The 72089-nt window shown below is 36.0% G+C and overlaps 1 protein-coding gene across 3 annotated transcripts; it reads left to right on the forward strand.

Annotated features, from left to right (window-relative positions):
• Positions 1 to 19361: 19361 nt before the first annotated feature.
• TTK (TTK protein kinase) lies at positions 19362 to 57610 on the forward strand. 3 transcript variants are annotated; one of them, XM_045843430.1, is made up of 22 exons: positions 19362 to 19514; positions 20643 to 20783; positions 23263 to 23485; positions 23830 to 23936; positions 26130 to 26273; positions 26747 to 26852; positions 26985 to 27057; positions 27150 to 27244; positions 28745 to 28832; positions 30094 to 30214; positions 35698 to 35846; positions 41996 to 42135; positions 43269 to 43398; positions 46420 to 46512; positions 48565 to 48722; positions 48851 to 49002; positions 50028 to 50152; positions 51535 to 51615; positions 53602 to 53778; positions 55091 to 55175; positions 55733 to 55824; positions 57136 to 57610. In XM_045843430.1, the coding sequence occupies exons 2-22, from the start codon at positions 20645 to 20647 to the stop codon at positions 57208 to 57210; spliced, it is 2553 nt and encodes an 850-aa protein (XP_045699386.1). In that variant the 5' UTR covers positions 19362 to 19514; positions 20643 to 20644; the 3' UTR covers positions 57211 to 57610. The 3 variants fall into 3 exon arrangements, with proteins under 3 accessions (XP_045699386.1, XP_045699387.1, XP_045699388.1); XM_045843431.1 differs by having other exon boundaries at positions 41999 to 42135; XM_045843432.1 differs by having other exon boundaries at positions 26747 to 26840.
• Positions 57611 to 72089: the final 14479 nt, after the last annotated feature.

The following is a 72089-nucleotide window of genomic DNA, read 5'->3' on the forward strand; positions in this document are numbered from 1 at the left end:
CACAGGAGAGTTCACTGGAGGGATCATGGAGTTCTAGAATATACACAAAACCACCCATGAGGATCAGCACCAGGAAGGCACAATTTGCTTGTGGATTGCGGAGGAAAGGAAGTAACTGAAAGCTACTGAGAACCAAGCTAGCAGCATTGTTCCCTCTCTGACCCTTCTACCACCACATACAATGACATAACCCAGCTAAGTGGGTCACCCTGCCCTGGCCGATACCTAAGACTCTGCTGCCTCTTACGACGTAACAGGTACACTGAGACAAAGTAATATGGACCAAATGAAAGCACAGATCAAAAATCCAGAAAAAGAACTGATGACAAGGAGATATCCAATGTATCAGATGCAGAATTCAAAACATGCATAATCAGGATGCTCACAGAAATAATTGAATATGGTTGCAAAATAGAGGAAGAAGTGAAGGCTGTGCAGAGTGAAATAAAGAAAAATATACAGGGAACCAACAGTGAAGGGAAGGAAACCAGGACTCAAATCAATGATTTGGAACAGAAGGAAGAAATAAACATTCAGCTGGAACAGAATGAAAAAACAGGAATTCAAAAAACTGAGGAGAAGCCTCGGAACCTTATCGGACAACTGTAAATATTCCAACATCCAAATAATAGGGGTGCTGGAAGGAGAAGAGGAAGAGCAAGAAATTGAAAACTTATTTGAAAAAAATAGTGAAAGATAACTTCCCCAATCTGGTAAAGGAAGTAGACATACAAGTCCAAGAAGCTCAGAGCCCCAAAGAAGTTGTACCCAAAGAGGAACACACCAATGCACATCATCATTAACTTACCCAAGATTAAAGACAAAGAGAGAATCCTAAAAGCAGCAAGAGATAAGGAGACAGTTGCATACAAAGGATTTCCCTTAAGGCTTTCAGGTAATTTCTCAAAGAAAACCTTATGGGCAAGAAGAGGCTGGAAAGAAGTATTCCAAGTCATGAAAGGCAAGGACCTACATCCAAGATTACTCTATCCAGCAAAGGTAACATTTAGAATGGAAGGGTAAATAAACTGCTTCTCAGATAAGGTCAAGTTAAAGGAGTTCATCATCACCAAGCCCTTATTATATGAAATGTTAAAGGGACTTATGTAAGAAAAAAAAGATAAAAAATACAAACAGTAAAATGACAACAAACTCATAACTATCAACAACGGAACTTGAAAAAACAAAAACAGAAGTGGACAAAGCAAACAACTAGAACAGGAACAGATTCACAGAAATATAGATCACATGGAGGGTTATCAGTGGGGAGAGGAAGGGGAGAGAATGGGGAAAAAGGTACAGGGAATAAGAAGTATAAACAGTAGGTACAAAATAGACAGGGGGAGGTTAAGAACAGTATGGGAAATGCAGAAGCCAAAGAACTTCTATGCATGACCCATGGACATGAACTAAGGTGGGAGAATGTTGGAAGGAAGGGGGTACATGGAGAAGGGGAATAAAGGAGAGAAAAAATGGGACAACTGTAATAGCATAATCCATAAAATATACTTAAAAAACTTTATTCTCTACAAAAAGTTAATTAGATAAACAAAAGCAAAAAATTTATTTCAGATTTTATCACTTTTACAAAAATTAAACAAACAGGATTTACAACCAATATATTTCTTAGATAAAACATAAATTTTGTATGCAAGTGATTCCACCATTGAAACTATAGAAAATATCTTTCTGCCAGTTTGGATCGTGGCAACTTTGCAAAATAGTATATGTTTGCTTCTGGATTTTGTTTTTCTTACAATAAATTATCTTTATGCATGGAACTAGTACAAGGCCAGAGGTATTACACTCCCTGGCTTCAAACTACACTACAGAACTGCAATAATCAAAACAGTATGGTATTGGCAGACAGAAAAACAGACACACAGGCCAATGGAACAGAATTGAGAGCCCAGAAATAAATCCACATGTATGTGGACAACTAATTTTTGACAAAGGAGCCAAAACATTAAATGGAGAAAGGAAAATGTCCTTAATAAACAGTGTTGAGAAAATTAGAAGGGCACATGCAAAAGAATGAAACTAAACTGCTACCTGACACCATACACAGCATTAACTCAGAATGGATTAAATACCTGAAATTAAGACCTGAAACAATAAAATACATAGAAAAAAAACATAGGCACTAAACTTACAGACCTTGGTCTCAGAAGGGATTTTGAGAACTTGACCCCAATGGCAAGGGAAAGAAAAGCAAAAATAAGTGAATGGGAGTACATCACATTAAAAATCTTCTGCAGAGCAAAAGAAACCATCAACAGAACAAAATGGCAACCAACCAAATGAATATTTGCAAAGAATACCCCAATAAGGGGCCAATATCCAAAATACATAAAGAACTCATACAACTCAACAACAAAAAAGCACAAACAACTTGATTAAAAAATGGACAGAGCAACTGAATACATACTTTTCCACAGAAGACATACAGATGGCCAACAGATATATGAAAAGATGCTCAACATCACTAGTGTATAAGGGAAATGCAAATAAAAACCACAATAAGATGCCACCTCACACCTGTTAGAATGGCTATTATCAATAAGGCAAGAAATAACAAGTGTTGGAGATGATGTGGAGAGAAGGAAACCCTCACATGGTGCTGGTGGGAATGTAAACTGGTGCAACCATGATGGAAAACCATATGCAGGTGCCTCAAAAATCAAGAATAGAACTACCAAATTAGGTAGCAATCTCTCTTCTGGTTATCCGCCTAAAATGTTTAAAAATGTTTATTCATAAAGACACATGCACCCTTATGTTTATTGCAGCATTATTCACAATAGCAAAAACATGAAAACAATTTAAGTGTCCTTTGACAAATGATTGGTAAAGACTGAACATCTATGCAATGGAATAAAATTCAGCCATAAAAAGGTGAAATACTGTCATGTGACAGTAGTTTGTGACAACATAGGTGGATCTTGAGAGTATCATGTTAAGTGAAATAAGTCAGACAGAGAAGGACAAGAACCATATGATTTCACTCATGTGCGATATAAAACAAAAAACAACAGACAAAAACTCATAGAGATGAATATCAAAATAATGTTACCAGAGAGGAAGAAGGGTAGAGGCAGGACCAATAGAGAAAAGAGGCTCAAATACACGGTGATGGAGGGAGAGTAGACTCTGGGTTGTGGGGTGGTGAGCACACAATGGATTATACAGATATGGTATAATAGAGTTGTATACTTAAAATTTATATAATTATAATTTATAAAAATACATTTATATTATTAACCAATGTTACCCAATAAATGTAATTTAAAACAAAATATAGAACTGTTGGAGGTTAAAATATTAGAGAAATATATTGACTTTGCCCCAAATCAGTTTGGTAGTGACTTAGATAAGATAAAAATGATTTTTAAGTACAAGTCCCATATATTCTTTCCATTTTACATCTCCCTTGCCTTATTTTATCATGTTCCTGAATATTTTAGAGGTGGTTTTCACAGTTGGTTTTTGGTTTCAGTCTTAGTTGGCAGAAGTAAAGTATGACTGCTACCTAGTGCCATGACAATATACCCCACTGACTCATTCATTCAATAAATACTCACTTAGTAGCTTTTGTTATAGTAAGTCCTATTTTAGGGTCTATGGATATAGCAGTGAATACATTAGATAATAATTCTTATTCTTGTGGAGGATTTTAGTGGAGAATATGAAAAACTATAAAAGTAAAGTCTATACTATTTAAGATTTTGAAAAATGTTGTGGAGAAAATGAAGCAAGGCAGGCAAGCAGGAAGTACAGGTATTGGAGTGAGGGTGTAGTACCCAGTGATTCAATATTTTTTACATTTTTACAATAATATTTTTATTGTATTTTTTCCATTACCATATATCCCCCTTATACCCTCCTTCCCCCACAATCACTGCACTATTGTCCATGTCCATGAATCCCTTTTCTTTTTTGCTCAATCCCTCCATCCCCTAACCTCCCCCCATCCCAGAGCTGTCAGCCTGCTCTCTGTCTATGAGTCTGTCTCTATTTTACTTATTAGTTCAGTTTGTTCATTAGATTCCATATATGAGTGAAATCATGCAGTATTTGTCTTTCTCTAACTGGCTTATTTCACTTAGCATAATGTTCTCCAGGTCCCTACATGCTGCTGCAAAAGGTAAAGTTTTCTTCTTTTTATGGATGAGTAGTATTCCATTGGGTTTATGTCCCATTGTTGTTTTATCCATTTATCTACTGAGGGATACTTGGGCTGCTTCCATATTTTGGAGATTGTAAATAATGCTGCAATGAACATAAGGGTGCTTATGTTCTTTTGAATTATTGTTTTGGGTTTCTTTGGATAAATTCCCAGTAGTAGAATTGCTGAGTTATAAGGCAATTCCACTTTTAATTTTTAAAATATGATTGTCAGAAAAAGCTTTACCAAGTAAGTGACCTCTGAAGAAAGAGTTGGAGGAAATGAGAGCCATAAATGCAAAGACCTTGATTAGCTCTGATTTCTCCTCAACCTAAAATCACGTGCTTCTGTTCCATTGGTGACTAACACAAAACCTGGAAACTGCATGAGCAGTTATTTATTAAGAGGATGTAAATTTTCTATAATTAGAGCATCTTGTCTGTAACAAACTTTTACTTGCAGGTCATGTTTTATCATATATATATTTTTAAAGCAAAGACATAAAAGCAATACAATGCTTTTCCCTCTGGAGTCATTTGTATATATGTGTGTGTATGGTAAGGGAGGTAAATGTGTGTGTGTGAGAGAGAACTCAGGGGTTGGTGAGGAAGGTTGGTTCAGTCATTACTAATTACATAGGCATCTGTTAAAAGGTATCTCCCTCTCTTCCATTTTTGCTTTTTTCAAGTTTAATATTGATATTGGAGTCAATATTTCAAGAAGCATAACGTAAAGGAAAATATACACCAGTGAGTATCCTCATGCCAAACACTTCCATAACTCAACACTCTGAGACTAGTGGGATCCTGGTTTCACAGTCCCTCATCTAGTGTAGCCCTCAAAGCCTGGGTCTGACTGTCCCTTTCCATTCTAATGTGCTCCTGGGAAGCCTGGCTAGGTGGAGGGCTGCTCTATCCAGTACATCCCTCATACCAGGCAAGAGCAGCCCCTCCTCTGAGCCTCAATTTTCATAAACATACTAACAAATAAATTTATTAACAAACACATTGGATTTGGTAACTCCTTGTCTGGTGCTTAGCACTGCAGAGCATGATCTATAAGCCTAAACATCCACTTTTGTTCCTAACCCCATTCAGGCCCCAACAAGAGCCTAAGAGCTTCTCCAAACCTCTTGTCCTATGTCCTTTGAAACAAAAGGCACCTGCACCCATGAAGGTTAGTGGGTTGTGCCACTGCCTACACTGAAGGTAGGTATGGCTTCAGAGGATAAGAGTGGTAGAAGTCCTTAGGTAAGAGAAAGACAAATTAACTAACCTGTTAGGTTCTTCCTCTTAACGTCATTCCGGGTAGTATGGAGCATCCACTTTCTTGCTTCTCTTTGTGTTTCAACTTATGTTCCTGGAGGACCTCGCCAATTAGTGTGGTATTTGTAAGAGTCTACATAGCAACCAAGGAATACTCACTGTCTAGTATGGTAGATTTAGCTGCATGTGGCTATTGGGCATATGAAATGTACTTACTCCAACTGCAAAGTGCTGTAAGTGTAACTACACACCAAATTTGGAAGATTTAGCATGAATAAAAGGGATGTAAGAGACCTCATTAATTATGGTTATATTGATTACATGTTGAAATAATATTTTAATTTGTTGGATTAAATAAAATACATTATTAAAATTATTTTAACAAATTTAAAGTGTTTTTTAAAATTTTTTTAATGGAGAACTTTTAATATAAAAAAATTAAGTTATAAGTATGTGGCTTGCACTATTTCTATTAGGCAATACTGACCTAGACATAATATGTGTAAAGTGTAATACTTATTCACTATATTAGCACAATTCAGTGCTAAAGCTGTAAGTAGTTTTATTTTTATGAAAATGTCTATGAATATTTTATTGTATTTAGAAATGAATCTAAAGATTCAATTTTATTTAAATAATTTTAATTAAAATTTGTATATGCATTAATTTACCATTTGTATTTTACTTAATTTTAATATGTAGTTTTGAATATTTTAGAAAAAAATAATTTTTTGTAAAGTTATGTGTAAAATAACTTTAATTTTTATATATATCTTAATTTTTGATAAAGATATATTAAAATATTTGCTCTTTGAATACAGTTACAATTAATTTTTAGTTCCTTAGCCCTTTACTGTCAGTAGATCACAGAATATATAAAAATCTTAGTTAGAACAATGTAATAAGTTATCTTTTTCTAATAAAAAAATAAATTCATGAAATGAAACAATTTACAAGTAATATAAATTATATACTTTATGTTATTACTCTTCCAAACATTGATGTCCCATCAGCAAAAATGCCTAAAATGTAATCATTACATTCAAACGCCTTTTATATTTGCCAATTCACAGTAACAAATACCCTTAGCTTGTATGTATTTCAACTTTGTTATTATGGACATGCTGTTGCTGCAGTAGGAGGAGAGGACAATTTCATTTTAGAGCTTGTTAGCCTGACCTGCAACCTTTAAATATTTAGACATAAGGTATGTAGGCCTCTATTTATACTCCTGCCTTGGAGCTAACAAATGTTAGGGGTGGACCTTTTCTGTCCATGAAGGGACCCAGAGTAACCAGAAAGTTCTGAGTGAAGCAGGGTATTCTCTGTGGAACTGTGTCACATGTAGAGCTTTCGTGACTACTGGGTTCCTTCAGAGCTGACAATATTTACATGTCCCTCTCAAGGTCTGGGTAACCCAATAGGGTCTCTAGCCTAATGCATGTGCACGTTTACTCTTGAGCCTGAATGGAAAGGGATGGATCTGGGAATTGAGTTGGAAACAGAATGAATCTGACAAGGCCCTTGCATATATGTCTTTCTAAATCTGCTCTTTTCAGAGTGAGCTTCATATCCTGGTTGAAAATTGCTGAGACAAGTTTAAGCAAACTCAAAGCTTCTGCAACGTATGCAATGTAACAGCTGTAGTGCCAGCTCTTGGTAGAAACTGGGTCAAAGGGTGGAGTAGGTAGAAGTGATGACTTCAAATGGTACACTCAGCCATCTGTCAAGTAAACTACCATTGAGGACTAAAGCTCTTGGAGAACCCACAGGAAAGTCGTGAGCTGAATTATTTATTAAGTTTGATTCACATATTTTAACAATGCATGAAAAAGGAACAAAAACAAAAGATATCAATCCAATATGGATAAGTACTATAAATTGTACCTATCCCCGGGCAAGCTTTACTCAGCACTGGAAATTAATGGCTATTTTTGGTGACAGAATGAATGATCATTTCTGTCAGAAATAAAAATGAACTCAGAAACAAAAGTCCAGAGTTCTGGTCTTACTGTTGCTATTTTCCAGACATGTAACACAGGGCAAGTCACTAAAGTGTTCTCAAGTTCAATCTCCTACCTGCAAAATGATGAAAAAAAATTGTGCTGCCTATCTCATAAACTGATATGAGGATCAAATGAGACCATTTAAGTGAAAGCACTTTTAAAATTGTAAAACTACTGACAAATATAACACTTAACCATTTTTTGTTTTACTGTTGTTATTACTTCAGGAAGTTAGGGCTGGTTGCTATTATTACTATTAACATATTGATATGGGCTTACTTGATGTGATTATATAGTAAGATATACAGGAGTGGTCAATAGTAGGTTTATAATTATAATAAAAATAAATAATACAATGATTAATAAACAATAATAGAATAAACTCTTTCATGTACTCACAACTGTAAAGCTACTTTTCTCTCCCAAATGACTACAATTCAGATTTCTAAATAACCAACTATTAAATAGTAAAGTACAATTCCAGAGAAATTTTTTAATCAAATTAATTTCTGTCTAGATTAATTTTTAATCTAATTAATTAATATGAGTGCTATATTTTCCCCTTGAATTCCTATTTCTCTTTCCCTCTCCTTCCATTTTTAAAAATCTGATGACTTATTTTCTGTAGGATACCTATAATATCAAATTAAACATTGCCATTTTACCAATGTTCACTTTTCTTCCATCTGCCTCTCCTTCCGGCACTCATCTACAGGGTTAATAAGGATGGGGCCTCTTAGTTTTTTTATGTTGATTGTTTTCACTGGAAAGCTCTCCTTTACCCCTGAGGCATCTCTGAGTTCCATTCCGACAGGACCAGTCTGGCTGCTGGACACTCCCTGTGCAACCTTGCTCTATCAGATAAAGCAGGGAGTGAGCCTCTGACAGGTGCCACAGTCACTATCCTGGGTGTCCATTGTGCAAGCAGAACCTTAATCAGACCTGTATGCACACATGGTTGTGCAAGAGGCCGTGGATGGGTGACTCTATCCCCAGAGAGACACCTCACCACATCTACATGCTGCGAGTGAAAACCTTAAGAAGCTTGCTCCTATCACTAAAAGATGCACATTCAATAACGTAAGAAGGAAATTTCCAGACCCCAAAATATTATAATAAAATGCTTTAATGTTTTCCTAACTAACTGAAGAAAGGTCCTGAGGTACTTTATATACTCACATAACAAGCTAGTTCAGGCCCCTCATGGGAGACACAAGTAAAAGATAGTTTTACTTAGAAGATAATACTTAGCTGGCAGAGGAGATACCATGAGCATGAAGGTGATTTTCCCAGGGTGAGGCTTATTCATTGCCAATTCTTGAATTTTTTGGAATATTTTGAGAAGGATATAATTTTTAGTTCTTCTTTAAATGTTGGTAAAATTTGCCATCAAAGCCATCTGGTCCAGACCTATTGCATGCTGGCAGTTTTTTAACTGCTTCCATTTCACTAGTTGTTACCAGTCTACTCAAGCTTTCTGCTTCTTCTTGACTCAGTGTTGGCACTTGTATGTTTCTAGAAATATGTTCATTTTGCCCAGGCTGCCCAATTTCTTGGCATATAGTTGTTCACAGTAATTTCTTACAATTCTTTGTATTTCTGTAATATCAGTTGTAACTTCTCTTTCATTTTTGATTTAATTTATTTGGGCCCTCTCTCTATTTTTCTTGATGAGTCTGGTTAAAGTCTTGCCAATTTTGTTTATCTTTTCAAAGAACCAGATCCTGGATTTATTGATCTTTTAAAAAAATTTTTAGTCTCTATATCATTTAATTATGCTCTGATGTTGATTATTTCCTTCCTTCTACTCAAAAAGCTCTGGGCTTTGTTTGTTGTTGTTTCTATAGTTCTTGTTGGGTTAGGTTGTTCATTTGAGGTTTTTCTATCTTTTTTATGTAGACCTGTATTGACATGAACTTCTCAGTGTTGCTTTCACTGGATTCCAAGGGTTTTGGGCTTTCATGTGTTCAATTTCTTTTGTTTCCAGTAAACTTTTTATTTCATCCTTGATCTCATGGTTAACCCATTCATTATTTAATAGCATGTTATTCAGTTTTTATGTATTTGAATGTTTCTGAGTCTTTTCCTTGTGGTTAGTTTCTGGTTTCAAGCCATTGTGATCTGAGAAGATGCCTGTTATGATTTCAACTTTCTTGAATTTGTTGAGGCTTGTTTAGTGTCCTACCATGTGGCCTATCTTTGATAATGTTCCATATTCATTTGAAAATAATGTATAGTTTGCTTCTTTGAGGTGACAGTTTATGTGTATATCAATTATGTCCATTTTGATCTAGAGTGTTGTTCAATGCCACAATATCCTTTTTGATTTTTTGCTTGAAAAATCTATCTATTGTTCAGTGTTGGGTGTTAAAATTCCCTACAATGAGTGTGTTGCTGTTGATATCCTTCTTAAATTTCAAAATTTCCTTAGGTGTTTTAAGTGCTGTTAGGTTGGGTGCACATATATTTGCAAGGGTTATACCTTCTTAATGGATTAGTCCCTTAAGTATTATGTAATGTCCTTCCTTGTCTCTTTTTGTGGCCTTTGCTTTAAAGTCTATTTTTTTCTGACATAAGTACTGCTACTCCAGCTTTTTTAAAGTCTGTGTTTTTTTTGACATAAGTACTGCTACTCCAGCTTTTTTTTTTCATGTCCATTTGCTTGAAATATTTTTTTTACCCCTTCCAGTCTGTGTATATCTTTTTATGTGAGGTGGGTCTCTTGTAGACACATATATGTGGGTCCTGTTTTCTTATCCATTCAGCTACCCTATATCTTTTAATTGGAGCTTTTAATCCATTTACTTTTAAGGTTATTGATGATAGGTACTTATTCATTGTCATTTTTTTCTGCTTTGCACCTGTGTTTCTCTCTCTCTCTCTCTCTCTCTCTCTCTCTCTCTGCATCTTCTTAAAGCAGTCCATTTAGCATCTCTTGCATTGTTGGTTTGGTGGAGATGTATTCTTTTCTCTTTTTTTGTCTGGGAAATTTTTTATTTCATCTTCCATTTTAAGTGAGAACCTTGCTGGGTAGAGTAGTCTTGTTTGTAGGCCTTTATTTTTCATTACTTGGAATATTTCTTGCCATTTCCATCTCCCTTATAGTGTTTCTGTTGCAAAATCAGCTGATAGCCTTGTGGGAGCTCCCTTGTATGTTACTAGCTATTTTTCCCTTGCTGCCTTTAAGACCCTCTCTTTGCCTTTACATTTCTCCATTTTAATTTTGATGTGTTTTAGAGTGGGCCTCTTTGTATTTATTTTGATTGGGACCTTCTGTGCTTCCTGGACTTGCTCCACTTTTTCCCTCATCAAAATAGGGATCTTTTCTGTCATTATTTTTTCAAACAGGTTTTGTACACCTTGCTTCTCTTCTTCTCCTTTTGATGTCCTTGTAATACAGATATTATTATATTTCACATTGTCCTGCAGCTCCCTTAAACCCTTTTCATTGTTTTTGAGTAATTTTTAGTTTTGTTGGTCTGTCTGGGAGTTTTTTTCTACTTTGTCCTCCAGCTCATTGATTTTATCCTCTGCTTCATCTAGCCTGCTTTTAATTGCTTCTAATGTATTCCTCATCTCAGATATTGTATTTTTCATTTCTTCCTGCCTTTTATTGATATTTTATATGTCCTTTTTCAAACTGGTGTAATTCCCAGTAAGTTTCCTGTGGCCTCCATGGAGTTCCTTGTAGTTCAAACTGAGCTCCTTGAACATCCTTATTACCATTATTTTGAACTCAGTGTCTGATAGTTTGCTTGCCTCAATTTCATTTAGCAATATTTCTAGGTATTCCTCCTTTTCTTTCAGTTGGGGGTTGTTTCTTTGTCTCCCACTTTAGGTGACTCTTATTGTTTGTTTCTGAATATTAGATTGATCTGTGTTGACTCCCTGTCTTTGCGGTATGACCGTCTAGGTTAGGAGACCTGTAGGACTCAGTGATGTAGTCTCATTGATTTCCTGAGCTGCATGTTCTTGGAATGCTCTTCACACTGTTAAATGGGCTCTCTGGTTATAACTGGGTTTTGGTTTTTGTTGGGTGGTTCTTTGGTGGGTCCTGGGAAGGGTCCAGGTAGCTCACTGAGATTCACACCACCCAGCATATCTTGAATGCTGTCATACAGGTGCTGCCAGAACAAAACCAAACAACCCAGGAAACAAACCCACATCCACAAAAATAACCCCCATTCACAACTACACTATTGACAGCAAATGAGAAAATATTAATAAAGGTATAAAGAGATGAGACTATTATAAGAAAGGAAAAATGAATATGAGATGACTAACTGAAACAAAAATGATTTTGAGAAGGTCAAGGGAGGAGAAATAATAAAAGTAGGGAATAAAAACAAGGTGAAGAAAGAAAGAAAAGAAAATTTACATCATAAATGAAAAAGGTAGGGGAGAAGGCAGAATGGAGTAAGGAAAGGAAAGAATATAGTATTAGGTTTAAACAAAAAAAATTTATAAATATAGTGAAAAAATCAGAACAAAATTAGAGAAAAAGATCCACCACAGCAATATCAACAACAAAGGAGTAAAGATTAATATAGGTAGAATGGGAATAAGAAGGAAAAAAGAAAGAAAAATGCTTATGAGATGTCTAGAGGAAAGGAAAGTGATTTTGAGAGGATAGTGGGAGAAGTAATACTAAGAGTGAGGAGTGAAAACAAGAGTAAGTCAGGGCAAAATTTAAAAAAAAGAATGGGCTGGAACCAAGCAAAATGGAGTGAGAGAGGGGAACAGTAAAATTTGAGATTTGAAATACAAAATTAGTGAAGATCTAGAAATAAAATTAAAGAAATACATCAACCACCACCATATCAACAACCAACAAGCAAATACTGATAAAGGTAGAGAGAGAATAGGGGTATTTTTAGAATGGGAAAAAGGATGTGAGATGACTAACGACATGAAAAATGGTTTTGAGAAGTGGGAAGAGGGAGAAATAGTAAGAATTCAGAATAGAAAGAAGGGTAGCAAGAGAAAAAATAAAATTTAAAACTAATAAGAGAAAGTAGAATGGAGTAAGAGAAGGGAGGAACAAAATATGAGATTTGAAATAAACTGAAATATAAAAACTAGTAGCACAATAGACACAAACTTGAAGGACAAGAAATGTTTGAAAGCTATGCAAGACAGAAAATAGTGCAATTCATGAAGAAGACCATGGGAGAATTTGTGTCAGTAGTATTCAGGGTTTACCACTGTCCTCTCTTTCTGGATCTGCCCCTGGCAATGTCAGATGGTGTCCTAGTCTGCCCCTAGGCAGCCTGTCTGAGACTGCAAGCATTTCACAGTCTGTGGCTGTCTCCTTTATGCTTGGTTAGTCCCCACTGTTCTGCCCTGCCAGCTTCCCATCAGCCCAGGGGCCAGGAGTAGTTCATTTAATGACCCAAGAGGACTGCCAGTACCTTCTCCACCTGCCTCCAGACTCTTAAGTCTGGTGTGATCCGGAGGGTGGGTGCCCTATGTCTCATTAGGGGGGCATTGTTCAGTCTTCTGGTAAGATGGTGGGAGTGTTTCCCTCGCCCTTAGCCACACATTTTGGTCTGTCCCAGATTCTTTCCAATAATGTATGGGTTCTGGTGAATTAGCTGTCCATTTCCTGTGAGGGGCCAATTTGTATAAAAGGGGCCACTCTTTACTGCGAGGCACAGATGGCAGTTCTGTCTAGGCACTGAGGCTGAGTAGGGCCCTGAATACTCCTTGTTGCCCCTGTCTGTAATCTCTCTGTTCTGCTGGTTTCAGAGGATCTGGGCCCAAGAAACAGTGTAGCTCTCAATGTCTGGTAAAGGGCCCTTTCAGAGCGTTTCTTCTTTCCCCTTCAGAAATGTGCTCAGCAGGGGTCTTCTGAGCCTGGTCTTACTGACCTGCAGAGCCTATAATCCAGCCAGTGGGAATTGGGCTCACCAGTCTGTGAGGGGACCTGTCTGGCTGCAGAAAATCTTAGATGTTCAGCTCCTGGCCATCCAGTAGCCAGCCTGCCACTCTCTCACTGGAGTCTCAACTCAAACTCTCCATTCTGTACAGTTCCATGCTCACCAGCCATGCTGGATTGGGTCTCACAGTCCCTTCAGCATGATTCTATCCCTCTGAGTTTTTCATTTGCAAAGCTTTTGCACATGCACATATGTGCACACATGCATGTGAGCACCAGATCCCTGCTTACCTCAGCTCCTCTTTTAAAGGAGTTTCTGTGTAGCCTCCATGCTGTAGCACTGAGCCTTGGGTTGCCTGTTCTCCATGTACTCTCCATCCCCCCAAATAACTGTTTCTCTTGGTCAGGGTTGGCCACAGCCTGTCAGAGCCTCTGACAGTTTTTGATAAAGTTTCTCTCTGGATTTCTCCCGGATGGCACTGGGAAGAGTCCTGAAGTGATACTATAACACAGGGAAGTAGCAAGGTGCTCTAGCTGCCCCCTCCAGTCATTCTCAGCCTCAGGTGGGCCTGCTACAGTTTCTGCAGCCAGCACCTTCCTAGCCATCTCTCTCCACCTCTGGGGCTTGAGGCTCCTGAGCCCATCTTCAGCCATCCTAAATCTATGCAGTCAGAAGTGCCAGACTAGGGAGTAATGATGGCAGCTGTTCCACTGGAGAGACCAGACCACCTGCTCCCAAGTGTCTGCAGATGGGCAGGCTCTTTTCCACTTATGCATACTCCCGGCACTCTCATCTGTATATGCACTCACTCACACATGCTCTCACTTACTCTTCACTGGATTTTCAAGTTGGTTGCTCTGTGGTTTAGCTGCAAGATGGGTCTGGGTCAGGGAGCAAGTATACAGAGCTTCCAGCTACTCCATAGCCATCTTGGATCTGAAAATAGCAACTATTTTAATGCTTATATTCTTCTTCTTATTATTATATATTATATATTATTTATATATTATTATATTATATATTATATATATATTATATATTATATATATACTGTAAGAATATAAATAATATATATTATATATTATAATATATAATATATAAATATATATAAATAATATATAAATAATATAAAAGAATATAAATAATATATAATATATATTATAATAAATTATATTATATTAATATATTTATATATAAATATAAATATATAATAATATATAAATATATAATATAATTAATTATATTATATTATAACAATATATTATATATATTATAATATATATAATGTATATAATGTATATAATATATTATTTATATTCTTACAGTCTATGTATCTATATATTAACAAATAACTTGTGTCCCCAGTTTGAGGAGTATCGTGGAGGAATTTCAGTAGAATGGAGAAATGGAGTCCAGATTCCTTCCTGCCCTTGGCATAATATGCTGTGTGGTGATTGGCTTCTGTGTTTCCTTTGGTGTCTTTTCCATTGTTTTTTTCTGCCACCTCATAGCCTCTATTACTGCTGACTGCCTTGGTTGCTAAGGGTGTGGAGTGGCTTTATGTGATTTGGAGACTTGTCACTGCTGAGTTAATTTGAAGATTTTCTTGTGCATCGGGATAGAAAAGTTTCAGCTTGAATCTGGCTGCAATTCCTGCAGGTTCAGGCCTATCTGGGAATTTGCGAAGACAGCCTATTTTCCTGAAGCCTGAAGAACCTTTGAGAAAGAACGTGAGCTTTGTCTCCTGCTTGGTTTTACTAGGCAACCAAGGTAAATTATGGCATACTCTGACAGAAGTCAAGTTGAAAGGGAACTATAGAGTCTCCTGGGAGAGAATTCATTCTAAGTGAGGAAGGAGGGAGGTGCAATGAGCTCTCCGGTAACAAACCCTTACTCATCAGAGGAGAAAAGAGATTTTTGCGTATAGCTCTGTTCATAGTCTGGTACCATACATTCATGCCTGGGTCTTAAGTCAAGTGAGGGCTATAAGTAAAAAACTGAAAGAACATTTCCTGAACACTCCATAAAACATTAAGGCACAAACACATAATGCATTGTTTCTGACTTCTCAGATTGAGAGCTATAAAGGAGAGAGAGGTAAACCTAATTTGCCACAGATAACCAAGATTTACAACTGCAGACTTTTAAGGACCATGCAGTGTTGTAAAGTCCTTTGTGCTCAGTGAAGTAACAACAGGGTTTGTAGAAGAATGAGATGGTTGGAGGAACAAGGTCTTGGGAGAGCAGTGGTGTTCCTTGGAGGAAAATGTGGTATCCACTGAGGCTAGTTTTGTTTCTAATCACAGGTAAGAATCCCCCAGGGGACCCCCAAAATACTAAAGGGAACAACTCAGGGGTTGAGGACCAGTGTTATGCAGATGAGGGGTATACATCCTGAAATCTTAGTAGTATTCAGGTGACTCTGAATGCACCTACATGTTCATAAGGTCTTGGGTAAACCCTTGAAAGGTAAACCTTGTATACCACTAGTATTTTCGTGGGCCCTTCAGAACTAGGTGGAGGTTCCCATACCCACAGATGAAGGGTGCTGCTGTAGTTAGTTAACTACAGTAGTCCACCATTATCTGTGATTTCACTTTCCACAGTTTCAGCTAACTACAGTAAGCCAAGGTCTGAAAATATTAAATTTCCCCAATTATTGACCATTGACAAGTTCAACCATGGACATCATATGCTCCTGACATTCAACCATTGACGTTGTCATTGTTCAATGATCCAGGATCACCCCAAGTAGATGATCTTCCTTTTAACATATTATCAGGCCATAGCAGCCTAACACTAAGTCACAGTGCACGTGTCATCACCTCACTTATTATTACATAGGCACTTTATCATCTCAAATCATCACAAGAAGAAGGATAAGTACAGTATAATAAGATATTTTGAGAGAGGGAGACCATGTTCATGTAACTTTTATTATAATATTAATAACTTTTACTATATATTATATTTTATTATTAGTTATTGTCATCAATCTCCTACCATGCCTAATTTGTAAATTATACTATCATAGGTATGTATGTATAGGAAAAAACATTGTATATATAGGGTTTATTATTATCCATGGTTTCAGGAATCCACTGGGATCTTGGAACTATCTAAGCCTGGTGCAATAGATTTTTGTCCTCCATCCATTGCTATGTAATGTATCAAAAACTCTTGATCATCAGAGAGAAACAGTGCCTATTTTCACAGCTATCTAAATACTTGTGATTTAAAATCTGGGACTGGACTTTAAAGCATTTGATCTAGCTTTCCAGCAGATGCACTTCTGACAGGTTTTTATCTGGATTCATGTCTGATATTCAAAAAATATCCTAGATCAGAGATGAAAGATCATTTACTTAAATGATCAAAACTCTTAAGTCTGTTTTCATAAACCTCTGACAAGTTAGGTCTTTCTCACTCTGTATTTAGTAGCATTAACATGGTATATCTTTTTATATTCTTTTACTTTTATCCTATTTGTCTTCATATTTACAGTGGGTTTATTGTAGGAAGCAGGTAGTCAGTACTTGTATTTTTATTCAATATTAAAATCTCTATCCTTTTCAGGGGGTATTTTGAACATGTGCAATTAATATGATTGTTGATATAGTTGGACTTAAATAAATCATTTTCTACGTTCCTCATCTGTTCGTTTTTCCTTATTTGTGATTTTCTGTTTCGATTTGGATTAAGTGACTATTTTAATTATTCCTCTTTTCAATAATTACCTATAACCTTTGTTTTTATGTTTTTTGTTATTTTTATTTTTAGTGGTTACTTTACAGTTTCTAACAACACTCTCCAAGACATAAAAGGTGAGCCGCATATGTAATTTATAATTTTTCTAACAGCCACATTAAAAATAAGGTAAAAGGAGCAGGTGAAATGAATTTTGATATAATTTTTTATTTAATTCTATATATCTGGATTATTATTTTAAACTGTAACAGTATTAAAATACTAATCATTAATTTAATGTTATTTTTCATACTATGTCTTTGTAATCTGATGTGTATTTTATACTTACAGCACATTCCCTTTTGGAATAGTAATATTTCCAGTGCCTGAGATGTACTTATACAAACTGGTTATAATAATAGACACTGGGAGTTTACAGAATGCATTTTTAACTTAACACAAGTAATACACCACTTTACATATAGTAGGAAAACCTTAAGCAACAAACTTGCAGTTCCTTCCTCCTGGTCTTAGTACTATTATTTTCATATGTTTTACTTCTTTGTGTGTTATAAATCCAACAATACATTGTTGTTATTGTTTTTACTTTAATCAGTTATATTTTTAAAAGATTTTTAAAATTAAAAATGTTTTTTCTATGTACCTACATATTTACCATTTTTAGTGTGCTTTACTCTTTCATGTAAGTTCAGAATTTTTCTGCCTGAAGAACTTCCTTTAATATTTCTCATAGAGCAATTCTCTGAGTAATGAATTCTTTCAGTTTTTGTATGTCTGAAAACATCCTTGTTTTCCTTTCATGGTAACCGATATTTTCACAGGGTATACAAATATAGGTTGATCACGGTTTTTTTTTTTTTTTCAGTGTTTTAAAGATATTCCTCCATCATTTCTGAGCTTACATTGTTTCTGCTGGCATCCTTATGTTGGCTCCTTTTTATGTAACATGTCTTTTTTTCTCTGGGTGCTTTTCAAGATTTTCTTTTTATTACTAGTTTTAAGCAATTTAATTATGCACCTAGGTACTAATTTTATTAAGTTTTTTTATGTTTGGAATTTGTTATTTTTCTTTAATATGTTCACTTATAATTTTCATCAAAATGTACAATTTTTGGCCATTTTTTCCTACAAATATATTCTTCAGGTCTCCCTCCTTTCCTTTGAAAACTCCAGTTACATCTACCTTAGTCCACTTTAAGTTGTCCTATAGCTCATAGACGTTCTGTTTACTTTGTGTGTGTAAGATTTTATTTATTTATTTATTTATTCATTTATTTATTTTAGAGAGAAGGGAAAGGAGGGAGAGAGGGAGAGAAACACTGATGCCAGAGTAAATTCCTTCCAACTAAAGGCAGTGTTAGATGCAAGTGTGCAAAGGTGGTGATTAACCAATCCTATTGCTCAGATGCAGCAAAACTACACAGCCAGCAGGTACGGAAAGATGCACTGTGTAACGAAGGGCTTTTGTCCTGGCCGGCCGGATCGCTAGCCGGAGCTGGGAATGCCAGGGTTCTAGCAGCTTTGGAGTTTCCAAGGGACAGCTACAGGTAGTTTCCTTAACAAACCCAAAAACCAAATGTCCTACGCATGTGTTGATGCTGCTACAATCGACCACTCGTTGCCTTGGATCACAAAGCCACTCTTAGCAATAATCTTCCCGCACCTGGGAAGATTACTGGGAAAGTGACCTTCCAAGAGGACACTTGAGCCCTGAAGAGGGACAGGCTCGGAGGGGAGGTGGCTGATAAGCAATGGTGATAGGTAGGTGAGTTCTGCGCAGAATTCTGACAAAGGAGAGAGCCATGGCTTGAAGACAAGCGTGCAATACCTTATGGGTAATGGAAGGGCACAAGTAAAAGCACAGGGACAAAAAGTACTGAGATTTTTGAGCTGGCAGCAGGGCTGGAAGGTAAGGTAGTTAACCATCCTTTGTAGCTGCATCCTCCTAACCCCGGCAGTGAAGAGCGTTGCGTACTAAGCTGTGGAGGTGGTGGTCGTGGGGCCAGAGGGAAGGACCTACTCTCAGCGCATCTTTTAGGTCCAAATGCTAGGAGCAGCGTCTCCGCCCTGTTTTCCGCTCACCAAGTAACTCTGCCCGGGAGTGGCTTCACCTCTGACAAAAATCTGTCCTGGTTAAACTGGAAGGTGCAGGAAAGCCGACCTCCGAAAGCCGGGAAAACAGAGGGCCCGCAGGAGCCTGCCGCTGCTCCGGTGGGATCTAGCGAGGACCCTCCTACCGCGGAACTGCTGGGCCGCAGAGGAAGGGGCGGTGCCGGCGCACACAAACCTGGCAGACACTTCCACGTGACCAGCATCGGCCAATAGGAGGCCGGGGCAATAGCAGCGGGGAATTTCAAACGTGTTTGCGGAGTGGGGCTTGGATTCCATCTTTTCTTCTCTTTTTGGCTTTCTGGCGGTGAGTTCGGCCTCGGAAGTGCGCGGCAGAACTGCAGCGGCGGCGTGTGTACAGGCTCTTTAGCCGCACGGGTCGGTAAGTGGTGGGGGCGAGGCGGAGGCGGCTCAGCGGAGTAGACCACGTAGGGCGCGGCTACAGCAGCCGGAGGGGGAGGGGAGGCCTTGCTGCCTCCACTAGGCCACGGGGCGTTGCCTGAGTTTTTGTTCAGGATCGCGGAAGCGAGAGTTAGTTGTGGGTCCCTCTGGGTAGAGGGCCTGGCGGGGCACCTGGGGAGTCTTTGGGACCTAAGATCCTCTCCTAAAAGTCACTTCCTCTCTTGTCTGGTGTTTTAAAACTGGGACAGGAGATGGAGGCTCTTTTCTTACAGTTACCTTTCGAACCTGACTTAAAGAGGTGGTGTCCAGCTGCTTACTTTACCTCCCCTTTTAGTTATTAAATACCAGAGGTCATTGGCGGCTTTAATATCAATGATCCTGCCTTACTGGGTTGATGTTTGAGAATTACAGAGGTGAGATTGTCAGGAAGGCTGCAGACACTTTGTTGACCAATTATCACCACCATGCAGATGAGCAAGTGCTTGGTATAAGGATACAGTAGACTCTTGATGTTAGAGTGATTAAGTTAGCAAGTCAGGATTCTGAGAGAAATGCACAAGAATAAGCCTGCAGATATCCCTATATCAGTAAAGGGCTGGGATGGTAGAGCCCTTGCAGTGTGCGGGCTTGCTCTCATAAAGCAGGGGACTAAAGGAATGGCCGTTCACATCACCGACAGGATTCTTTCTGTGTTTCTACCAGAATCCAAACAAACAGTCCATCACATTTCTTCGAAGGCCAGAACTTGCAAATGACCCAGAGAAAATAATTCTGGAGAAAGAGTGAAAGGCATTCAGTGTGTAGAAGAAAAATTGGAAAGTTTGAAGGGTGGGGGGGCAGCAATTTCTATGTTACGCAATGGAAGTTCTGTTAGGAAGAAAATATAACTAGCCTATTGGGTGGAACCTTGAACAAACTTCAAATATATGCAGTTGTTTTTATGAACATAGCTTCACAAATACTACTTTAATACATCTGTGTTAAGATGTGTTTACATAAGTAATGCTTTAGTCTTCTGGATTCTAAAACTCTAGTTGCAGTGTTTTTTTCTCTTTAATGCTAGTAATGTACAGGAATTTTGATTAGTTCTGTTTTTTTTTTTCTTTAGAAATGGAGGCTGAGGATTTAAGTGGCAAAGAATTGACAATTGATTCAATAATCAACAAAGTGAGAGATTTTAAAAATAAATTTAAAAATGAAGACCTTACTGATGAGCTAAGCTTGAATAAAGTCCCTTCTGATACCACAGGTGAGTTTCTTTTTCTTTTTCTTTTTTTTTTTTTGAGTGACTACTAAGCAAAGGAATAAAATGTTAACCACTGTATGTTCGCATAATGTAAGTTTCTCAGTAATTGATGCTTTATGAAAAAAGAAACATTTATTACAGTGTACTCAGAGGTAGTTTTCTTAACTCTTCTGTAATTGTCAGCTGTTCTTTCTGCTGATATGCTTGCTATCAGTAGATTGCTGTTTTTGCTTCAAAATGGAAAGCCTTACCAACCTTAATAAAATTATGTACAAGATTAAAGTCAGAAACCCAATTTTTTATTTAGAGAGTCTTTCTATTATTCCCTTGACCTTTTTTTCTATTCTCTTGCTCACTCTGTTCCAGCCACTGTGGCCTTCCTGCTGTCTGTCCTGTACGCTAGACCAGCTCTTACCCCGCTGTCTTTTCTCTTGCCCTCTGCAGTGAAGTGAACACCACTCCCCAGATATCTGCTCATTCTTACCCCTTTAGGTCTTTATTCAAATGTCATTTCAAGGAGGCCTTCCCTAACTCACCAATTTAAAATAGTAACCTGTTGAGGTGGGAGTGTGTCCCCTCACTCCCTTTCCTGTTATTTTTTTTTTGTTCATAGCACTAATCACTTTACATCTGATTTATTCATGTGTTTATTTATTGTTCTTCTCTTCCACTAGAAAGGGGGCTCTATGAGGGCATGGTTTTTATTTGTTTTGTTATGTCTGCACAACTTGGAATGGTGTCTGGCACATATTGGGCACTTCAATATTTGTTGAGTGATGAATGAGTGAAAATGCCGAAATTTTAATACTCAACCTTTATGCCGCAAATTAGCTCAGAAGCCTAATTTACTACATTTCAGATTATTGACATCATTTGAAAAGTGACCTTTAGAAAAGTTTGTCATATCTATACTAACCATTAAGTGGATGAAGGATTGAAAATAAACGGAAGAACCTGTAATCTAGTCATGGTGACAGATTATATTTACTTGAAACTTATCATTTTGGTTTTAAATTCTTAGTGGTATACCACCATACTTTGTTTTGTGTTTTTAAAAAGCACTATCAAAGCTTGTACACCAAGGTAGATGAGTCCTTATTTAAAATCCTTAGCTCACTCAAGCCTCTAAGTACTCAATATCTATTGATAACTGGGATGTGCAACATTAAATTAAGTATTGAGGAAGACTCAAAAATGCTTAAAACCATGGTTTCTGGATGAGGGAACTTATGAAATCATTATGCTACATGTAATACATGTTTGTCAACAATGAATACAAACACTATAAAGACAATGCTTCAAATGCTGAGTGGAAGGAGAATGGGGTATTCAGAGGCATGAAGAATACATCTGCAAAGACACTTTTTTAGACATCCTACAGACTAATTTGTTAGGAAAGCAATGGGCGGTAAAACTGGAAATGAAGTTAAGGTCAGACTAGATTAAATTTAAGATAAAAAAGCAAGGTTATGAATGTACTATGTTTTAGTAGGATGCAGAAACAGTACTTTTGCTTGCAAAAGTAAAGATTTAGCCCTTGTCGAAGATAACTGAAACTGATGGCAGGAATGATAGTTTCTCTGAGAAATAAGAACTTAATCATATTTAGTAATGACTAAAATATCATAAATAGGAGAAGGTAACTGAAACTGGTGGAAGGAATGATAGTTTCTCTGAGAATAGTTTCTCTGGCAATTTAATCAGCCCTGCCTGGTGTGGCTCAGTGGATTGAGTGCTGGCATGCCGGCCGAGGGGTTGCCAGTTCCCAGTCGAGGGCACATGCCTGGATTGTGGGCCAGGCCGCAGTACCCTACTGCATGTGGGAGGCAAGCACACATTGATGGTTCTCTCCCTCTCTTGCTTTCTCTAAAAAGTAAATAAATTAAAAAGAAAAGAAAGTTATGGAGAAATATGAGTAACTTGGAGGGAGAAGAAAATAACCACATTAGTTGCTTATCTTTTGTAAACTGCTTTTGTTAGATTGGTTTAAAAGTAAGTTTGAGTTATGTGGAGATAATGTTGGATAAAAAAGTTTACAATAGGACTAGAGTAATAAGTATCTAAGTTTTAAATGAATAGGTCATTAATGAATTTTCTAAGAAAGTTGGTACAAGTGGTAGTGAGAAAACCTCAGGTTTCTTCGAATAGTTAGGATGCTGAAATAGAATTATGCTGTTACAGCATAAAATATTTTTAGACTACATATGGTTTTTAAAAGCTACTTATATAAGCAACAGTTATCTCCAAATTTTTTCCTTCAAAATATATAACTCTTTATAGTAAAATATAGCTTGATAAAAGATACCTATGTAGTAAATAAGTTGCTTATATTTACACAAATTTTAAATTTTTTAGAAAGTATCTTAAGAAAGTTACGTACATTGACATTGAAAGTATAACTATAATTTGACAGAAAAGTGCAATATGGCATTAATTTTTATGTCTTACTGTTATTACAGCATATTTTGTTTACTTTATTCAGATAATTCGGGAACTGTTAACCAAATTATGATGATGGCGAACAACCCAGAGGACTGGTTGAATTTGTTGCTCAAACTAGAGAAAAACAGTGTCCCCCTAAATGACGCCCTTTTAAATAAATTGATTGGTCGTTACAGTCAAGCAATTGAAGCACTTCCTCCTGATAAATATGGCCAAAATGAGAGTTTTGCTCGAATTCAAGTGAGATTTGCTGAATTAAAAGCGTAAGTGTTAATATTTTAACTGCATTACATAACTACATTACAAAAAGGTAAAATGAAAACAAGTCAGGATTATTTGTAAGAATATTAATATTTTTTACCAAATTCTTTTGTTTATAATCAGCAAGGAAATAATGTAAACTCTCTTTACTATGTACATATCTCCCCAACTTCCCTATGCTTGGCTCTGTCTTGAAAGATTTTTTTAAATAACCCTGATAGGAGTTGATTTTACACACATACAAAAAATAATACCCCATGTCTTTTAGAAAATAAAATGAAAAATTATAAAACTTAGGTAGCTGTGCCCTTTTACTTAAACTTTGACTTTGAAATCTTCATTGCAGTATTCAAGAGCCGGATGATGCACGTGACTACTTTCAGATGGCCAGAGCAAACTGCAAGAAATTTGCTTTTGTGCATATATCTTTTGCACAGTTTGAACTATCACAAGGTAACTTGAAATATCAAGTCCCAATTTTAAGTAAAAGATAACTTACTTTGTAACTCATATGCTAATATTAAACAATATGTGAAGTGGGAATTTGAGACAAGAGAAGACAGGAAAGTTGATGAGATAATATTATGGGTAAGAATCCCACCTGAGTGGAAATGCAGAAAATACTTTTTATACTAACTCTTCCACTTGTAAAGAGGAATGCAGGGAAATAAGCATGAACATCACTCATGTCTGTGCTTAGTTAGATTCAGAAACAGTCTAAGGAAAGCGGCTTTTCACTGAGTATTTGTGGGATGAAGGAGATAAGATATTTAAGCTAGAGCTTAAGACAAGCTTTTTTATGCTCTGATTTCATAGCACTGAAATGAACATCAGAATATAATTTAGCATTAGTTGGTGGTTCCCCTCTGAAGAAAAATAAGTAAACTGCTGTAGAAGCTTTTATTTCTTGCTCACCTGGTGGTTCTTATTCTGCACTTTTTGGACAGGACCAGGGCAATCTCTTCCTCAGAGATTTTTAGCCTGGCCATTCATAGTCTTCTCTCTTTCTCATTTTCTGGGGCCTCTGGATCTACCCTCAGTCTCTCCTCTTGGTCACATGTTCCTGTTTTCCCTCAGACTTCTTTCTGCAGCATTCCGGATCCCATTTGTCACCAGATACACACATTATCACTCTTGGTTTGGCTCGGCTAGCACCCCATGTTGGTATTCAAATTGGGGCTCAGTAACTGGAGAGTATTCTCTAGGGTTGAGGTTGGAGAAAAGCATTGTACCAACTCCTTGCTTATTAAAATAAGTTTGGCTGGGGCTTTAAGACCCTTTATCTTTTCTTCATTCTACCTAAATTTTTTTTTGAGGTATTATGGCCTATCAATAGCAACTATAAACTTTACATCTTTAGAACACACAGATATTGAAAATTGCAAATAGTGATATGTGAAAAAGAAATGCACTTTATCTGTACCGCTGCATTGTAATATTAACCTCAAGATCAAAATCATGTTCAAAAATTATTTTGAACAAGGTTGATGAATGAGTTTTTAGGAAATATACAACGTCTTTGAAATCTTATGTGTAGTTTAGTGTGTATGTTTGTAGGGGTGGAGGACATTCCATGGTTTTCATCAAATTGTCATTGAAGTCTGTAAGCTGCCTAATTACTAGTTATCTAAGCCTTTTTTGTTTGCTGTGCTAAAATGTTCAATATATGAAATTCTGTCACTGCTGTCAATAAATGTAGATGCAGTAACCACCATCAAATATATTTATATTCTTAAAACTTGTAAATTATCTGAAGCTAGAGGACATCTCTTAATCATCTTTATACCTTAAGTGCCAAGTTCATAGCATTGCTCCTATAAATGTTGATAACATTCTATAAGATACATGATATATGTATTTTACCGTTTATAACAAAATAGACAAATAGATTGGGTAAGTTTGCAATTGAAGTAAAATTTGTTTGGTAATTTATCTGTGTTTTTATTATTTATTTATTTAAAGATTTTATTTATTTATTTTAGGGGAGAGAGAGAGAGAGAGAGAGAGGGAGAGAGAGGGAGAGAGAGAGAGAGAAACATCAATGTGCGGTTACTGGGGGTCAGCCAGGGCTAATTTATCTGTGTTTGGAAAGGTAATTATGGTAATTATTTTTACATTTCGAGGGTGGTGTAGCTAAGTCTGATAGGTAAAGATTAATCTTTATCATTGCAATTTTTTTTTACAAGAATCCTTTTGATGGAGGATTCCCTTTAGCAAAAGATGTCAACCTTTTCTTAATGACTGAATGTCATTATGAATGATAATTATTATATTGCAGTGTAACAGATTGATGCTCTTGGGTCTATCACAGACAGCATCTAGGGCTTACCTTTTCCTTTTATTGATTTCCTTGAGGGTCCTAAGTGTTTTTGTTGGCCTTTGGTGTCTCCACTTTGTAACTGCTTTGTTATACTTCTTTTACACCTGAAAATGGACAGTGGTAATACACTAATGCACAAATACATCAGTTACATATTACACAAGTAAACTATTCAAGGTGAGTTGTTTATCAGAACTGAGGCTCAAGAGCCTTGGAATGAGTATTTTTGCCTAAAGCTTTTAAATTTTTTTCAAGGTCCTAAAGAATAAGAATCTGGAGAGTGAAGATGGCTACATTAAAATAATTACCCGTTTTTACTTTGTTAGGTAATTTCAAAAAAAGCAAACAACTTCTTCAAAAAGCTGTAGAATGTGGAGCGGTACCACTACAAATGCTGGAAATTGCCATTCAGAATTTAAACCTCCAAAAAAAGCAGCTTCTTTCAGAGGAGGAAAAGAAGAGTTTATCAGGTAAATATACTAGTGTGTGCTAATACTTTTCTGTGGTTGATTATCTGTGAAAAAAGATTAAGGATAATATTTTATAGAAAAACATTTATGTAGAATGGACACAATCTAAGTTTAAATTTCATATTTAAACGAGGTGAGGCACTTAGAAGTAAAGTATTATTATGTTGAATATTTGGTTGTTGTTGATCACACTTTCACTGGTAACACATAAAAAGCAACTTGATCTAAGCAGGATAATCACTTTTTGCTTTTAAAAATGGGGCATGTGCCTTTAATCTGGGGAAACAATTATGTAATTATGAAATAGTTATTAAATGTAGTTAGACAATTATCTTGAGAACATCTTTAAGTCTGCATATCTTATTTAGGAGCACGTCTTACAAATTGACCATAACTGTTCTTATTTATGAAATTACTTATGTATTCCTTATATCTTTACAAATTTAATCACAATTTCAAAATTTTTACAACAGCTACAGTTTTAAGTGCCCAGGAATCGTTCCCCAATTCCCTTGGACAGAGTAGGAACATCAGCTGTGATTCCAGAGGACAGACTGCGAAAACCAGGTTTCTCTATGGGTGAGGAAATTGAGCCCGTATACGTTAACATACATATTTTCATGTAAGAGTGATAACAGTATTTAGCAAGTAATGGAAATACATGTGTTAATATTATTCTTTTAAAAATTGAGGGTATTTTCTTCTGTTTAGAGAGAATGTGCCCCCTCAAGATGCAGACATAAGTCATCGAAATCCCTTAAAACAAACAAACAAAGCTAAACGGGTAAGTTAGTTTTTTAATCTATTTTGATTAAGGTGGTAGTGATGAGGTTTTCATTTCCTACTTGGTCACTAAATCTTTCAAAACATTTTCAGTCGTGCCCATTTGGAAGAGTCCCCGTTAACCTTCTAAATAGCCCAGATTGTCATGAGGAGATTGATGGTCCAGTTGTACCAAGTTTTACAAAACGGTATGTTTGGGTTTTAATTTTTTAATGTTTTCAATATTTCAATATATTTGCATATTGATGGCAGAATGGTCTTATAGTAATTATAATTAAATCTTTATTTAGTATTAAACGTTACCAAGTCTTTAAATGACAGGGATAAAAAATAAGTGAGGGATTTGACTTTGTTTTGCTTTTTCACTAATTAAAAATATTCACTAAAGGAACTGTTAAAAAATAGGAAACATGAAGGAAAAAACATTAAGACAACCTGAAACTTAAAAGACTGCAGACATACCCAAACTCCTGTTGTTTGAACATTTCTCACTTCAATTGGTAGCCTCTCTGTTAAAAGTTCCTTTCTGGTGCATATATAGAAGTCCCCATAGCAAGGGTGAAGGAGGTCTGGGCATGATTTCTTTTCCAACTAGCTCAAGAAGCAGAGCAGCTATCAATGGAAAGTTTGATGAATCCACTCATTTGTTTCAGAGGCTAGGACATCAAGAAGTGAGGCCGAATAGGTAGAGATACAGTGTTGTTTATTACATCCAATGTGCCTCCTTCCTTCAGCTTAAGTGTTTATTCCCGTAAAACAAATGGAAATATAGTGTTCCAGTTTAGCTAATGGTATTTTTCTGGTCTACTGCTAACTCTGATCACTTCATAAAATTATTTCCATTGGAATAGTCCCCTTGGATTCTAGAGAACCATTCGGCAAGTAAACTTTAGAAACACAAATGAGCCCTGGCTGGTGTGGTTCAGTGGACCATTTGTCAGCCTGCTAACCAAGGGGTTGCTGGTTCAATTCCCAATCAGGACACATGCCTGGGTTGCAGGACAGGTCCACAATAGGGGGCGCACAAGAGGCAACCACACTGATGTTTCTGTCTCTCCGTCCCTTCCCTTCTATCTAAAAATAAGTAAATAAACTCCAAGCAAGCAAGCAAGCAAGAAAGGATTGTTATTAGTTGGCATCTTCTACACTTCAATTCCTGTTATATATAGGCTGGACTGTGTATAATATTAGAAGAGTATTTTGGTTGTCAGGTTAAGCTCTGGAATGTTATGATGATTATATTATCATCTTCATTTCAAATACCTAACTAAAGAATAAAGAAGTTTCTCACACTAAGAAAATACAAATAAAAACATACTAGGCATTTTTTTCTTATTATGATAGACTATGCTAGGCACTATGGAGGCCCACAGAAGGGTTTATAGTCTAGTTCTTATCCTTAAACTATTTGCAATCTGAAGTGTAGCTTCACTTACACATTGCTGTTCCTTTCTCTTTTCCCACAGTCACACCCTAATTGTTACTTACTACATAATGAAGTACATAGTCACGTACTAATCTCTATCATTTTTGTTATTGCTGAGCACCTAAAATCACATTTGTGCTAGAATCATGTTATTTTTTAAAATACCTTTTCAAGAGATTTTCTTCCATTTAAAATAGAAAAATATACTAAAAAGATTGAATTCAAATTAAATGTTAAAATTACTTTGTTTTGTGGATCATAGGCGGACGTCTAGAACAGAATGCCGAGAAGTGGTTATGCCTGAATCTAAATCAAGTGGAAATGATTCCTGTGAATTGAGAAATTTAAAGGTATTTCTATTTTTGAATTTTTTTAAAGGTTTTATTTTTATTTATTTATTTTTAGAGAGGGGGGAAGGGAGGGAGAGTGGGGGAGAAACATCAATGTGTGGTTGCCCCCTCACAGGGGACCTGGACCACAACCTAGGCATGTGCCTGACTGGGAATCAACCCTTTGGTTCACAGCCCACACTCAGTCCACTGAGCTACACCAGCCAGGGCTCTATTTTTGAATTTTTATATGGAGCAAGGGTTTTTGAGTCAGGGTTCATGGGGCTTTTTCTGTGAAAGGCAACCCATAGTTTGTACAATATCTTTAACAGTGCCCCTGAAGCCCCAAGAGATGTAGGACCACTAATGGGAAGTGGTACAGAAGTCCTAAACTCTTTCTCCAAGGCTGAGGTGATAGAGATCAATCATCTTCTGGGATAAATGAAGTAACACGTCTTATACATATGCTTAAGTAGACTCAGTGGCCTGGGTTTGGTAATAGCTGGGGGAGTCATTTCTCGCAGCTTTAGTTTCTTGGTATGTTTAATCAAATGATCTGGCAGGACATCTTAGACAAAAATTAGAGAATAAATTGTGATTTACAGAGGTGAGGACTTAGTCTGATGTGTTGATATGGCAGAGCAACTTTGTGTGAACTTTAAAGACCAGAAAAGTTTTAGCCTCGGATACACTGATTTTTAGGTGTTATACTATTCTTACTGTATTTGAGTTAGACCCCCTGGCATCATAGTGAGGGTCTCTTCAATTGTATATTCTTTGTAATTCCTCTCTTTCATTGCCTATGCTTTTAAATAATAATTTTAGCCAGTCACGGCTATCTTAGAGAAAAATTCATAGTTTTGCTAAAATTTTACTTTCTGGATTTAGAATAACTATTGTCTTAGTCTCACACAAATCTTAATTTTGAATAATGATCTTATTTTTGGTGATAAAATATCATAGTAATAAAATAATGAGGTGTGTTTTATGTTGGATTCAGACTTTCTAACCTCACTTTTTAAGTGAATATATTCTAGCAGTTGATTAATATGTCCATTAAAAGCAAATTGGCCAAGTTTATGGTTATGGTTATTACTATTACTCTAGTCAGTAATTCAAGAAGTTAATCATTTCTTGGAGCTTGTGAGTCTTCATGTGCTTAAAATTGATAATTTTTCTAGCAGTGTTTTCACATACATGAGACTTTAGTATATTGAATACTAAGGCAAATTAGTACTACTGTTTATGAAACTTTTATTATTGATATCTTATTTTCATATAGTCTGTTCAAAATGTCCACTCCAAGGAACCTCTGGTGTCAGATGAGAAAAGTTCAGAACTTATTACTGATTCAATAACCCTGAAGAATAAAATTGAATCAAGTTTTCTAAGAAAATTAGAAGGTAAGACTTCCTTAAGAAAATCATTTTGTTGCTAGAGAAGCCACCTTAGGTGCTAATCAGCCACCTAAGATCTGTAATATAAGTAAGACTTTGTCCCTTTTTCTACCTTATATTTCAGTTGAATTATAAAGAGTGTATAAAAGACATTGAATTCTGTAGCAAAGGAAGTTTTATTCACCTAAAAAATGCATAAAAGAGAGTGTATGGAAAGTACCATGGAGCTGAGTTATTTTTCTCAGTTGGCTTGAGAAATACTTTCTGGAAAGGACACAGAAGCTGTGTTTATATGACACTTCTCCTTTTCCTCTTTAATCAAACATTTAGTTTTCCGCTATGTGACTACTATGATGAATGCTCTAAGGATATGCAAATGAATGACCCAGAGTCCCAAGGAGACTGCCATCCAATGTGGGAGATATACTGCTAAATATAGTACTGGGTAGAACGTAGAGTGTGTCATGAGAACCACATAAATGAAATGCTATGAGAACTCAGAGGGAGGAGAAATTTGAAAAACTAATTTAGGGGAAATAAGGTTAATACTTTGTGGAAGAGAAGAAATGAGAAAAACTATTAGAGGTTAATAAATAGGAAGGAATACTGGTGACTATTTCAGATGGAGGGAATAGCATATGCAAAAGAATAAAACATTTTAGGAACCAAAGACAGTCTAGTTATGCTGAAAACTTTAACACAGGTAGTGTAGAAAGGCAAGGTAAGACTTGGTAAACCTCAAATGGCTGGCTTAAATTTTTTATTCTTTTAGATGTCAGAGTACCATTAAAGATTTTTGAGCAGGGTCATTAAATGGATGATCATTGTCCAGACAAAGGTTGTTAGTTTGGATGTATGATTTTTTTCTTTTGATTGGACTGAGGAGAGGTACTGGGACAAAACTAGGCTTGCTCTGGGTCATTTGAGTTTATTCTGGACTTGCCTGGTTTAGCCCTGAAAGTCCCATGTCTCACGAAAGCCCTCAGTCCCCAGCAAACTGAGGTGGTTAGTCATCCTAGAATAGTCTTCTTGCTATTATTTTGATTGGAAATAGATCCTTAATCCTAGTATTTGGGGAAAACTGTTAGATTTTTTACTTTCATGGCATCTACTATAAACTCGTGTGATTAAGGACTAATGGGACACCTAATTTAATGTTTTAAAATGAAGACATACTGATAATACTTATTATATAGTAAAACTTCTAATTATAAAAACTGCCCAGATCATAAGAGTATAGGCAATGCAATGTTTCATTCATACTTATTTCTATGTAGTGTATTCAAAGGACGATGTTGCTGGGTCACCAGATGTGTATACGCTCACCTTTAGTAGACAGTGCCCAACAGTTTTCCAGAGTGGGTGTACCATTGAACAGCAATTATATTGCACTTGCTCCATATTCGTCTCAGTCGTTTTATTGTTGGGTTTTAGTTTTAGATGTTTTGATGCTGCTAAGTATTATCTCTTTGTGGTTTTAATTTGCATTTCCTTGATGTCTAATGATGTTGAACAACTTTCTGATTGTTTATTGGTTATTTGGCTATCCTCTTGTGAAGCACCTGTTGGAGTGTCTTGTCAATTTTTCTGTTGGGTTTTTTTTCTTATTGATTTTTAGGAGATGTTATATCATCTAGACACAGATCCTTTTGTTGGATATATGTATTACAAGTGACTTCTCCCATTATGTGGTGAAGACTTTTGATGAAAAGAAGTTCATAATTATCATGCATTTTAATTTATTAATTTTTTCTTTTGGGGTGAGTGTTTTCTGTGTCTTTAAACAAATCTTTTGCTACTCTAAGATCATAAATTTTATATAAGATCAAATGTCAAGATCCTTTTTTCCCATGTGTATATCCATTTGATCCATTGGTGTTTGTTGAAAAGACCCTCTTTTCCCTCACTGAATTGTTGTAAATTAGGTTATTCTGTGTGTGATGTGTGGATTTGGATTCTTCTCTGTTCCATAGTTCTTTTTGTCTATCTTTGTGCTAATACTGTACAGTTCTAATTACTGCAGTAAGTCTTCATATCTGTCAGAAATACTTCCAGTTTCATTTCTTCATATCAGTATAAATCTCCCAACTTTGTTCTTCAAGACTATGTTAGCTGTTCTGAGCCTTTTGGATTTCCATATAAATATTACAGTCTATCAGATTACAGTTTTTAAAAAGATTTTTTAAATTTATTTTTAGACAGATGGGGAGGGAGAGAGAGGGAGAGAAGTATCAATGTGTGGTTGCCTCTTGCATGTCCTGTACTGCAGACCTGGCCCACAACCCAAGCATGTGCCCTGACTGGGAATCGACCATGGACCCTTTGGTTCTCAGGCCAGCGCTCAATCCACTGAGCCACATCAGCCAGGACCAGACTACATTTTTTTAAAATGGGATTTTGATTGAGACCTAATGGGACAAGCTCACATCTTAACAAATTTTATACTATACTAACCTAGCATTCATTTAAGTAGTCTTTAAAATATTGAGAGCATCATTTTCTCCGTAGAGATTTTGGTTATCTTTTGCTAGAGTTATTCCTAAATATTTGACAGCTTTTGATGCTATAATGAATGGGATCTTTAAAAAACAAATTATATCCTGTTTTTTCTTTGTTGCTGATATATAAAAATACAACTGATTTTAATTATTGATCTTAGATGCGGTGACATTGCTAAATTCATTGAATAATTTTAATATTTTATTATAGATTCTTCCATGTCATTTGAAAATAATATAACATTTTTTTTCATTCTAAGTCTTTTAATTTTCACTTCCTTTCTTTGCTGTAGTGCACTTAACATCTTCAGTATAGTGGTGAATAGAAGGGATGATATGTGGCAGTCTTTTCTCATTCCATATTTTAGAGGGGAGTTTTCAGTATATTACCCTTGTATGATAATTGCTGTAGATTTTTGTAGCTGCTCTTTATCAAGTATCAAAAGAGTGAGTTTTGCTTTATACCTAGATTATCATTAGTTTTTTTGTAAGTGCCTGTGTGTTGAAATTTATAAAACTCTTCAGTGTTTATTGAGTTGATCATATTTTTTCCCTTTTTTAAATTTTATTTATTTTTTAGAGAGTGTGAAGGAGGGAGGAAGAGAGGGAGAGAAACATTGATGTTCACACATCAATCAGTTTTCTCCTCCATGCCCTCAACTAGGGACCTGGCCTGCAACCTTGGCATGTGACCTGACTGGGAACTGAACCCATAACCTTTTGTTTTGCAGGCTGCTGCTCAACCCACTGAGCCACACCAGCCAGGACTGAGTTGGTCATATTTTTTCTTCTCTATTTTATTATGACAAATTGATTTTCAAATAGTAAGCAAACTTCACATTTAGGAATATATACAAAATGATCATAATTTATATTCTTTTGTATATGAATTGAAAATATTTTAAGATTTTTGCATCTTTTGTGATAGGAATGGAATATTGATATTCATAGAATAGTAAATATATTGTTGAGGCTCTTGTTTTTTTTTTTCTTGTTTACTTTAAATTATATTTTATTGCTTATGCTGTTACAGTTGTTCCAATTTTCCCCCCTTTCCCCTCCTCCACTCAGAGCACCTCCCCCCTCCCTGTAAGCATCCCGTACCATTGTCCATGGGTCATGCATATATATTCTTTGGCTACTATATTCCCTGTGTTTTACTTTATTTTACATCCCCATGACTATTCTGTAACAACCAACTTGTACTTCTTAATCCCTTCACCTTTTTCTCCCATCTGCCCAGCTCCCCTCCCTCTATATCTATGATTCTGCTTCTGTTCTGTTTGTTTATATTGTTTTTCAGATTCAATTGTTGACAGATATATTTGTTGCTATTTTATTGTTCATATTTTGATGTTCTTAAAGAAGATCCTTTATATTTTATATAATATTGTTTTGGTGATGCTGAACTCTTTCAGTTTTTTCTTGTCTGGAAGCTCTTTATCTGTCCTTCGATTCTAAATGATAGCTTTGCTGGGAGAGTAATCTTGGTTGCAGGTCCTTGCTTTTCTTCACTTTGAATATTAATGAATTCCTTCTAGCCTGCAAAATTTCTTTTGAGAAATCAGCCTTATGGGAGCTCCCTTATAGGTAACTAATTTCTTTTCTCTTCTTTTAAAATTCTTTGTCTTTAACCTTTTGCATTTTAATTATGATGTGTCTTGGTTGGGCCTCTTTGCATCCATTGTGTTTGGAACTCTGAGCTTCCTGGACTTGTATATCTGTTACTTTCACCAAGTTAGGGAAGTTTTCTGCCATTAATTTTCTCAAGTAGTTTTTCAATTTCTTGCTCTCTTCTCCTTCCAGCACCTTCAGGTTGGTATACTTGAAGTTGTTCCAGAGGCTCCTTACACTATCCTCATTTTTTTTGGATTCCTTTTTCTTCTTGTTTTTCTGATTAGGCATTTTTTGCTTCCTCATATTCTAAATCGCTTATTTGATTCTTGGCTTCATCCACTCTTACTGTTGATTCTTTGTAAATTGTTTTTCATTTCAGTTAGTGTACACTTCATTTCTGACTGGTTCTTTTTTATGGTTTTCATGCCCTTTTTTTATACTGTTGAAGTTCTCACTGAGTTCACTGAGCATTCTTATAACCAAGGTTTTGAACTGTACATCTTGATTCCTCATTTTGGCAGCCTCTCTGTGTTTGTTTCTATGTATGAAATGGAACTGCTGTGACTCCCTAGCTTGGAAGAGTGGCCTAATGTAGTAAGTGTCCTGTAGGGTCCAGCCTCCCTTACCTCCCAAGCTGGGGAGTGCCCACCGTGTGGGCTGTGCATACTCTTCTCTTATAGTTGAGCCTTGATTGCTATTGGCAGATCAATGGGAGTGACTTGCCCAGGCCAGTCAGCTGTAAGGACTAGCTGTGACCACTGACCACCAACCTCTGACCCCTGTGGAGGATCAGCTGTGCAGGGGCCCATGCCACACAGCAGGACTTACTTCAGCAGGGCTCTGGTGCCCACTAAGTTCACCCTTTGACTATGTCATTTGTAGAGGTGGTGTGATGGTTGTGCTCCAACGCGGTGTGAAGCTGTTCCCTGGGTACATAGGCTATTGGGCCTGTTGAGGCACTTTTGTTTAGAGACCCTTAAAGTAAATTGCAAACCAGTTTAAGGTAAAGTTTTTGTTAAAAAGTAGGAGTCTGTAAAAATGGTGACTTAGCTTATCTTTATTAGTAAGACTTTATAACATGTGTTTTTTAATTTTTACTTATTTGCTTACTTTCTGGTAAAGACCAGAAAAATTTAAATTCAGAATGCTCTCTGATAATGAAACCCTAAGCACTTAAGATGGCCGTGTTGCAGGTTTGTGAAATTGGTTTGCTATAAGCAAATTGTCAACAACTGGCTTAACGTTTTTGATTCCACTCTTCGTTTTTAAAAGCAAAATGCTAATCATTTGCAGCATGTTCTAGTGTTTAGGTGTAATTTTGTTATTATAAAATAATCTTGCATTTTAATGACAATAACAACAAAACAATTTCAGAACCTAAAGAAGATCAAGAACCAAAAGTTCCAGAAAGTAACCAGAAACAATGGCAATCTAAAAAAAGGTCAAAATGTATAAACCAGAATCTTGCTGCTTCTTCAGATCAATGGCAGATTCCAGAGATAACCCGAAAAGTTGATACAGAGGTAACTTTCTTTTCCTCTCATGTAACATGCCATTGTTCCAGATGTGATGATCATGTTAAATATTTTCTTACTTTATTAACTTCTTATGCACCATATTTAGTGGAATAGTTTACTTAATGGTTTTTATTATTCACAAAACAATGTTCAGTAACAGTTTCAGTAATAGCATATGCCAAGTTGAAGTCTTTTCTATTTATTTTATTCTGTTCTATTTTCAGTAGTGTTTCTAGATTACTGGTGGACTGCTGTAGGGATCAGCAAGCTACAGCCTGTGGGTCAAATCTGTTTCCCAGCCTGTGTGTGCAAATGATGTTTTATTGGAACACAAACATGCCGGTTCATTTACTTATATCTATGGCTACTTTCAAACTGGAACAGCAGAGTTGAGTAGTTGCAACAGAGATGATCTAGTCTTAAAATGTTTACTGTATTGCCCTTTACAGAAAACAGTATGCTGATCCTTGCTCTAATGCATTGTGTATCAAAGCATTTGACAATTTCCTATTGTCATCCTCATGGATGGAATAGAAAACATGAGACTAGACAATGCATGTGAATTTGTAACAGTGGCTAGGGGCCATTTCAGACGGAATGGTCTGGTAGACTGCTGGAGAGCCATACCTATTTTAGTCCATGGCTCTACTTTTTATCACTGTTTGTTTTCAGTTATATTCTAACTCAGTAGTTCTCAAATACTTGGGCCTTGGGACCCTCTTTCACCCACTTAATTATCGAGACACCCAAAGAGCTTTTGTTTACATAGGTTATGTTTATCTGTATTGACTGTATTAGAAAGTAAAACCAAGAATTTTAAAAATATTAATAGATTAAAAACAATATACCCATTACATGTGAATATAGATGCACTTCTATGAAAAACAAGTATTTTGTATTACTGAGGTATAATTGATATATAACATATTAGTCTCAGGTATACAACATAATGATTTTATATTTGTGTGTATCATGAATTGATCACCATAATAAATCTCATTAATGTCTGCCACCATACATAGCTGCAAAATTTTTCTGTCTGGCAATGAGAACTTTAAGATCTACTCGCTTAACAACTTTCAAGTATGTAATACAGTATTATTAACTATTGTCTCCATGCTGTCTGTTACATCCCCATGACTTAATTTTTAAAGATTTTTTTAAAAATCCTCACCTGAGGACATGCTTATTGATTATTGATTTGAGAGCGAGGGGTAGAGAGGAAGAAAGAGGGAGGGAGAGAACATCATTTGGTTGCTTCTCATCTGCACCCTGATGGGAGACCAAACCCACAACCTAGGTATGTGCTGTGATTGGGAATCCAACCCCTGACCTTTTAATTTACAGGACAATGGTCCAAGCAATTGAGCCACATCAGCCTGGGCTAAGATTTTTACATATAAGTGATACTATGTAGTATTTATCTTTCTGTGTCTGACATATTTCACTTATCACAATGTCCTCAGGTCCATCCATGTTGTCACAAATGGCAAGATTTCATTCTTTAGGCTGAATAATACTCCATTGTGTATGTACTCCTATATTACATTTTTTTATTCATTTATCCATTAGTGGGTACTTGTGTTTTTTCCATATCTTGATCATTGTAAATAATGCTGCAGTGAACATGAACATGAGTGTGCATATTATCTTTTTAGGTTAGTGTTTTCATTTTCTTCAGATAAATACACAGAAGTGGAATTGCTGGGTCATACAGTAGTTATGTTTTTAATTTTTCTATATTATTTTTCATAGTGGCTATACCAGTTTATATTCCCACTAAGAGTGCACAAGGGTTACCTTTTCTCCACAAAACACTCATATTTCTTGTCTTTTTGATAATAGTCATTCTAACAGGTGTGAGGAGATACCTCATTGTGGTTTTTATTGCTTTCCCCTGATGATTATTGATGTTGAGCATCTTTTCATGTGTCCATTGGTCATCTGTATATCTCCTTTGGGAAAAAGTTTGTTCAGATCTTTTGCCCATTTTTTTAGCCAGATGATGATGATGATGATGATGATGATTTTGCTCTTGAGTTTATATGAGTTTTTAATATATATTTTGGGTGTTTACCCTTCATCAGTATATGATTTGCAAATACTTTTCCCCATTCTTTAGATTGCAATTTCATTTTGTTGCTGGTTTTCTTTTCTGTGCAGAAGCTTTTTAGTTTGATGTAGTCTCACTTATTTTTGTTTCTGTTGTCTGCTTTTAGTGTCAGATCAAAAAAATCATAACCAAGACCCATGTCAGAGAGCTTATTGCCTATGTTTTCTTTTAAAAGTTTTACGGTTTCAGATCCTACATGCAAGTGTTTAATCCATTTTGAGTTAATTTTTGTGTATGGTGTATGATAGTGGTTCATTTTCTTGTTTTTCATGTGGCTGTCTAGTTTTCCCAAGTTCATTTACTGAAGAGACTCTTCCTTCCCTGTTATGTTCAGTACATTCTTGGCCCCTTTTGTTGTAAATTAATTGACCACATATTTCTGAGTTTATTTCTGTACTCTGTTGTGTTCCTGTGGAGTGTGTGTGTGTATGCCATTACCATACTTTTTTTATTACTATAGCTTTGTAATATAGTTTGACACCAGGGTTATGATGCCTCCAGGTTTGTTCTTCTTTCTCAAGATTGTTTTGGCTGTTTGGGGTTTTTATAGTTTTATACAAATGTCACCAGAATTTTGATATGGATTGCATTGAATATAGATTGGTTTGGGTATTATGGACATTCTAACAGTATTGATTTTTCAACTTCATGAGCACGCACTATCTTTATTTGTATCTTTTTCAATTTTTTCATCAGTATCTTATAATTTTCAGTATACACTTCTATCACCTCCTTGGTTAAATTTATTCCTAGGTATGGTATTCTTTTTTTATTTAATCATAAATGGGATTGTTTTTTAATTTTTTCCTGATCATTATCAGTTTTTAAGAAATGCAACAGATTTTTGCATATTGATTTTGTGTTTTGAAACTTTACTGACTTTGTTAGTTCTGACAATCTTTTGGAGTCTTTGGGGTTTTCTATATATAATACCATGTCATCTCCAAAGAGTGACTGTTCTACTTTTTCCTTTCAAATATGATGCATTTTATTCCTTGCCTAATTTCTCTGGCTAGGACTTCCAGTGTTGTTTTGAGTAAAAGTAACGAGAGTGTACATGCTTATCTTATTACTGATCTTAAAAGAAAAGCTTTCAGCTTTTCACAATCAAGTAAGATGTTATCTGTGGGCTTGTCATATATGTCCTTTATTATGTTGAGTTACATTCCCTCTGAAAAATAAGTATTTTTTGAAACAAAATTATAGTGAGAAGAGTGACATTGTTTTACAATTAATTTAATGGTTGGCTTAACAGAAAACTGGATTTCTTGTATCTGCTTTCGCATTAATCTTTTCTTAGCATATGTTCTATAGCATTGAGTAAACTCCATTATATACTCATGAAAGAATGAAAGTGCAAAAGGCAAATAATGTCTTAGTATGTTGAGGAAGATCGTTTTAACCTCTGAGACTTCCTGAGAAGATCTTGGGACCACTGTTTTTGTTTTTGTTTTTTTGCTTTTCCTGGATTACTCTTTGAGAACCATTAACCTACGTAAGTGATGACTTGGATAGTCAATGTTAGATGAAAAGAATCCTAACAGGTTGAATCATGGATCATATTAAATAGCATCTTTTTTTCTTAAACCTGTAAGTCAATAGTATGATAAAGGAACTTAAAACCATTTAATTGTCATTAGGGAAATGCACATCAAAACCACACTGAGATAACTACTTTATACCCACTAACATGACTGTCATTAAAAAGAGATAATAACAAGTGTCGATGAAGATGTGGAACCCTTATATACTGTTGGAAAAATGTAAAATGGTGCAGTCACTTGGAAAATGGTATGGCAGTTCCTCAAGAGGTTAAACATAGAATTACCATATGATCCAGAGTTCCACTCTTAGGTATATACTCAAGGAAACAGAATATAGATATAAATTTGTACATGAATGTTGATAGCAGCTTTATTCATAATTCCCTAAAGGTGGAAATAACCCAAATATCCATCAAGTAGAGAGTGAATAAACAAGTTGTGGTATTCTAATTTTATTATTTTTTATTTTTCAACAATAAAAAATAATGAAGTAATGATAAATACTATAACACGGATGAACCTTGAATACATATTAAGTGTAAGAAGCATGTTCAGAATAGGCACAAATCCACATAGAAGGTAGATTAGTGGTCACCACAAAGACTGGAAAGAGTAGAGAATGGGCATGAATGCTAATGGATATGGAGTTTCTTTTTTTTCTCTCTCTCCTTTTTTTTAAGATTTTGTTGTTCATTTTTAGAGAAAAGGGAAGGGTGGGAGAATGAGAGGGAGAGAAACATTGATAGATTGCCTCTTGCATGCCCCCAACCTGGGACCTGGCCTGCAACCCAGGCTTGTGCTGTGTGACCAGGAACTGAACCCGCAACCTATTGCTTCGTGGGCCAATGCCTAACCCACTGACTGAGCTGCACCACTGAGGGCTGGAGTTTCTAAGATATCTTTCTAAGATAGTGAAAGTGGTCTGTAACTAAATAATGGCGATGATTGCACACTCTCATAAATATTAAAATCCACTGAACCACTTAGAAAAAAAGAAACTAGGCAGTTTTCTTAGGTCACTGTTTCTCCAACAGCCTTGTCAAGCAGAGGTTGTTTTTGCCTCTCATCTCACCTTAGAGCTAAAAGGTCCCTATTACAGTGTCCAGATTATTTCTTCTCTTGTCCTGCTCATTGCTGTCATATTTGAACATACTGAGGACTCCCCATTAATTCCTTGAAAATATCACCTCTATCTACTTCAAACCAACAACTACCATCTTTTTTGTTGTTGGTTTCATAGCCTTATCTATCACTAGTCCTACACCTGGCTCCCAAACTTATAACTTCTTTCTCCCTTGTGACCATTCTCTTAATTTCATTTTAGCTATTCATTCCTGTATCCTTAATTCTAATCTCCAAAATCCCAAATGCAAACATCCCACTCCGTGACAATAATATTTACATTTTCCCTGCCTAATAATCTTACAACAGTTTCTCAGTACCATCCTGTTTATCCAAACATGTATGTGAGGAAATCTTAATGAAATGGAAAATTTATCCAGGAAAAGAGATACAGTGGCCATGCTTGCTAACTTGAAAACTTAAAGGACAGAAATGTAGAAAGTAAAAGAGATTTATGCATTGTGGGTGTCAACAGCATAATATGGACAAGTAGGTTAAAAATTATAATAGAGAAACTGATTTAATCTAAACTTCTGTGAAGCCTCTCTAATAATGAAAGCTGTCTCCAGATTGTAGTGGACCTCCTTAGACAGTAGTGAGTGTGCAGTTAGTAATAATGTTCAAACAAAATGTGATTCTCTATTTAGTTGAGATGCTGTAGAACAGGGGTTGGAAATCTTAAAAAGTCAGTAGGTTTTGCAGACCAGGTGGTCACTGTTGTTATTACCCAACTCTGCTACTATAGCATGAAAACAGCCTTAGACAATATTTAACCAAGTGGGCATAGCTGTGTTCCATTAAAACTTTACAAAAACAGGTGGCAGGCCAGATTCAGCCTTCAGGCTGTAATTTGCCCGTGATCTCTTCTGTAGAGGATGTTCATTTATCATTGCTTTGAGATTGATATGAGATAAATTCTACATGTGTAATACTAGGGAGAACACTAGATAAGTATTTGCTCTGTCAAATTTGCTAAATAATTAGTATTTGGCCTTTTTACCCTCACACATAAAGTGGATAGTGTGATTTTATTGATTAGAGAAAGACTGGTTTTGGGAAGAGTAGCAGGGTACTTAATTAGATTGTAAAATTTCAATACTGCTTACAGTAGACTTGTTGGGAGAGGATATTAGATCCTGTTTTGTTAAAACAATACTGTGTGACTTCCCTCTACTTGTGATCCCTTTGAGCAAAATTTACCAGGCTTCAGAATTTAGAGTGAAAGATCTATATTAAAAAGTTATTGAAAGCCTGGAATACATGTGTTTATTTACTCGTGTGTGTGTGTGTGTGTGGTTTTGGTTTTTTTTTTGGTATTTCATGTTTTTATTATTTTATTTTAGAAGTGATTTGTTTTTCTTTTCATTTTGGTTTAGCAGAAACAAACCACCTTTGAGCAACCTGCCACTTTAAGAGTTTCTAAGCAGTCACCACCTTTGTCGGTACCAAAATGGATTGACCAAAAATCTGTTTGTCAGACACCCAGCAGCAGGGCCCTAGAAGATTACATGAGCTGGTAATTACTTTTGGCTGTTAGCTTGGTACAGTAGAAATAACATGGATGTTGGGGCCAAATAGATCTGGAGTTGAATCTTGATCTCTTACTTTAAATGCTTTTTAAATTCATATTATTTTTTTCACCATCAGTTTTTTCATCTGTAAAAGGGGAGGGGAAGGTGGCTACATTATATTTTTAAGGATGTTGTGAAAGTCTCTGTCATATTGTGGTCTGTACCTACAACCTATAACTACTCTAAGTATGCAAAACTTGATAATTATGCATTGCCACATGCATACTTCTCTAATTGAGAGATTTGAAGGTTACATTCTTAGAGCAGATAAAGGGTGGATGCATTTTATAGCAAAGGAGGTGTTAATTGGAATATGATTGTTTCGAAAAGAGGTGGGTTGTGCAGTTCACATAGTTCTGGGGGTGTTCAAAGGTATAGGACTTGCTGGATGGGAATGAAGGATGAGTGAAGAAATTGGATGGTCAGTGCTGACTTGAGGAAACACAAGGGCTATTACAAAGGCAAATTAGTGATATTGAAAGAAAGAAAATAAATGAATGCGACACATCTTATTCTTAAATTAGTGGCTCTGTTTTAATAATTTTTTTTAGTGTTTTACAGGACAATTTAAGTCCATGATGCCTAGGTACTGAAAAGAAAAATAGTGAGAATAAGGCAAGCAAAGCACAAATGTGAACTGAATGACTTTAAGCTTAAAGGCCAAGCTTCTCTGATGTAATTAGCTTTCAGATATTTATAGCAGGCTGTTGTAGAACATTATTGTTAAAACGCACTCATAACATCTATGATCAGCCAAAGGCTGAACTTTACCTTGGCTAAATTCCTATAAAATAACCCAACCTAATATTTTCAGTGCCATATTATTTATTTATTTTACAATAAGGATTTTTTTTTGTCTGGGGACAAAAATTACTTTCAGAAAGAATTGCCCCCAAATAAAACTGTCATGGTGTATCTGGAATACATAATTCAGCTATATTATGAAAACCAACTTTGATTCTGTTTGATATAACACATTCAAAGTTTATATTCACCTTTTAAAATCACACAAAAAAACTGAGTCAGAATTTTGTTTTTAAAATTTTAATGTATTAAATTTTTAAAATATCTTTCTTAGCTTTAGGACTCCAGTTATGAAGAATGACTTTCCACCTGCTTGTCAGTTGTCAACACCTTATAGCCAGCCTGCCTACTTCCAGCAGCAGCAGCAACCGCAAATACCCATTACTCCACTTCAGAACTTACAGGTTTGATAAGCTTTGTCTATGAGGGTATATGTTACTGTATGATCAGTTTCAAAGATTTTATTTTTACAGCATCTAGTTGTTAGGAAAAGTCTTAAGGACTTGTTGATTCTTAGTCTCATTAAGCAAAATTCATTTCTGATAACCTCCTGAGCTCAAGAAGTTAGATCATGAAGAAGCTAATGAAGTTTTGGGGGTGGATTGTTTGTTTGTTTGTTTGTTTTTCATTACCTAGGCCAAAGGGTCCAGTTTGAATTGCTAGATAAAATTTATCCTGTAGTCTAGGTTACTTTTTATTTCATTTAACTAATTAAGCCAGTTGTTTGTGAGCAGCTTGATTTCATTGGCTACTTACTATTCAAGTAAATTTTCAAGAGCATGAGAATAGCAATATGATATATTACTAGAATATATTATAAAGTACTATATTTTGCCAGATATAATGCACTCCCCTGTATAATGCACGTCCACGTTTTTGGCCCAAACTTTTGGGGAGGGGGGAATCTTTCACTTTAATTTTTTAAGGCCATTCTTTATTTATATTTAGATGCTTGTTTTTTGTATTATAAAGAAATTTTAGCATTAATTTTTGAATATATTGTGGTATAATAAATTTTATGTAACAAATAATTACAAAACAGAAGAACAGATACAAGGTATTTCAGGTACTACCCCTGTATAATGTACACACACCCTTATTTTTCCCTCAACAATTTAGGGGAAAAAATGCTCATTATATGCCACAAAATATAGTAATGATTATAAAGTAAGAAAAAGTTTTTTGCTGGTGAAACAATTTCATTACTATCTAGAGAAAAATTAATTTAGACACTCTACTGACATCAGTACTAAAACTAGTTTCTAGTAACTGGCTCAGAAGCAGCTTAATACTGGTAGAAAGTATGGCTTTGAAGGAGGATGGTCTGGCCTTGAATCTTGGCTGCACTACTTACCAGCTATGTGACCTTTTGCAAGTTACTTAAACTTTCTGTGTCTGTTTCATCATCTGTAAAATGGGGATAATAAAGCTACCTATGCCATAGGATGGTTGTGAATATTAAATCAGTTAATATATGTAACTTACAACAGAGCCTGGTATTTATTAAATAAGAAAAGTTAGCAGTTGCTTTTTTCTAAATAAAACAGCAAAAATAAAACACAAGTAATTAATTATACAAATCAAGAGATAAGAAAATTAGCAATGGAAAGTGGAACAACGGTTAGCAGAGGCTAATGGAAGGGAGGAAAGGGGAGTTATTGTTTAGTGGATATTGAGTTTCAGTATGAGATGATGAAAAGTTTTGGAGATGGGTGGTGGTAATGGTTGTATAACAATGTGAATGTACTTAATGCCACTGAATTATATACTTAAAAATGGTTAAAATGGTAGTTTTATGTATATTTTACCACAGTTTTGGAAAATAATGTAACAAAAAATTAGCTGACATAGATTATACTAAATTGTATAATAATTACAAATTTATAAATTGTGTAATAAATTACAAAGGAGAAAGAAAGATGACTAGGTTTGCTTTATATTGAATCAAATCACATTTATTGAGTTATTACTTATGTCAGGCCCTGTTTGAGTTGCAATATAGAAGTCAAGTCAAACACGACCAAGTGAATGGGCTAGGAGGCTTCTAGAAGAGGTCAGTGTCAGGAGGAAACTGAAAAGAAGCCAGAGTGTGCCTGGAGCTTAGGAAGGGATAGGGGGTGGGAAGGGGCGGTGGATCCTTAGGGTCCTGCTGTTTTACCACCAGAGGGATGGGAAGCTGTTGGAACTGGCTGGAGCAAGGAAGGGAAGTTATTTGTATTTTGAAACAATTACGCTGGTGACAATGAGGAGGATGGACGACCAAAGGGAAAGTGGAATGTTATCTGTATAGGAAACTGAACTTCACATTAGTATTTTGAATTAGAAATAAGTCAGAATTACTTTATTCTTTAAAAACAAAAAATTTAGCAGCTAGGAGGAAATAAAATTGAACCGTTTTCTTCCCTCTGAGAAATTGTCAGTTTAAGTATGAGAAGAAGCTCCAAAAAGAAGTAGGGTAAAGAGGATACTGAAGAATTTTGATAAAAATAACAATGTAATGAAAGATGACAGGTATATATATTTCAAAAGCAAATGCTTTCTTATAGAAAACAAATTATCAAGACTCAAAGGTCTCTTTCAATCCTACAGGTTAAAGAAATTAGAATTCTTTTATATTAATGTGGAAGGAGATTACATAAGAGATTCTACCACTTGGGATCTAAAGTAGGGCTTAGTTAAATTTAGATTTATTTAGATCTTGTTTTGACTTGATTAATCAGCTAATCAGGTACTCTTCCACTTGTGTCTTCAGCTTCCTTGTCAGCTCAGAATAAATCCTCTCACATCACTCCATCTGTTCAAAGTTTTTGTAGGTTCCCAGAGAGCTCTGGCACAAGGGAAGGGAAGCAGGGGTATGTAGAGTACATCAGTTGAAAGTTTGCTCAGGAGGGTGCTGAAGTTCAAATTGAGTACCTTGAAACTTCTTCAGCAAAAAGATGGCATTGCTGAAATTTGCATTTGTCAGATTGGCTTTGGAGCTCCTAGCACCTTAGCACACTGCTTCCTTTACAGCATAATGCTAAATGAAAAAATCTGTGTATTTATATATGTATGTACATATGTGTGTAAGCCAAGAACTTTGTGTAGGAAAAAAATGATAGATAAGATGTAAATGATAACTTATAAGCTTGTAGGTTGAACGTTAAATGGTTCCCTAATCCTCCCCTTTAAATCTTATTTTTATGTATTTAAGAAGAAAAGATAAGTTAGAGGGGAAAAACTTAGAATTTTGTGTATCAACTTAATAAGTTCATTTCCTGGACTAAAGTATCTAAATTCCCTCTTTCAAATAATTGTGACTAATATCTAATTACGTAAGTAAGATTTAAGACAATTTCAAAATTGGAAGCATTTTACTACATTAAATAAGCTATTTTCTCAGGAATATTCTTTGAACCTTTGAATCTTTATATATTTAAATTTAGATTTCTGCATCCTCTTCAACAAATGAATGCATTTTAGTTAAAGGAAGAATTTACTCCATTTTGAAGCAGATAGGAAGTGGAGGTTCAAGTAAGGTAAGTATCTACCCCCCAAATTTGAAAACATCTATTTGCAAAGTTATATGTATCTTAAATGTTTAGGAAACAAATAAAAACATTTTAAGCTTTTCTTTCTTTGGCTTTTAACAATTTTGATCTCTCTGTTTCCTCATTTGTAGGGGTCCACATTGCCCTTGAGACAACAAATCTTCCTCATCCCTGGTTCCCGTTTCCTCCTCCCAACAAATGACAGTCTCTTTAGACCCAGTTCCAATTCCCTGCTCTTCCCCCGATTCCTCCTCTAAACAACATTAGCATTGACTTAGGAGTAGTGCTGCTAAAAACATTTATTGTGTTAGAATAGTAGATAACTTAGTTCTTTGAGATTTGTAAGGCTGTTTATACAAAATAGCTTTATACTATTTTAAAATTCCTTTTATCTTTTCCTTGCTATTTTTGGCTGCCTCTTGCCATATCATTATTTTATGCCCCTCATCCTCTGATTTGCTGTATGTGCAAGTAAACCCAGGATACTTTGTTAGAAATTGCGATTAAATTTTTTTAAGTAACGAAGCTGTACCTGCCAGCCTGGTCATACACTTTGGCTTTTATTCCTTGCCAGTTCCTGCTGGATAGTCAAGCTTAAATGGCTTTAAATAAGTGATGTTTACTTCATTGTGTCAAAAGGAGTAAATGAATATAAGTTTCCTTGCTTACACTGGTGCTTTGTATTTTGAACTATTGCCTTTTAGAGGCCCCATTCCTGTTGCATGTTTGCCACAGGTTCAACACAATAGCAGTGTTTTCTACTTTAAAAAAAATTTTATGTATTCATTTTTAGAGAGAGAGAAACATTGATTTGTTTTTCCACTTATTTATTCATTCATTGGTTGTTTGGTATATGGGCCTTGACCAGCGATTGAACCTGCAACTTTGGCATATCTGGACAACTCTCTAACCAACTGAGCTACCCGACTAGGGCTAATTTTTCAAATGTGTTATCTGCGCTACCAACATTGCTTAGAAATTGACTGTCCAGCCAGAGCACCTGGACCTCAGAGATCCTGACAACATGTTTACAGCATCTTGTTTCTGTAAACTTGACTTTGAAAATTAGAACTGATATACTTTTTTTTTTTTAAGATTTTATTCATTTTAGAGAGGGAAGGGAGGGAGATGAGAGAGAGAGAGAGACAAAGAGAGAGAGAGACATCAATGTGCGGTTGCGGGGGGTTATGGCCTGCAACCCAGGAATGTACCCTGGCTGGGAATCGAACCTGGGACACTTTGGTTCCCAGCCCGCGCTCAATCCACTGAGCTACGCCAGCCAGGGCTAGAACTGATATACTTTTTCAACTGAATATACTGATAGCTTACTATTAGTACCATAAACAGCAATTCTTGAGTGATATTAGTTTCATTTTCTGTATGCATTTCCTTTGTTCTCATAATTTTAAATATTTTCTACCACGTGAATGAAATTGTCAACTCCAGGTACAATGGTAAAAACACCATATGTGAAATGAATGGACTCTTTATTATAGACCTTAGTCTTCACATTTCTCAATATCTCTTTTAGGTTATTTCCCTAGTTAAACATTCAACAGAGCGTTATGACATGAAATTTAAATTACCTTATATGTCTGTATAGAAACTTTTTAGGGTTTTTGTCTCTGAGTTACTGAATGCCCTTTGTCATAGGTAATTGAGAGTGGACTATTACTCTCGTAACATTTTTTTTTTTCTAAGAATAAGCCAGACATTTTTTTAAAGATTTTACTTATTTATTTTTAGAGATAAGGGAAGGAAAGGAGAAAGGGACAGAAACATCAGTGTGTGAGAGATACATCAATGGTTGCCTCTTGCACACTCCTAACTGGAGACCTGGCCCACAACCCAGGCTTGTGCCCCAACTGGGAATCAAACTGGTGGCCCTTGGGTTTGCAGGCCAACACTCAGTCCACTGAGCCACACCAGCCAGGGCAGCCCAGACATTTTAAATTATTTATATAAGTATTCCTTAACTGTGTAATAAATTCAGTGTTGGATTAGTGCATTCTAAATTTTTCCTTTTGTTCTACTATATAGGTGTTTCAAGTATTGAATGAAAAGAAACAGATACATGCTATAAAGTATGTTAACTTAGAAGAAGCAGATAGCCAGACAGTTGAGAGTTACCGGAATGAAATTGCTTATTTGAATAAACTACAACAACACAGTGATAAGATCATTCGACTCTATGATTAGTAAGAATTTTTTTTAACTTGGAAAGTTTTCTTTACTGTAATTCTTGAGATAAATATCCAGTAGATCTTAAGAGTATAACCTAAGCATTTATTATTTTGTTGTTTTATTTGTTAATTTTTAATGGCAGTGAAATCACAGACCAGTATATCTACATGGTAATGGAGTGTGGAAATATTGATCTTAATAGTTGGCTTAAAAAGAAAAAATCCATTGATCCATGGGAACGCAAGAGTTACTGGAAAAATATGTTGGAGGCAGTTCACACGATTCATCAACATGGTATTTAAAATCTCTTGCTATGTAATATTTAAATATCCATTAATAATGTCACTTTAGAGACATACACTCTTAATTTTAAGTTATTGGTTATTGGCAATTTTAGACTAAACTAAATATTTTGGAAGTCTATTTAAAGGGACAAAACCATTTCTTTAAAACACTGTCAACCAAACAGTAGGGCATGAACTCATTTCAAGTCCCACATCCATGATACATAAATAAATGCAAAATGTATCTTTATCAGAATTAACATAGTCATAATCCTAGGTCTCCAAATACCTGGATTACAGCAGATCTGTGAATTTGGCATTCAGACAGCCTAAAAATCTGAGATGCTTATTTCATTTATTCTAGTCTTTTTGTATTATGTGCCTTGTGCAGGAGTTTTTTTATTGTTGTTGTTTTGGTTTTTAACTGTTAGCCCTACCTTCTGGTTCATTTTTCACTTTACTTGGACTTGGTTGTTGTGGGGGCTTTTTGCCTTTACCTTATTTTTTTTTAAAAACTGTTATCCTGGATAATTGTAATTTGTCTCCTCACATCTTCCTCCTATAAATTAAGAAGAGTTCACCAGTGATGAAGATCAGGCTATGGGGATAGAGGCATTGGGAGCATTAGGGTCTTAACTGTCTGCAGTGTAATTTAAAGTGTTCTCTAAGGGGTGGTGAATTACAGTGGTTAAGCTAAATGCTAATGCCAGACTGCCTGGGTTCACTCATGGTAAGGTCCCTGAGGCCCTGTGACCTTGAACAGATTATTTAAACTCTTTGCCTTAGTTTCCTTACCTGAAAATGGGGATAATAATAATTGCCTCAGCACTGATGGATTAAATGATTCATTATAAGCAACAAACTTAGAATAGTCCTGGCACATGGCAGATACTATATGTTTGTAGCATATAATTAAAATAAATATTTAATTTGATTGACTAATTAAAGGGATCAACCCAGCCTGTAGATTGTGAAAATTTTTGTACTTAAAATGTCTTACACTGTGTAATATTACAAAGGATTTTTATTTTGAAGGCATCGTTCACAGTGATCTGAAACCCGCTAATTTTCTGATAGTTGATGGAATGCTAAAGCTAATTGATTTTGGGATTGCAAACCAACTGCAACCAGATACAACAAGTATTATTAAGGATTCCCAGGTGAGACTTAATGAATAGTTAGTTGGTTACTACCCAGTAGAGGTCAGTTCCTTTTCACTTGTGAAGTATTATTATTTTCCTAATGGGGATTTTCTTTTTACCTGCCACATTCTTCAAGGAATTCAGAGCTTTTTTATAAGAATAGAACTACAAAAACATCAAAGCCATGATTAATACAATTTGTATAGAAAGTCAAGATCTGGTAGAAATATAATATATCTGTCGATTTTGAGTGGTTTTCCGATAGTCAAGGTAGAGAAGCAGTAATGCCTGTCTTGGAAATCGTCTTGGCCATGCTCTAAAATTCACCCGAAACTTGGTCTCAGAATTTCCTGGTAGTAACCAAAGAGGGATTGCAGTTACGTGTTTTTTTTTATTGTCTATGAGGTAAAATAATTTCATTCTTCCAGAGAAGTTAAGCTTTTCTTACCATTTACGTTTGAAAAAGAAAATTCTTCAGGGGACCTTTATTTTGAAAACCACCATAATTATTGTACTTGACTGCATTTTTATAACAGGATATGCAATAGCAAACTTAACCAAGTTGTCCCCATAAAAACTGAGGGGATGACACCAAAGAATAACTAAAAACAATCCTGCTTAAAGCCAAGATGATGTGTTCTGTGTGCACAGATTTCTGATGTGGGTCTGCTTTAATTCTAGGAGGAAAACTAGACTTTTATAGGACAAGTAGATGAGCAGAGTGCCCGTCAAACAATTTTATGTAACACTCACTTCTCTTTACATTAAAAATATGACAATATTTATTTGTAAATTACTTTGAAGATATCTTCTATACCAACGCCCTCCAAGTAAAGTATTCCATGTTTGAAAGCAGAACTGTTTATTTTAGGATAAAAATGAATGTCTTAAAAGGTTGGCGTAATTTTACTGTGAAAGCTCCTGCATTATTTAGATGCTCATCCCATGTCAGTTTGGACATGGGCCCAGGGAGTTCTTAGAGAAAAGTTAGATGGTTGGTTGGTTGGTTGGTTGGTTGGTTTACTTAAAAGGGGGGAAAAAATATTCTGAGTCTATCCCAAGACAGAAAATGAGTGATTGATCAATTTCTTCAAAGTTTATGGACATTAATATAATTTTAGCCTGCAGGGTTTTATGGTAGTTTTCTACTATGATCATAGAAAAATTTGCTCAGCATTCTGAAAGGAGTCAATTTTCTGATTATGAACTTAATTTATTTTGCTGAAATTGTGGAGAAATGTGTGTCTTAATATTGTTGTCAGGTGTTTGCATTTTTCAGATATATTTACTGAAATCTGTAATGATCCAAGTTTCCAAGAATCTGGCATTCGTGTTTTTAAAAATCTAAAGCAGAATTTAATGTTTTCATTGATTTGTGTTTTCTGTGATTTGACAAATAGGTTGGTACAGTTAATTATATGCCACCAGAAGCAATCAAAGATATGTCTTCCTCAAGAGAGAATGGGAAATCCAAATCAAAGGTACTATAAAGGTTATCAGTCATTTATCTGACATTAAGAGGGAATAGTCTGTTCTCTGAATAAACTTATCAGATGACTGAAAGTGAAACTTTTTAGGCCTTTACGGAGAGAGACCTTGCCTTCTTAAGTAGACTGTCATGGGATTTAATTTTGTCCTCCTTTATTGATTTGAGATTGTTCTTAAATATTGTGCTTTTAATATGGTGATGCCTCACAGTGTGTTCCTACAAGCAATGCACCAAGGGTATTTTTAAGTTTTAAAATTAAAGAAAAAAATTAACACTAAATTAGCTCTGTTTGGACACCATAAACAACATTGAATTGATAACCTTGGAAGTGTTCTTTGTTTCCTCTCTGATTCTTATATTTTATTTCTTACCAATTATTCATTTGTGAATTGTGCATTTTCAAATATGACTCTAATATATAATTTTAGCTGGCCTGCCACAGGCTACTTTCTCCCTTCTCTTATTTGACCACTTCATTGAGCTCTGTGTTAGCCTCATTGCTGCTCTTTGTCAGCCCGTTTTGCCTGTAATGGTGCCTCCTGCTCCCAAGGCAATCCTCTCTCTGTGACAGTGCGACCAGCTGGGTGGCAGCATACGTGGTCCAGGGCCTGTGTTCGAGTCACAGATCTATCTCGTCATTAACTGACTTTGTGACGTAACTTGACTAGTTCTCTCATCTGTAACGTAGGCTCACAAACAGTGCCTGTTTTTTAAAAAGGGGAGGATTATATGAGAAAGAACGTGAAACACTTAGCACATTGTCCAGTTCAAAATAACTGACCAATAAATGTGCTTTTATTTACTAATTACATTTTCCTTCCTAGAAAATTATAGCTTCTTAATATCTTTTCAAATAATTGGCATAAAAGTATGCCATTTTATGTCTATTTAGCTCTCTTTTTCTTATACTTAGATTTGTTGTCTTTCTCTCTTTTTTTAATTAGACTAGCCATGGTTTTGCTATTTTTAAAGAAACAGGTCTTGAATTCATTTATTAATTCTGTTTTCATGTACTCACTAATTTCTGCTTTTGTCTTTATTTGTATAAGTTTGAGTTTATTTTTTTCTAGCTTCTGGATTTAAATAATTGCTAATTTAATTTTAGTATGCTTGCTTATAATTAATATATTAAAAGTGAATTTTACTGAGTTTTACTTTAGCTTGTATTTATAGCTTTTACTATACTGTTTCTTATTTTCATTAATTCCTAAAATTTGTCATTTCAGTTTTAAAATTGTTTTATTCTTTTTTACTTTAGAGTAAAATTTATTTTAAATTACATTCAAAATTTAGAATTTCATAGTTGTCAACTCAGTGCTTTAATATATATTGGAAAATCTTGATTCAGTTGAATCACCTGCTGCTATCCAATGGCCTTAGTGATTCTGTGTAGAAGATAAATTTTTTATCCCAACATGTGAATTTATCCTTGTTATGAAAGAGCTCAAAACTCCTCCCAGTCTAACTCTGTCTCACATTGCTTTCCAGTGAATGTCTCTTGGCTGTTTGGGCCAGAATTCAAGCCAAGCTCATCCTGGCTGTATAGATTCTGTTCTCAGGTTTAGGATAGCTCAATGTAAATAACTTTAAAAATCTATACATACTTATATATTATAAATTTATATAAAATTTGTTATAATCCAATAACCTTAGGGAAAACAAGTACATTTAAAATTTGCAATTTTATTTTTTAGTTTTGTATTTCATAAGCTGACAAGAATGTGTTTTAGCTGAAATATTTTAATTATGAATTTGTTGAAAGATTTGCAGTGAAATGTATTTCTTGATAAAATACAATAAAAACTAGAAGATGTTTTCTCATGTAAATATAATCTAGTACTTACATAATAATTGAGGTTTACTTATATTAAATATTAGGGTATATATGTATGTGTATGTGTATAATATTCTTACATTTAATTTTATATGAAAATAATGGCAACTTATTCCTATGTTTTTGTTTGTTTGTTTTACTTAGATAAGTCCCAAAAGTGATGTTTGGTCCTTAGGATGCATTTTGTACTATATGACTTATGGGAAAACACCATTTCAGCACATAATTAATCAGATTTCTAAATTACATGCCATAATTGATCCTAATCATGAAATCGAATTTCCTGATATTCCAGAGAAGGATCTTCAAGATGTGTTAAAGGTAACATTAATAGTATAATATTGAATAATGTATTATATACAGTTGACCCTTAAACAACTTGGAGGTTAGGAGTACCCATCCTCCTCCTAGTCCAAAATCTGCATATCAGTTTTGACCTCCCAAATCTTAACAAGTAATAACCTACTCTTGACCAGAACCCTGAACCCTAATATAAACAGTTGGTTAACATGTTTTGTATGTTATACATGCAAGGTCTATCCAGAAGTTATATAGCCGTGTAATATGAAAAATAGAGACATTTATTGAAGAAGATACAAGAAACATTGTACATAGGGCAGTGATTCCCCAGTCTTCTTCAAAGTAGCTACCTTGGGACCTCACACAGTTCTCCCAATTGCCATCATATTTTCCTGAATCTCATTGACATATTTTCTTGTATCTCATCAATAGGCTGAAATCTTTTCCCTTTCAAAGGTGATTTTAGTTTTGGGAAGACCCAAAAGTCTCAGCGTACCAAATTCAGGCTGTAGGGGGGCTGAGTCACCTGGGTGATATGCTGTTTCACCAAAATACTCTGCATGAGATGTGATGGATGAGTGGGCATGTTGTTGTGATGGAGCTGCCAATCACCAGTTGTCCATAGGTGTGAGCTTAATCATCCAAATAGTTTCCGTGGAGGAATGTTCAAGCTTAACGGAAAATTTGATGCCGATTCATTGCTGTACTTACTCAGTCATTTTGAATCCAACAGCCACACAGTACACGTGTTCACTCAACGGTATCTACTGCCCCCACTGACTAGTACAGTGAAGTCATCATTGTTCACACATGCACATTCCAGTCCACTTTCCTTGGCTGCCAGGTTACATTGATGTCACTCAAACTGTTCTCATTATTTTAACAATGGCTGGAGTTTTTCCAGACAGACCTCATATTAATGCTACATTCTTACAGTAAAGTAAGCTAGAAAAAAGAAAACTTTATTAAGAAAATTGTAAGGAACAGAAAATACATTTAGAATTTTTATTGAAAAAGTGGACCATGCATTTCAAACCTGTGCTGTTCAAGGGTCAACTGTATTTGTTTACAGAAGTTATTGGAATTAACTTAGTGGGTTAGCTACTTAACTAAGTGGTCCATTGAAAGAAATGGCTGACTGGACTAGCTTTTTAAGGCATGTTAAGTTCACTTTGAATGTGTTAGTTTTAAAATGAATACTTGGGTATTTTGCAAAATATGGCATGAAATAATCTCATTTCTGAGTAGGCTATCTAGAAAGCAACTTCTATAACATGATACAGTAAGAAAACCTGTTTTGTTTTTTAAAAAATAATGATCTTTATTTTTGTAGTGTTGTTTAATAAGGGACCCTAAACGAAGGATATCCATTGCTGAGCTTCTGGCACACCCATATGTTCATATCCAAACTCATCCAGGTACTTTTTTAAAAGTCAATTTATTACCAGATTATTAATATAAACAGACTTTTGACTATTACAAGAAAACAATCTGAATTGGCTGCTCTCTTCCAGACTGCCTCCTTCCTTAAGAAAGTTCCCCCCCCTTTTTTTTAATGCTAAATACTGAAATAAATGACACTGCCTTTCTTTATTTACTGGCATATATTTTTATTTATCCTCAGTAAGGGGCTAAGTTATTCCTGAGCACGGATAAATTACAAGTCAGCCCTGGGTGGTATGGTTTAGTGGATTGAGCCTGTGAACCAGAGTGTCACCGGTTTGATTCCCAGGCAGGGCACATGCCTGGGTCGCAGGCAAGTTCCCCAGTAGGGGGTGCTTGAGAGGCAACAACGCATGGATGTTTCTCTCCCTCTCTTTCTCCTTCCCTTCCCCTCTTTCTAAACAAATAAATAAAATCTTTTAAAAAAAATAGAATGTCAGTTATTGTAGTACTAAATGGAATGTGTATTTGTATATGAAGGTGTATTTTTCTTATTAGTAGCAGTGTGTTATTGATTATATTTTTTTTATAGGTAACCATAAAGGAACCTCTGAAGAAATGAAACATGTTTTGGGCCAACTTGTTGGTCTGAATTCTCCTAACTCCATTTTGAAAGCTGCTAAAGTAAATATTTCTGTTGTCTATATTAATTTCAATTGTTTTTTATAGTTAAGTGAGTTAGATACTTAAATGGATAATTGAAAGAAAAGCTGGTCCAGTTGTCAGATCAACTATGAAGTATTTATGTAACGTGTGCTTTTGACACATGTAGATTCATTTGATTTACATTCTTATTGTGCATATAGCATATTTGAAAGTGGATTGTTATATAAAGTACATTCAAAAGATTGCTGTCAAATCTTAACTGGAATAAATTGAATGAGGAGTCTTTTAAATCAACACCATTTTTCACAAAGCTTTTGAATTCATTTCTTCTACCTAATTTTTTTCTTAAACCATTTTAGAGAAATCAAAGTATTTATCACATGTAATGACTTATGTGAAGCTGTATGTAGCAGTCAGCACATTTCTCAAAGCAAATGTCTCAAACCTTTGAGCTTCTCTGGGTCTGTTTTTATCTATACCATAATTTTTGTATCTCACTGCCATCAAACACCTAATCATTTCTAGAACCTAATGTGTGCTTATTTACCAACTTGTTTAGTTACCAAGTTACTACTAATTATATATTTCAATTATAACATTATTGTAAAATTTTGGGAGGTTTTACCTCTCTGGGTATGAGTAAAGCCAATCCAAGATGTCAAGAAATTGGACACATTACTGGAGGCATTAGCTATTTATTCACTATTGTCCATTTATATGATTTAAGGTAAAATATTTTTGTTAAATTTTCTCAAGTGCTAATGTCTAAATCAATGGCTTTAGGGGTTAAAATTGGGCAAAATTTGTTTTGACTTTGCTTTATATATTCAAGGTTATGTGTTCCTTGATAGCAAAGATACCATCTTCCTAAATTAGATGTTGACTTAACCTTAAGCCCTTTTTAAAATACAGATTTTAATACAGCTATACTTACTAATTAATTTGTATGGGTTTTAATGTCTGTTCATTCGTTTAAATATCACTGGAAAGTACATTTTATGATGAGTATATTTCACAGTACAGGAATTTATCTAAGACTGGCTTTTTTTGAGAAAAAGTAAGGGAGATCAAGAAGGCCTTGAAGACATATATATGCTTATTATAAGCATGTTACATTTCTCTTGTAGAGAAATTGAGCTATAATTCATAATAGCTGATTCTTAGGCCAAGCTAGGTGTTAAAATTCTTAATTATTTCCAACCATTTTTTAAATAATTCCCTAATTATAAGAACAAGAGAGAAAATTATTGAATATTGAAATATATAATTTTTAATCTGATAATATATTGAATTTTAAGTTCTAAAACAGATGTGTGTTTTTAATTTCAGACTTTGTATGAGCACTATAGTAGTGATGAAGGGCACATCATCCAAGACTTCCTCTTCATCATCCAAGACTTTTGAAAAAAGATGAGAAGAAAAATGATTTGTAGCTACTCAGGAACTGTCAAATATCACCTGTAAAATATATTGGACTGCTCTCCTCTTGATTCTGTGGAAATCTATTCTTGGAGACAACTTCACTCTGAAATGTCATTGGTAGAAAAATTCAGTGGATTATCCTAAAAAAAAACAAACCCTAAAAATAATAACCACTAACGCACTGTATATATTAAATTATAGAATTGTATTCTCACTTATGCTTCCCTGTCATTTTACACTTGAAACAGTGGGTGAAAAACTGAAGTGTATTCTGAAGAACTATGTAAATAAAACTTGGTAGCATAACATGACACTAAAATGTTTAAGCTATAAAATTTTCTTTGAATATATTGGTGTTGTAAAATGCTTAATAAAATTGGATTAAGAGTGGAATTTAGTAAATTCTGTTGGATTTTCTACATAAATAGTCATGTCACCTGCAAACAAGACAGTTTTATTTCTTCTCAACTTGTATACCTTTTACTTTTGTTTTATTGCATTAGCTAGTATGTGCACATGGTGTTGAAAAGGGTTGGTGATGGAATTTTCTTGCCTTGTTTCTGCTCTTAGTGAGAAAGCTTCAAGTTCCTCACCATTAAGTATGATGTTAGCTGTATATTTTTTGTATATACTGGGTGGGGCAAAAGCAGGTTTATAGTTGTGAGTACACAAAACAGAGTTTACTTTTGTATTATTATTAATTAACTATGGTATTATTTTTCATACAAACAACTGTAAACCTTTTGCCCCAACCTGTGTTCTTTATCAAGTTGTAGAAATTTCCCTCTATTCCTAGTTTTCTGAAAGTTTTCATCATGAATAGGAATTGGATTTTGTCCATTGCTTTTTCCACATCTATTGCTATTGGTCTGTGTTTTTTTGTAATGTCTTTGTGTGGTTTTGGTATTAGGGTACATATGTAAAATGAGTTAAGAAGTATTTCTATTTTCTGAAAGAGATTGTAGAGACATTTTTTTCCTTTAATGTTTGGTTGTATTCACCAGTGAACCCACTTTGGCCTGGTGCCTTCTCTTTTGGAAGGTTATTAATTATTGATTCAATTTCTTAAATAGAGATGGATCTATTTAAGGCTGTGTATTTCTTTTTATGTGAGTTTCAGCAAGTTGTGTCTTCCAAAAATTTGATCCATTTCATCTAGGTTGTCAAATTTGTAAGTATAGAGTTGGTCACATTATCCTTTTACTGTCCCCAGAATCTGGTGATGTCTCCTCTTTCTTTTCTGATAGTAGCAATTTGTGTCTTTTTTTTTTCCTAAGCTAGCTAGAGGTTTATCACTTTTGATCTTTTTAAAGAATCAGTTTTGGTTTCATTGATTTTTTTTTCTATTGCTTTCCTGTTTTCGAGTTTATTGATTTCTGCTCTGATCTTATTTCTTTTCTTCTGCTTACTTAGGATTTAATTGGCTTTGTTTGTTTGTTTCCTAAAGTGGAAAGTTAGATCACTGATTATAAATTTCTTTATATTTTCTAATATGTGCATTCAGGGCTATACTTATTTCTCTATGCACTGCTGCATTTCACAAATTTTGGTAAGTTGTGTTTTCATTTTTATTTATTCAAAATACATTAAATTCCTTTTGGTATGTGGCGCATGCACTGGCCCACAGTGTCTGTGGCATTGTGGATGAGGTACGAAACAAATTCACATGGACTACTGAGTCCTGTGGAGGAAAAGGGACAGCACGGCTACCCTCTCAAAGGGAGAATGTCCCTTAGTAGCCTGGCCACTCTCAAGAGGAAAGTGCCTGTGCCCTTGCCCTGACAGGCTTTAATTGGGTTTAGTTTGCACAGGAATATAGATAAAGCTCATTAATCACTGTCAGGCAGTAAGGATCAAACAATAGATAGCATACAAAGAACTTATTACATACAAAGGGCTTATTCTGAGTCAGGGTCTGTTAGCTAAAAGGCTACAAAACTTTGAGAAACAAACTCATTTCCTGCTCAGACCCTTATCATTTAATTGAGAACATTCTTAGCAAAGCAGGTTTCACAGGATTTTACATATTCTTTCTCAGGCCTGATCACCTGGCCAACCTGTCCTTTGCACCTCCCTCTGTCATTGTTTCAGGATTAAGTCAGGTAATGGAAGTAAGGCAGCCAAGAGATTAGGAGACTTCATGCAGACAGAATGAGGACTCAGGCTTTGTCAAAGCCAAGGGGTGAGGGTCCATCACCTTTTGCTGTAGCCCTTCAAGTCCTTCCTTGGGGTCTCCACGCGATTGTGCCTGTCTTAGATTGTTCTCCCCTTGGGGAATCTTACCCATCATTGGCTAACCGATCAAGCATTGGGGGCCAGTTATGGATGAAGTCAAAGGAGCAGAAGCAGTGCTCCTGCCAGGGGGATAAGCTTTTGTCTCCTTAGTGGCTTATGGTCTGAAGGTTGCTCACTCAGCCTTAGCCATAGTGGGTTAAAGCTCCTGAAACCAGGCAGGGCGGTTCCCAACAGGTATGAATATCAGGAGGCAGACATTGTCATGGGGCATCTTTGGGGCTTCCTACCACTCCATGTTAGCTTTCCTTATGATTTATTTTTTTCTTATTTTGTACACATTTTTAAAAGTTTTTTCTTAATGCGGTTTGGTCTAAATTACCTTTCCTTTGTTTTTTTAAAAATAATTTTATTAAATATGTATATTTTAAGTATATTTTATTGATTATCCTATTACAGTTGTCCCATTTTTTCTCCCTTTTCTCCCCCTTCTGCACTGCACCTCCCCCTTCCACCAGCATTCCCCCCCACCCTGCTTAGTTCATGTCCATGGGTCGTACATATAAGTTCTTTGGCTTCTCTATTTCCTACACTATTCTTAACCTCCCCCTGTCTATTTTATGCCTACCAATTATGCTTCTTATTCCCTGTACCTTTTCCCCCCATTCTCCCCCCTCCCTCTCCCTGCTGATAACCCTCCATGTGATCTCCATTTCTGTGATTCTGTTCCTGTTCTAGTTGTTTGTTTACTTTTTGTTTTTTAGGTTCAGTTGTTGATAGTTGTGAGTTTGTTGTCATTTTACTGTTCATAGTTTTGATCTTTTTCTTAGATAAGTCCCTTTAACATTTCATATAATAAGGGCTTGGTGATGATGAACTTCTTTAACTTGACCTTATCTGGGATGCACTTTATCTGCCCTTCCATAGGGTAATCTTAGATGTAGGTCCTTGCCTTCCCATATGTATATATTCTTAACATACTACTATCTCTTAATCTGTTCTTGAAAAATCAGATGTTCTGTGCAAAAATAACTTCTAACTAGTTGCCTATTTTCTATTATGTTAAGTGGAAAAATTACAATGTATTGCGTCTTTCCTGAAACAGTAAAACACCTATAGATAAGGGAAAAGCTGTCAAGTTAAGATGGTGTTATAAATATCACTTTCTGATTGCTAAATTATATCTATTTTTGACTTATATATTTTGAGGCTAATTTACTAGATGCATACAAACTTAGGATTTTTGATAGTCATTATAAGTATAATGTTTACCATTTCATAGGGATTTTCATGATTTCTAAATATGTATTTGTCTTTTATAAATGTAGCTTTTTAGGTTTCTTTTGATTAATGGTTGCCTGGTGTGTGTGTGTTATTTAAACTTTTCTGTGTCCTTTAAGGAATATCTCTGGTAAATAACATACATAAATTTTACCTTATATCCAATCACTGCTAATTTTTCTTTTTTATCTGATAAATGTAATCTATTTATATTTGTTGTCATTTGTTTCTATCATCATATGTCTGTATTTCTATAAAATCTATTTTATCTGTTCTTTCATTAATCAATCTTTGCTGGCTTCTCCCTCGCACTTTTTTTTTTAAGTTTTCCATAATTTCCCCTCTGATGCCTTAGGAGGTTTAGAGCCCTTGTCTCTCTTCTCTCTCTCTCTCTTTCTCTATCTCTCTCTCTCTCTTTCTGTCTGTCTGTCTCTCTCTCAGTGATTAGTCTTAATTTTAACCAAACTTATTTAACTGAACAAAGACAAACATATCCTCCTCTGTACCAAACAATACAAAGACTTAAATCTATTTTAACTACATTAACATAACTTGCATGGCATTGTGGTATAATATTTTAATTTTAGCCTATTATAACCCCACAGACTATTACCATTTTATAAGGACAATTTTTATTTAGATTCGCAGAAAATATTTACTATTTTATATATTCCTTGTATCAAACTATTCTTGGGATGATTTTCTCTCTTTAAAGTATCCCCTTTGGAAATATTTTTAGCAAAGATCTGTTAACAGTAAATTATTTCTGTTTACTTAAAAATATTTTAAATTCATCCTTGTTTTCATAAAGATTATTTTTTCAGGGTCTTAATTCTAAATTGGCAGTTTTCCTTTTGCACTTTAAGATTATTATTGTACCTCCTGGTTTTTATTATTGTTATCAGAAACTTTTATTCATCTAATTATTATTTCTATGTAAACAATCTATCTGCCGTTTTCCTGTAGCTGCCTTTAAGATCTTTTAACCTGCGATCTGCTGTTTCACTAAAATATTGCAGTTGTTCATATTTTTGTTTTTAATTCTGTTTGGTATAATGCTTTCTAAGTCTATGAAATCACGTATCTTCTTGATTTTGAAATATTCTCAACCGTTATCTCTTCAAACTTTTTCATTTTTAGAAGTTCTATTTGGTTCTTTTTCAAATTTTCTTGATTTTTTTTCTATTTTCTTAGATGATTGATTCTGTCATTTATTTTAGTAATTTTACACGGATCAATTTTATGTTCTGTATCTACAATTTCAGTATTTGAAGTTTTTACATCTCTTTTAACTTTGATAATATCTTCTTACTGTGTTGGAGATCTCCAAGACCACCCCCAAGTTTGATGATTTGCTGGAAGGATTTAAAGAATTCAGCGCAGAATCATATTCATCAGTATGGTCTATTATAGTGAAAGGGTGTAAAGCAAAATCAGCAAAGGGAAGAGGTGCATGGAGCAAAGACTGCAGGAAACAAGCCACAAGCTTCCTTTCCCAGTGCTTCACAGAGATGCACTTAATTTCCTAACAACAGCTTGTAACAACACCTGTAAAATGTCTATCCCATAAGCTCAACATAGACTTGGCACCCTAGGTTGCTAGTGGGGGCTGATCATGAACTCATGCTGTGACTAGCATGACGTTTTAGGCTCCCAGAAGTAAAGCAGGTGTTTAGTATAAGCCACTTGGTTGTATCTCACGCTTTAAGCCTAGGGAACCCCCCTAAATCTGTTTCCAGACTCCAGCCAGAGTAACAAGTAACCCTAAAAGAGTTCTATGATGAAACAACAAAATTGTTAGTGTCGTGGGAGGGAGAAGGACAGTGGCTCTGGTTTGCCCTCACTCTTGGAGCCAGGCTGTCTGGTGCCCCAGTACCTGGGTGCCCCGCAGAGAGAAAGAGAAAGCATGGTAAATCATATATGGTCACTTAAAATTACCACTTGAAAGTGACACCCTTTACCCCTCACAATTCATTGGTTAAGTAAAGTTACATGTTTTTTATGTAAGGACCTTATGTCTAGAGAGGAGATCTAAAAAGTATATGATGAACATCCTTATTTAAATTTGTAAGAAAGAGCTTTCTTACTTGACTTCAATCGGGGGCTCCTACCCCGTAGTTCAAAGCCCCCTAGGACTACTGGGTAGTAAGTGACACAGAGAGTAAAAGTACATATGCTCCTTTTTCCTTGCTGTGTCATGTTAGAGGGGGTTGTTATTTGAGGCTTCTTTCCTAACGTACTTACAAATAACTTCAGGATACTCTCCATGGTTCTTCCACCTTCTTGTTTTCTTCCTTTCTTCTCTACTCCACTTTTACCTCTGGAAAGAATGTATGTTGTATTGAAGAGGGAACTGTATTAGTAATTACATTAGTGACTTGCTTAATAAAGTAATAAGTAATGTTTATCACATTAGAATGTTTGTAGAAACATACACAGTTTCCAACACAAATAACAAAATCTTTTATTACAAAATCATAAGCATGTAATTCTGTAACAACATCATACTCAAACACATCATGACATTTTAGGTGAAATGTTCAAATTAAAACTATAAATTATTACACCCATATTATCCTACCAACCACTCTCAAGCAGGTGTTACTTCTGTTGGACCTTGTATATTAATTTGCATGCTATGTTATTAGAAATATGTTAAATTAGTATATTTGAGAGAATAAGGTCAGAAACATCCCTGTAGACACAGGTGAGGTGAGGAGTAGGAGGTTGTGAATGGTTGTTTACTTTGACACAAGAATGAAGTGAGGCAAGAACATAGTTGGCATTCAATTATGTGGAACAGAGGATCCAGTTCAAACTCAGAGTCTCTATTTAGTCTAAGGATATTTTAATATTCTTTTTTAGGAAAGTATATGCATGATAATTATTCATGGAGCAATGGTGGATTAGCTGGCTTTACCCTGGAGAAAAATCTCAGGGGTTTGGGGAGTACTGGGGTGGAGGCGATGAAAAGAAATAAGGGAAATCCCTTGGAGAAGGGCCAGGAGCCACACTGTAACTGCATATCCCGGGGTACCTGAGCATGCTGCCTCTCTTCCCTTTGGTAAGACTCTGATCAGGCTACACAAACCTGGTACATTGCCTCTTCCATCTTGTTTGTCTCTGGATAAATGGGAAACAACCATAGATGGAGGGTTTTACTTATGAATTTCTCAATGTTTTTTTTTTAAGATTTTATATATTTATTTTTAGAGAGTGGGGAAGGGAGGGAGTAAGAGAGAGAGACAAACATCAATGTGTGGTTGTCTCTTGTTTGCTCCCTACTGGGAACCTGGCCGGCAACCCAGGCATGTGCCCTAACTGGGAATCAAACCAGCAACCCTTGGGTTCACAGGCTGGCACTCAATCCACAGGCCACACCAGCCAGGGCTCAGTTTGTTTGTTTTCTTTTAATGTTACTATAAAAGGAAAATAGTCTCATCTTTATCTGCCTGAGAAATACATTAGAAAGATACATAGGTGACTTCTAATCCCATGAAGCTGAGTTAATTACTTTTAACATTTGGCATATTTGGACAACCATGATAATATAATTTTATACTTATTCTTCTATTTATCTTTCTCATAAGCATTTTCCTAACTCATTTAAACCCTTCATAAATATAACTTTTGATTCCTATGAAATATCCTATCTTACAAATGTATAAGGATAGTTCCTTTTTTTAATTTTGTGTAAAATAATTCAGAATAAACCTCTATAATATTTTGTTTTTAGGAATTGGAAGTTAATGTTGGTTGCAAAACATAACTAATAATATAAATTCGCAAGAAAGATCATGATGGCAACATGTTTTTCTCCTTTTTGAATTATCAGCAATTTGGTATTAGATTTGGACATTGAAATTTGGTTTTACTTTTAAGCCATCCCTGTTGTGTGGTGGCTGACCCAATACCCTTATAAGTAGATTTAAACTATTTAACCAGAGAATCCTGTTGGTTCCACCTTTAAGATATACCCAGAATTGGAAAAGTCCTCACCAACTCCAGCTATAGCACCTGGGATCACTGAAGTAACTTCCTAACTGTTAACTTCTACCCTTGGCCCTCTGTACTCTGCGTATTACACAACATGATTTGTTCAAATATGGGTCAGAGCACTTTGCTCCTCTGCTCAATTCCCTCCAACTGCGTCCCATCTGAGGGAGAGTAAGTGCCTAGGTGCTTGTGGGATAGGCCTTTCCTGCTGTACACAGCCATCTCTTATCTTATGGCTTGCTGTTCCCTCTTTTAGAATACTTTTCCCCGATAGTCACTAGGCTTGTTTCTTCATCTTGTGTTTGTTCAAATGTCATTTTCCTAATGACATTTAGAAAACAAGCCTAGCTTCCTTTAATAGCATATTTAAAATCTGCCCTGGCCAGGTGGTTCACATGGCTCCCTTGGTAAAAGCGTTTGTCCCCATATGCCAAGGTTGTGGGCTTGTTTTTTTCTTTTTTGTTTTTATTCTTTTTTTTTAATTGTATTTCAAGTACAGTTTGTATTTTACCCCCACAGTCAGGGCACACACAAGAATCAGCCAATGAATGCATATATAAATGGAACAAGAAATGGATGTTTCCCTTCCTCTCCAAAATCAATCAACCAGGGAAATGAAATCTTAATCACCTTCCTTGCTTTATTACTTCTTTATAAGATTTATCCTTCCTACATTCTTTATAATGACTTAATTTTTTTAACTGTTTATCTACCCCCATGGTAATACCACTTGCCACAATGGGAAGCTTTTTATGGGTCTTGTTCACTATTCCCAGTGCCTAATACAATGTCTGGTCCATAGTCGATGCTTAAATACATGAATAAAAACTTTTTTCCCCTGGAAAGAAAGCATCATAAAATATTTCTTACAGAAAAACAGTGTTAGCCATGTCAGCAAACTGCTAGCCCAGCAGACTGCTGTAACACGTAGATAAAGTGGTAGACAAAAATGATACATCCTTTATGGGTTTTACCCATTCCGAGTGACCCAGCTTGCAGCACTGGGATTTTAGGAATAAAGGAAGTTCACAGAGGCAGACCCTTTTTCCAGACATGCCCTTAACTGACAGGGAGGATCACATACACAATTAGGGATTTGCCTTTCTACAGAGGCACATCATACTAGGTGAAGGGGCACCACACATCCTAAGTGAAGTGTTTCTATGCTCAAATAATGAAGTAAACTGAAGCACCTGCCCTCCGGGTGCTTATTTCTGTTTCTTCTCTTCCTATGTTATGAGGGAAATTTTTTCACTTTTTTGGCTATAGCCCAGGTGTCTTGGCATTGACTTTCTAGTTCTTGCTGACACCATGTGTGGCAGAGCAAATGCATGGAAGTGTTGGCAAGACAGGAGGGACAAGCAGCGCATATACCCACAACTTTGGGAGGCTGTTGCTATCTCCCAAAGGCATCCCTGGCTCCCTTCTCTGGTGGGGATTCCCCACGGGCTGACTGTCATAACCAGACATTCTCCCACCACGGCCTGGAGTAGAGTCTTCTTCCCCTCCACTCTCAGGCTTGCCCAAATTCTCCACAGGGTGAGGGTGTTGCCTGTCTCACAAGTTTGGCAGCTGGTAGCCTTGTGAGTCAACGTTCACTGTTCCCAGGTGTGTGTAGAGTGGTAGTGACAATAGCTGTGGTTCCAGTTTTAAGCAGGCGTTTCTGGTTTGGGTGTCAGTTTGTATGAATGAGTGATATGAAATAAAGCTACAGGGCTCAGCCAGGAACAGGTTGGAAGACACTGTCAGTCACTGCTCACCCCATCTATCCGGTGAGTGCTTAGAGCACCTTCCTCACACGGATGCAAATCTCGGCATTCATTTTGTCCTCACTGGATTGTCCTTGCCGCTTAACCTTCTATGACTGAAGGTGACATGGAACCAAGCAGAAAGGATTCAACTCAAGCAGCAACTCATTATGATGAACACTGAGATTTTCATCTTCCTATAATTAAGATAGCTCTACATGCAGCATTCTCCTTCTTTCCTTGCCATCGTGGTCCACAGGTTTGACCTCAATAATTCTGTCTCCCTGTTTCCTTTTTTTCCCATACCTATTCCTACCTACCACATAACAACTGCTTTCATGATTCCTTCCTACTCTTTGACTCCCAGTTTTAAACCATCACCACAACACCCAGCCATTCCCACTTCCCCCTTTATGGTGTCCAGCTCATCATGTGCAGCACCGCCTCTCAAAGTGTGGTTCCTGGACTAACAGTACCACCATCATCACTTGGGAACTTGTTAGAAATGCAAATTCTCCAGCTCTTTCCCAGATCTTCTGGACCAGAAACTTCGGATGGGTCCTCATGATTGTGGTTTACCAAACCCTCCAGGTGAGAGCCTCTGAGCCTCTGATGAATGTCATAACCAGGGTCACCAGCTGAAAACATTGTTTCATCAATTGCCTCTTCAGCTCAGACATCTGGAATGGCTCCCCATTCCTTACGAAACTGAGTTTGATCTTATTAACTTCTACTCTTCTGGATTACCTTTGCTCCACTTGGACTCCCTGCTTTCTGACGTTTTTGCCATTCCATGCCACTCCCCTCCTCACGCTCTCCACCCTTACTCATATCCTTTGTGTCTTCGGCTGCACAGCTCAAGTGTTGTTCCTGAGTCAAGCCAGAGTTTGCTCCTCCTCAACTTAATCTGCTCTTAGGCACTGACGTAGTCTAATGCACTCACTTTGCACTTATTATCCCACCTTGTTTTGACAGACATTATTTTACACACGTGGGTCTAGTTTCCCCCAAATAGATTACAAACTTCTTAAGGCAGGGCTGTCAAACTCATTTTCACCGGAGGCCACATCAGCCTTGATGTTGCCTTCAAAAGGCCGAATGTAATTTTAGGACTGTATGAATGTAACTACTTCTTAAATAAAGGCAAGGAGCTCTGCGCTGCCTCAGGATAGAAACAAGGTGCTGGGCCAGATAAAACAAGGTGGAGGGCCGGATTTGGCCCATGGGCCTTGTGTTTGCCACCTTAAGGTTTTATGAGATTAAACCTCTTATCTTAGCTTCACATTCACAATACCTGATTTCTGCTTATGTTTTACATCAGTCTGTGCAAAACTGGCCTGATAAGAAGAACATCTATTACATTTGTGAAAAAATATTTTTAAAAAGAATCTGGAAGCCCCATTGTAGACCTTCTAAACTGGAATCTTCAAGGCAGGGTCCTGAGGACCCACAGTTTGAATGGATACCAAGGTTTTTCCATTATTAAGCATGTTTGGGAAATAGCTACAAACAATAAGTGTTCAAACATAGATTTTTTAAAAAAACAAGTGAATTTTTATTGTGTTTTTTAAATTTTTATTTCCCAATTAGAGGCTACATTCAATATTATTTTGTGTTGGTTTCAAGTGTACAGCATGGTGGTTAGACAATTGCATACTTTACAAAGTGTTCCTGCCAATATTTCCCATACCCACCTGGCACCATACATGGTTATTGCAATATTGTTAACAATATTCTTAATCCCTTCACTTCTTTCACCCAATCCCCCAACCCTCCTCCCCTCTGACAACCACCAGTTCACCTTTTGTGTCTGTTTTAATTTTGTTTTGTTTGTTTATTTTGCTTGATTAAAAGAAACAGACACTGAGCACCAGCCTGCAAAACAAAGGGGCGCTGGTTCAATTCCCAGTCAGGGCACATGCCTGGGTTGCAGGCCAGATCCCCAGTAAGGGGCACACAAGGGCAGGCACACATTGATGCTTCTCTCCCTCTCTCTCTCCTTCCCTTCCCCTCTCTCTAAAAATAAGTAAATAAATAATGTATTTTTTAAAAAGAACAAACAAGAAAGGGAGAGTCTCTGTGAGACATGCCCTGTGAGAACATGATAAGTACTTGCTGAATGCCTGAGTCTGAGGGGGAGTTGGGAAGGAACAATCAAGGAAGGCAAATGAAGGTCAGATACCAGGAGATACCAGCAAGGGGAACATCAGGAAAACTGTGCCAGTGGACAGAAAGATTTAAATGACACCCTGCTGCTCCTGGGAGGAGGACACATGAAACTCCAGTGCCCACTGGTGAGTAGACTCCAAGTAGTAAGGTGGGCATGTGAGCAAGAATAAAAGGGAGAAGATGATAAAATAAAAGTTCCTTGCTCTGGCCAGGTGGCTCAGTTGGTAGGAGTGTTGTCCCATGCACCAGAAGTTTGGGGGTTTGATTCCTAGTCAGGGCACATACCTGATTGCAAGTTCCATCCCCCAGCTGGGGTGTGTACGGGAGGTAACCGATTCATGTTTCTCTCTCACATTGATGTTTCTCTCTGTTTTTCTCCCTCCCCGACTCTTTCTCTAAAATCAGCAGACATGTCCTCAGGTGAGGATTTTTTTTTAAGTTCCTTTTATTGTGTTTCATTCTGTGAGCTGAGTGATTTTCACATTTGTGAACCACCAGAAGGCAGGAATTGCTTTCTCCCTCAACATACATTCCAGGAGTCCCTAAGATAACAGTCTTGTTTAGAATATCATTCAGGCCAATCTGTGTCACTTTCTAGATGAACAAACTGAGCCCAGAAAGTGAACACCTTGCCCAACCATGTATTATTTTATTTTCAGAGCAGAAACAAGGATCTAGATCATCTGACTCAACATCCAAACCTCTTAAACAAATAATTATATTAATTTGTAAGAGTCTCTATCTTATGAATCTCCATTTTACCTAGACAAGAATATGAATACTTAACTTGATCCTAAATTTTCAGAAGTGAGATCTAATCCTCAAAAAATGTTGAAACCTGAGATGAACTGAGTTAATGATGTGAAACAACTGTCCCAGTAACTGGCTATGTAGCTGGCCTTTAATGCCTGCCTATTCTTCTAGTCTTTAAATTGTAATTCAAATCCTGGCCTGGAAGTTCATGCGTTTTGATTGTTTGCATAGTTAAGGGGATTGGCTTTGGAGTTGTTCAGATCTGAATTTGACTCTTGGCTCTCCTACACTGTGTGACTTTGTTCATAATTGTTTAATCTCTCTAAGCCTCGGTCTCTCTACCCACACAATGGGAACAATAATACCCTGCATGAGCACTCTAAAGAGTTAATGTAATGGTGCTTCAAAGTGTTTAGCACAATACCAGACATTTAGTAATGCTTAATGAATATGAGTTATTTTTATTATTGATTTGCAGGAAAACTGTAGTCTGATCTGTCCCTTCTCCTAAAGGGACAGTTAATGGAAAGAGAGTGGTATCTCAGTCAACTACTGAAGTTTGAACCTTGGGATCCTGGAAATGTTATTTAACGATTTTGTGCCTCAGCTTTTCTGCCAATATCACAGATAAAGACCCTCTACCTAATTTGCAGGGTTATTGTGGGGAATAAGTGAGGTAATACATGAAAAGTGCTTAGTACAGTGCTCAGCACAACATGAATATTAGTTTTATATATTAACATATTTCTGTCTGTATTTATTGGTCTTGAGATTTTTTTCTGACTTTGAGGAGAAGATCCCTTCCTCTTGGCAAGGCTGGACTTCCCTTTTTGTCTAGTTCTGTGTCAGAGTTTGCACCTAATGGCCTATACCTCCAAGTCGGTCATCTCATGCTTTCCTTTCTTCTTCTTAAAGCTGGAGTAGCCCTTTACCCAATAGTCAGAAATTAATTGGTTTCGCATGAAAGAAATGATCAATAGTGAAGAAACAAGAAGAGTGCTGGTATTATATTAGATGGTTAGAGCAATTCTGGAAGTGAAAAAAAGAGAAAATTTTAAAGAATATTTTTAAAATGACTTAATGAGAATAGAAACTATGCTAAAATCCCTTGAAATTAGCCCAATTTTCCTGGTATAAAAAAGAAATGATAAAGTATCTTTCTGCTTAGCCAAAGATAAATTCTTTTATTTGTTCCTTTTCACCCAACAGTTCTAAAAATCCTCAGGCCAGTGTATTTACCCGTTGATCCGACCCTGCTGGCATCACTGCTCTGTGTGTCAAGTTTCCAGAGCACCACCGCCTCCTGACACATCTGTGCCCTGGAACCACCATAACTTCCTGCTCTGCTTGCAGCCCTTCTCATATTCTGCCTGCGCCCAGGGCTCTGGTTTTACACAGATGTTCACCCTCCTCCAGGGACGCAGAGAAGAGCAGCTCCATTCCCAGCTCTGACAGTCCGTCCTGACTGGCCCAAGCCCAGTGTGGTGGTCTCATTGTGGCCAGTGATTGGTTTAGGCCTGGGCAAATATCCTTAATTCTGGCAAATGAAATATGAAGAGAAGTCTGCTGGCGGTCTCTGGGAAATGTATTCTTGTTCTTAAACATAAATTAATGGAAAGAAGTAGTATCTATTCTTCTGGATGTGGTTATGTCTGCATTTAATATCATGAACTGCAGTAGCTTTCTTGCAACCATGAAGTAAACTAGGGGTAGGACAGCAGGCAACAGAGATGAACTAACCATTGGTCACTGGTGATGTTCTAGAGCCTAAGGTTAATCCTGAAGCCATCGTACCTCAGGAACTTATGTTATATGAGATAATAAAAATTTCCTTAATATTTAAGCCAAACTGAGTTGTATATCATCTATTAGACATAGTTGGAAGCATCCTAAATAATACGCAAGTCTTCATTCTGCCTAGACAAAGACATCTCTCTAGGCCTCATACCTTCAAGTCCTACTACCTCTGTGAAGCTACCCAGATAGTCCCAGCTCAAAATTAGAATCATCTCCTCTGAACTAATTCATCCACTCAGTTTTGACATCTCTTTCTCTTTCTCTCTCCCCCCTCCCCCCTCTGTCTCTTCACACCTCTTTTTGTAAATGCAAGATCCTATGATAACTTTCGGCAATCCCAATTTCTTGCACATCACCTGAGAAACACAAACCTCAGTGGTACTGGTGGGGAGGGAGAGAGAACAATCTTGGCCTTTTACACTGCACATTGGTTTATATGCAAATGCCTGAGTGGCAGTATGTTTTAATGTAAAGAGTGTGAATTTGGGGGCTGGCCAGCTTACTTACTAACTGCAGGTTTTATGCAACTTGCTTAACCTCTCTCAATTTCTGTTTTCTCTTATGTAAAATATGGTAGTAACACCTTGCTACATTATTTTGAAGATTAAATGAAGCAATGCCATCATGTATAATAGCTATCTATATGTATCTAGATATACAATTTTTCTTGAATTTATTTGGGATTTCTGAGGAAAAAAAATTCATACAAAGAGGACAGTCAGCAGTGGCCAGTGGAAGAAGTAAAGAAGTAGAAGATATTTGATATTTCACCCTGGTTGGTGTTGCTCAGTGGATTGCGTGCCGGCCTGAGAACCAAAGGGTCGCTGGTTCAATTCCCAGTTTAGGGCACATGCCTGGGTTGTGGGCCTGGTCCCCAGTTTGGGG

This window comes from Phyllostomus hastatus, unplaced genomic scaffold, assembly GCF_019186645.2.
Source record: "Phyllostomus hastatus isolate PE091 unplaced genomic scaffold, TTU_PhHast_1.1 phas_contig_40, whole genome shotgun sequence".
Classification (NCBI taxonomy): Eukaryota; Metazoa; Chordata; class Mammalia; order Chiroptera; family Phyllostomidae; genus Phyllostomus; species Phyllostomus hastatus.

Bases quoted from the DNA above. Each gene is read 5' to 3' on its own strand.
- TTK (XM_045843430.1), top strand. From the start codon at position 20,645: ATGGAGGCTGAGGATTTAAGTGGCAAAGAATTGACAATTGATTCAATA. The intron at 23,486-23,829 runs GTAAGTGTTAAT...TCTTCATTGCAG, and splicing joins AGATTTGCTGAATTAAAAGC to TATTCAAGAGCCGGATGATG. The intron at 50,153-51,534 runs GTGAGACTTAAT...TTTGACAAATAG, and splicing joins GTATTATTAAGGATTCCCAG to GTTGGTACAGTTAATTATAT.